Here is a 72,089-nt window from a genome sequence, read left to right on the forward strand (position 1 = left end):
GCCAAAAAAATGCCCCCTCGTTTAACTTTATGCTGACTGCCCCAGCTCATTTAATCACTCCTACAACATGGGGTCCATTTGTCCATAATGTCTCTGGTACCATATTCAAATCCTCCTGAGTGTAGCTCGCTTGCTTTTTTATTATATGTGTCAGTTGTGGCACTAACCTTTCTATCACTCGTATGGGGCATGGGATGTGCAGTTGAAATACTACTTCTCTTTCCTCCTCCTCTTCTCCATATGCAAAAAGCTGTTCATCCGTCACATCAGTCAACAGCAGTGTGGGGTCAATAAACAACATTATATGTCGTCCTTATCTGTTCCACATAATATCACCATTTCTTTTTGTGTGAACACCTTCTCCAGATACAACAGTATTCGCGTAGCCAGTGTAATGGAGGGAGGAAGGATAGCTTAGAGGCACATTTTTTGTCTTGGAAGCAAGACAATGCAGCATAACAGAGGTTCGATTTCAGATATTGCAGTTATTTATTTTATTAATTCATTTATGTATTTGTTTATTTATATAGCAGACCTAACCCATAGGTATCTGGGTGCATGGTATTAGAAGCCATTCACGGGTGTTAACCACGTTACAAATGAACAATTATAAAATAACACTATTAATGTCTCTGTGCCATGAGGGCCTAAACATACATTCTGTAGATAGTCAGAATGTCTTTCCCTTTATCCCTGGCTCCCAACCCAGCAGTATTTAAACCCCATATAGGAACACTTTGGGGTACATGGATTGCCCTCATAAGGTGCTGTGGACATAGTGTCCCTGTATTATTGCCGCCACCCTCACTGGGTACACACCAAGAGGGCACACACCATACCGTTTTCTGTGAATGAGATGGTAGCATTCAGCTTGTTCAACAAATCTCTCCCCAAGATGTTTATGGGAGTGTCTTTTGAATACTATATAGGGACTACAAGGTGTTATGTGCCCATTGTTTGGGGTAAATCCTGTGTAACTGGAAATGTAGCAAATGCCCCAGAAAAACCCTTTGTATCTATAACTTAGTTTGACAGCAGAAACCAACCTTCCTTTATGCAAGACTTGGTGACCCTCGTATTTATCAAAAAGGTGAAATCACTCTGTCCTATTCACTGCTACCTTGGGTTCCTCGTCATGGTCTTCTTTTACTGCAAGAACTGGACACACATGAGCCTTCTGTGAGCAGTCCTATTGCAATGTTTGTTCGTTTCTTTATTTATTTGTAGTGCGCGCCTAACCCAGGGGTAAAAGGGCGCAGAAGAAACAAGAGGATTGTGTAGCTTAGGTTACAGGAGCACACTAGATGGAGTCCAGCTGAGGTTACATTGTTGGCCAACATCAAGAACAGTGAAAACAAAACTGCCAATTATAATTACAGGATATATACAGTATTTACAAGTCTAAACATAGACGATCAGTAAATGTACAGAGTTATACACAGTTTACAGTAATTAGGTATAACGCGGCAGGAAGAGCATTAGGTGCCGTGGTCCTTGAGCCAGAGGATGGTATTAGATCTGAATTTAAGGTAAGGAAGATCTTCCCTAAAGGATGGTGGTAGGGAATTCCAGAATTGTGCTGCTTTCACGGGGAAGCTGTTCCCTCCAGACCTTGGCACCAGAAGGAGGTTAGAGTTGACCTTTCTAGAAGGGCGACCGGATGCTGGTCTGGTAAACCTCATTATCAGGTATTGAGGGGCAGCTTGGTGGAGGCATGTGTGAGTCAGAGAGACAGATTTAAGGAATATTTTGTCTTTCATAGAAAGCCAATTAACATATCTTCTAGTCTCTGAGAAGTGTACTTTTTTTGGGAGGCTTAGTGCAGCTCTTAAAGCATTGTTTTGTAGAATTTGAATTTTGTTTGTGATATATTTGTTGCTACCTACATATAGCGTATTACAATAGTCCAACTTGGACAGGATTAAAGGTCTGGCTAGGGTGATACAGTTGGTAGGAGAAAGGAATGGTTTGGCTGCTCTGATAAGTTTGCATGTATAAGAAGTGTCGGATGCCATAGCATTAACTTGTTTTTTGAAGGTAAGTGCGATGTCTAGATAGAAGCTGAAGGTTTTGACCTTCTCAGCTACAGTAATGGTGTTGTTGTCAATTGCAAGGGAGGAGTAGTTGTGGCCTAGTTTATTAAGGCTGGATGTGGTACCTAACATGAGGAGTTCTGTCATCATTTAGGCATAGACCTTGTGGGGCCATCCATGCCTGGATGATGAGGTACACTCTATTTACAAAAGCCATATCCTTATCATAATCCCCCGTCAGCGGGATGAGGATCTGTGTATCATCGGCATAATTTGTGTAGGTGATACCCAGACCATCTAGATCATCGAAAAGGGGCTTTGTAAATATATTGTACACGATAGGAGAGACACAAGAGCCCTGAGGCACGCTGCAGGTGATGGGTGTTGGGTCAGCAGCTGCTAGTGGGGAAAAGACTCGCATGGTGCAGTTGTTAAGAAAAGATTGGATCCAGTCGGTTGCCTCCTGGGAAAAATGGGCTGCCGATTGTAAATTATTGCAGAGGATCTCATGGTTGACCAGATCGAATGCAGCTGAAAGATCAAGAAGCAGCAGTAGTGCTGTCTTACCCTTGTCTCTCAGCTAATCGATCTGAGCCTTGAGATCTATGAGTGCAGTCTCAGTTCCGTGCTGGGGTCTGAAGCCTGACTGTCGGACTCCTAGAAGGTGATAGTATACCAGGTAGTGTTGGATTTGTTGGTAAGCTATTATATCTAGGATTTTGAGCAGGAACGGTACTGTAGTGATGGGACGGTAGTTTGTGGGGGTGGAAGGATCTAGATTTGGTTTTTTAAGGAGTGGGAGAACCCAGGATTGTTTCAGATTGTTAGGTATGGTACCTGATGTAAAGGATGCATTCATTAGTTTGGTGATAAATGGTGCCAGTTCGCGCGCTGCATCTTTTATCAATTGAGGAGGGCATAGGTCTCCTTGGCAATTCGAAGGTTTGAGCGTAAGAATGACATTTTCAACCTCTTTGGTGGATACTTTGCAGAAGTTGAAGTGGGGAATCAGCACAGGAGGAGGCGTCAGGTTCGGTTGTGTTAACGAGGAGCTAGTAATACTAGGTTTGGTGGTGGAGAGAAGGGAGCCTTTTTTGATACTAATCTTAGTTTGCAAGGAGGTAATTTTATCAACTAGAGCATTTTGTATACCTGTGCACCAATTTTTGTCCTTGATGCAGGAGTCAGGCATCCGTACAGGGGATTCTACCTCTTTCAGAATTGCGAAAAGGTCGTTGGTGTTAGATTTGACTTGAGAAATTCAGAGATTATAGGAGGTTTGTTTAGCCAGGATAATTTATTTTTTGTACTGGGAGGCTAGTATGCTCAGGTTTTTCTTATTGTTTTCTGAAGGATCTGACCTCCAGATTTTTTCACAGCGTCGTTTCTCCTGTCTGAGAGCCTTAAGATGAGGGGAGAACCAGGTATTCATATGTTTGCGAGGTTTACTCTTTCTCATCTTCATGGGTGCTATGTCATCAAGAGAGGATAGCATTACTTTGTTATAAAAGTTTACCATAGTGGAAGGATCTGTGTGTTCCGGAATGTCATTGAGAGTGGGTAGGATCAAGGGGATGAGGTTTTCAGGTGTGATTTTTCTTTTATTTCTAGTCGGGACAGCTGGAGCTGAGAACGAGATCAGGTAATGGTCAGACCAGGACTGTGGCGTTATAGAGGAGACCAAAATAGGGCAATTATGCACAGCTAACCAGTCAAGAGTTCTGCCTTTAGTGTGGGTGGGAGCTGCAATCTTCTGGGTAAAGCCTAATTCCTCTAAGGTGTTGTTGATAAGGGTGGCATTAACATCTGAAGGGTCACTGAGACCAAGGTTAAAGTCTCCTAATAAGATACTTTGGGAGGAATTCTTGAGATTATTTGATAGGATGTTAGTTAGGTCCTCTTCAAAGGATCCTAAAGGGCCGGGTGGCCGGTATATAAGGTAAATAGATACAGACTGTGTATTGAATAAGGTTAACTTAGCAGTAAGGGATTCACATGATCCTGTATTGTGAGGAGGAGAGATTTTCAGTGTTAGTTTAGTTTTAGCTATTATGGCAAGACCTCCACCTCGAGAACTGGTACGATCAAGTCTTAATAGGGTATAGTCATCTGGGAGGGCTAGCATAATTGCTGGGCCGGCTGCTGGGTGGAGCCGGGATTCGGTCACTGCTAGGAAGTCTAGATCGTCATTGTGTAGTAAGTCGGCTATGTCAGTTACATGGGCTACCATAGAGCGGGCATTTATGTTCTGCCTGAATGCAATAGGGTTCCCTCAAAGAACATTTACTCCTGTGTAGTGGGGTACCACCTTCTGGTCCAACAGCATACCATATCCTTGCAAATGTGTTTGCTCAGGTGCTTGCAATGATTATGTTGTCATCCCCAGGAACCCTACTGGGGAGACATTTACTTCTTGGGCAAATGTCTGAACTTGCAGATGTGGGTGCTGCTGGGGCTGCAGATTGGTGGACAACGCTTGCTGTGGTGAAGGGTCCTGCTGTTGTGTCAGTTGGTTCCCTAGCTGCGAATCTCTGGGATTGTAACATGATTCCGGCCTGAAAGGGCACATTCATACAAAATGGCCCTGGTGACCACATATACAACATGACCCAACTAAGCTATATCCTGCACCGCTATATCCTCTCCCCTGTCCTATCTGCGAGTTTCCTCTTCCTTGTGGTAGTTTCCCATTTGCTGATATGCCCACCATGTTGTATCCTGGTGCAATTGCTTAATGAACTAGAGAAGGGATGGATATATGCCCCATTTACTCAGCTTCCCCCATGTAGTGCAGTGGCAGGGTACCTATAAACATCCGAAAATTAAATATGTGAGGACCCATAGCGTGCGCTTGGTGTCAAATCCTTTATGGAACCCAAAGTGATGTGTGCTTAAAGGTGATTTGTCACAGACCATGAAGCAAACATGTCCCGCAGAATGGTGGAGAAAATGTTTGTTCTGCGGTTTAGCATTGCAAATAGCCTGTAGCAACAAGGGTCCATCCTTAAGCCCTGTTTGTGCACTGGGTTCAAAATAGAGTACTGCCAGGAGTTTGGTACTGAAAGTGGTCATTCCCCAAAGATACAATCCAACACTCAGAATAAATGGGCACACCCCAGTAGGGAATGAGACCAGGAGAGATATTGCGAGTAAAATAAAGTAAGTTTATATTATAGTAAAATGAGGCATGCAGATGACTCTGCTGCTCCGAGAGCGCTCTTCCAACAATACAGAAACATTACATCATAAGCACAATAAGCGTCATCTATGGTGTTTTCTATAAGTGTTACATGGTGCCACTCCATTGGCTTGTTTGGCTAGTTCAGTATACAATGTAAGGTTACACTACTGCTTGATTGGCTGTTGCTGAATTTGTTGCTTCTCGTGGCATGTGGGTCAGTTGGGCTCCTTCGGGAAGGGTGCAGGTCAGGCTGAGTGCACTCCGTCAGTCATCTAACTAATCTAAACTACACAGTAATCACTGACTTGCAATTGATTAATATAAGGCATAAAAGTCGTACAAAAATGCATGGTCGTCTATAAATTGTAGTAAAACTGCGTAGATCCTTGACCTGGACCTCGGTGGGGACAGGGGCGCCGTGGTCCAAGTGCCTCATCTGAGAGTGTCATTCTAAAATTCATGTGCATGGCGCTTCATGGTGCAAACAAGGGGATTGATAGGTGTTAATACAGGGAGAATATATAGTCACTCTGGATTAGGTATGTGGGGGCAATCTAGGGTCGGCCCATGGGTGATGGGTCCCACCCTCTGTTACATGAAAGGAACCCAGGGGAGCAAGGGCTACACAGACAATACGTACTAAAGGTGGGGGTGAGAGAGAGCTGAGGCGTGTTTGGGGTTTTCGCAAGCCAGGCTTTGAAAGAACATCCAGTTTGTTTACAAGAGTATTAAACTCTGTATTACGAGGCTCAGTAGAGGTTAGGTAAGAATCCGTGCCATACACAGAGATGTCCAGCAGGTTGTCGCTATCGCCTGAAGAGATATCCGATGGTATGGTCAATTTTTCCAAATCCGGGGTCGCAGACAACTTTGTTTCCCTGATACTTTCTTGATGGTTATTTCCCAAGGGTAATGAGTTTTGTTTCAGTCCCAGGGACACATTTAGTAAGGCGTCATTGTTGTCGATCGTAATGAGCAATGTGAGACATCAACCCCCGGTGATTGGCTGCTAAGACATCCCTTTATTGTGCTTGGTGTCTTTCTTGCCTTTTTTCCTACATCGGGGGAGAGTGGGACAAATTTGTGTCTGCTGTAGTGCTTCAGGCACATTTACAAGCAATAACTGCAGCACTGCACAGACCTGTTCTCATGGGTTTGCACTTCTTCATGATATTGCAGTTGGAGTGGTATGCTTATACTGCCAGGAGGGGATACAAAGGACTACCACAAGTTCATGAGGGGGATAAAATACAATTTAGCATATTAAAACACATATTTATATCTTTCTCCTGGTACAGGGTGCGGCATAACCCTGCAGCAGCACGTTTATGCATATTGCGGCAACGTAGTCATCTAGACTGGCCCAGAGTGTGGCATTACCCCTGAGTTGTTGCCCTCAGCATGGCTCGCAAGGGGGCACCCAAATTCTGTGTTATGCCACTGCCACTCGCCTTGGCTTTTCAACATCGCTTGGCCCCTCTAGCCCATTTGATCTCTAAATTCTCTCTTTAGATCAGGTGTTATGTGAATGAAATGCAGCTCTCCTTCAAGTTTCCCTCCTTTGCCTCCTCATTTTCCTCTCTCATTCTTTATTGCCTGTCTGCTATTCAGGCATGGTGCACTGCTAACGATCTCTGCCTTGATGCCAGTGAGACTGAGATCCTTCTCATTGGAACCCCTGCTCCCTCCTGCCCTCCCACACTCTGGCAACCCTCCATGGGCCTCCTCCCATCATCCTGTGAGGCAAAAAACATTGGTGTCATCTTCAACTCCTCTCTCTCAGTCTCTCCTGACATCATGGACCTTGCCAAGAAGGCTCACTTTCAGCTGCACCTCCAAAGAGGCATTCTCCCATTCCTCACCTTCCCCCAGAAACTCAATGTCTCCAGTGCTATGGTCCTCTCCAGGCTGGACTTCAGCAACAGCATCTTCCTTGACCTGCCTAACTCCTCCCTTTGCCCCCTCCAACTAATCAAGAATAGGACTGCAAGACTTATCCTTGGCCTCAAGCCCAGGGACCACATCTCTCCAGCCCTAAAATCTCTCCACTGGCTGTAAGGATCAAGTTCAAGACGCTCTGCATCATTCACAAATCTTTCTGGGGACTATAACCACTAAATCCAATTCTCTCTCCCTAAATACTTTCCTGCTAGAGCCCGTCAGTCTTCTAGTTCCAACTCTCTGCAGATCAGATGCTTTTCAAAGCAGAGCGTGGTGAGTACATCTCTCTCCACCGCTGCTGCCTCACTCTGGAATGGCCTCCCTGTCCATCTCAGAATTGAGGCAGATTGCCTTGAATTGTGGAAGCTTCTCAAGACCTTTCTTTTCTCTTCCTCCTTCCTTCTCCACCTCCCCTGCTAATTTTCCCATCTTGACTGACTGCCTGGTTCCTTCAGATTCTTACAGGACAACAAGCCTCCTCATCCAGTCTACCCCTACACTTGTTCTCCCCTAATCCCCCCATATTTACCTACACTTGCCAGTCTGGGCCCCCGGTCCCTGCATTGGCCTGGCTGGGCCTGCACCACATGAGCCCTTCGAGCACCTTACCTCGCACACAGCATTTCTTTTTCTTTTTATTGGTCACTGGTTAGGCGCTTATACAATTAGCAAAGCTGTTCCAAAGTGCCCATGAACCTTAATTTCCATGCACTCTCTGCATTCCCCTGGCACTGTCCACATGGCCTTCCCTGGCACTCACTTTTTCCACAAGCCCTTCCGCCTTGACCAGCACTTCTCCCCTCCCCTCTCCCCCGCACTTTGTGTTACTGCACTTGCACAACCCAAATGTCACAAGGCCTATAAGGACCATTGTTATTTATGTCATCCCTGTTCAACTCCCCTCCTGTCTTGTGCCTTGCAACACATTGGGCCTTTAGGAGTTGGGCAGTATTCTGCCAGTAGACCTGCTGGTATATTGCCCAACAGCTGTGGTGTAAATCCCCATTCTGCTTGCTTGAGGGAATTACTGCGACGGTAACTATGCTTTGTTAATTCTGCCAATTCTGCTGATGATTTGGCAGAGAGTTGGAGGATTCTCCTCAAGCCTGATGCTCGATGTAAAACCTCCACTCCAGGGCCATATTTGTAGTATGGCGGAGCTGGAACATTGGCGGCAATTCCATTACCGCCAATGTTTTCCCGCTACACCATACTTGCAATGCTGCCCAATTTGTGTATAGGCACATTATAAATACCCAGCAAATAAATAAATAAAATAGCAAGCAGCCATGGCTGAGCGCTCATGAAATTCATGTCAGCCCTCAAACACAGAGCCTGTCAGTGCAAAAACCCAAGTGACTTACATGCAGCTTATGTCCCAATATGGCTGTGGTGCGATTCATCTTTTAATGTACTACCACTTCTACTCCCAGCCCCCATTATGGATCGCCATTCCCCCAGCTTGCCCCCCTCACACTCTTCCCCTCTGACATCTGTAGCTTCACCTGCGCCCAAGTGCATACATTACACGTGGCAGCTGCCAATGATGTCTCATTCAGGAATTCCCCTTCCCCTTTCTCTGTCACTCCTGCAACTGATAAGTGAGCCCCCCCTTGGCAGCAGTGAATGTGCAACTTTCTGCATACCTTCCACTCACGCCTCAGCCATTCAGGAATTCCCCTTCCCCTTTCTCTGTTACCGGGGGAGGGAGGCAAGTGGAAGACAAGGAATTTAACTGGTCTATGGGGGGTACACGGTTCAGCCAGTAGTCCACAAGGAGATTTCAGGGAGTGTCACCTGTTCAAGTAGTGACAACAGGCAGACATAGAATGTTACCTATCCAGTGTGTGCACAAGGGAATTGCATGGGGTGTCAATTGTCCAGGTGGGTCCCTTTTCTGCCTTGTGCAGCATTCCAGGGCAAGAACTACTGTTCCACATTGGAAACCCACGAATGGTGCAAAATGATGAAAATGAGGTGCATACATCTCACGTTTATGCCTTTGTAAACCTAACACTCTTCCTGAACGCATTTTATGAGCTCGGGATTATGATACCCTCATATTTCCATGCTATTTGCCTTGATAAAGGTAGGTAGGTACTCTGGAGTGCTAAAAGTGGTTCAAATAGCAGTCATAAAGTGTTGTGCCTGCTTTAACAACACTGTTTACAGGGTATTTTTCTAGGGCTGCCATATTCCATAGGAACCCACTGTAAATATTTCCCACGTGTGTAATTATGATGATAATGTGAGGCATTTAAACTCTTTGCAATGTTTGCTCTACAAAAACTGCAAACGAATGTTTTATCTGTTTTGCCAGATTGAATATGTTGTTTGCACCTCATCGAGGAAATGAGGACAATGTAATGGAATAGGCCAAATTGCACAGAAGAGAAAATGTAGGTCCGGCTTCATGCAATTAGCCCTTTATTTCACCAAGAGCACCATTGTCTCGAATAATTAAAGATGCTTGTTACATGTTTAATTCAAACAATTGTGTTGACATTCTTACGCAGAGATCACCCATATTGTAGTACATTTGCAATTATAAAACTTCCAATTATAAATTAGTCAAACATATACAAAGGTTACAGTAAATCTTGATCTATGTTGAGGGTCAAGCTCGCAATTGTGACTAGAATTGGAAAAATTCATATTATTCTGATAAATAAATTATAGCAGTGGGTTACATGGGCCATCGCTTTGTGTACCACAGAGGAATACTAAGTGGTAAATGGTTTAAACAAAGATGTAACGAATAAAGACGTCTGATTGATACCAGGACAAAAATGAAAGAGGAAGAGGAAGCTATGAATGAGGACATTGTGAACAGGGTTGAAGAACTGAGAGGTACGGGATATATTTGGGGCGTAATGACAAAGTAATATTCAGGAAGTTTGAAGAGAACCTTCTATCATTCTTAACATAAACATGCCTGCTAAAGCATCACATCGATTAAGGGACAGGGGAAAATAAATCATAATTGATAGCAAGCAAATGATACTAAACTGCATAAAAGGTCATTTGAGGAGAACTGAAACACATAGTGAAAGAGTGATCTTATTGTGTTGACCTGCTGGAACGATGGAAAGAACGCTGATACATGTATTCATCATTCGCAAGCAGCCTATACACATTAACTGTACTGCGCTCCTGCATTTAAGTAGTACATGTACAGTATTATCCCAACTAAAGCAGAGAGGGGAGTTAGTTCCTGGTCTCTTGAACAAAACATTGTGCCATCACTACAAAGACCATCATCCCTTGAGACTGTAATTAAAAAAGCAATTGGCAACAGCTGAAAAGAAACGCAGCCTCCCTGAAGAGAGTTGGAGACTCAAAAGTACTTGGAGGACCAGAACTACTTTTCATTTGAACTGGCAGTTGGGATTTAACCCTGGTATATTTTTTGAACATTTTGTGGGATCCAACCCTGTTACCACTTACATTTGGGATTTAACGCTTTTATTTTTTAACATTGCTGGGATCAAACCCTGTTATTACTAGTTTAAAGATTAAAAAGACTGGGAACTAGAGTGCACGCCTGACCTTTTCTTCTTCTTTCTCTTTCTTTTTTTCTTTTTTACTTTTTTTAGCAGAGACATGACTCATGCGTCCAATCACAGGCAATGGATCTATTGCAACAGCAATTAGCAGCACAAGCACTGTTAGTGTGTTGCATCCAATGGTACCCTCAAAGTGTATTCCCACTAGCAAAATCAAACTCTGAGACACCAGAGTTTTTAATGAAAAGTCAATTGTACTGTATTCCAAATGCTACCCAAAACTCCTTTGATGAAACTGAACTCGCATTTCATATGGAAAATGAACCAGCAGCGACCCCACATGACTAGCTTCCTTTGTTGTGAACCTTTACCTAGGAGAATGGTCTTGGTGCTGATCACAATTCCATTAACTGCAGAAATGAAGGTCCAGGTGGAGATAATGGAGGACAACAACCCTCTAGATTTTTCTTTGGTCTAAGTTTGCACATGAGTTGTCCCTTCAAAAGTGTCAGTCAGCAAACATTTGTGAAACTGGGCAACCTTGATATTATTTTAAGATCTAAGAATATACTTGATGAACTAGAAGAGTAAACGTGCAATTTCACTCCCTGAGTTCGTACTTTCAGGTAAAAACTTGGACTTTCCACTCTCAATTATGGAAAGACAACTGAGGTTGTGGCCTTCTCCTGTCTTGGCGTGTCTGTATTGGCCGTCTTCCTGCAGTGCCTTGGCATTTTGCCATAGGGTTTCTCCCCTGCAATGTGCGGAATAGATGCAACGTGTATTTGGTGTTTTGCCCAGTAGTCACAGAGGTCTAGGTGGCTTAAGTGTTTATGCTATTTTTGATCTTTCTATTCTTTTATTTTTGTTTTGAAATGAAAGCAGCTTTAGGGTTACTCAAGCCATGAATATAGACAGAGGAGTGGTGACAGTGGGATTCTGGGTTAGGCAAAGCATTGAAAACAAGCTTTGAAATATGAAAGTACTTAACAAATATAACGTTTTGCCATAGTTATATACTTTTAAATGAGGGTGGCGGCTGGCAGTATGGCACGGAGCTCAGAAACTAGCAGTTGGGCCTCGTGGCAAATTAGAGCATGGAATACTCTGACACAGTTCCCCTACGCAGAATTCTTAACTTGAATAATAGGGGATGTGCCAGTTGCATGGCAATTCTGCCTGATGTGTGACAAGTACATCACTGTTGGGTGGTATCGCCAGAGGATAAGAATCTAGGAATTGCATTTTGTCCCAAACTCTCCAAGTCTGCCTCATGCAGGGGGACATCATTTATATGATGTTGGGGTGTCTATAAGAAGTCTCTGAAAGTAAAACACTCATGGGGCTATGCATCATGTACCTCACCATCCTGGATTTTGCGAAGCAGAGATAAAGGGTTCAGCAATGGGCATCTGATTGGGGAACATCGAAGGAGTTCAAAAAGAGAAGTTCAAATGTTCTACCACATGGGTCTGCAACCTGTGACACTCCAGATGTTTTGGACTACAACTCCCATGAACACTCACTACTGACTGTGCTGGCTACGGCTGATGGGAGTTGTAGTATAAAACATCTAGAGAGCCACAGGTTGCAGACCCCTTTGGTAGTCCATGATACTGACATGTCCTAGCTTTCATTTTTCAGTAAGAGGGAGACAACTGAGTGTGAGACTGCAACATCTAGGAGAGATCCTAACACAATAGTTTCTCATTGTTCCACTGCATGTGCAGCTGTCACAGCTAATCGAGGCATGGCTGTATTCCAGCTGGGACTGGGTATACGTCTTTACTTTTATAATTCATAGGCTTATGGTGAATTCCATGTCTCTGTGTAAAGACTGCCAAAGCAAAAGCATTTCTCTTGTGACAGTATAGTGTAAATACCTTTTTTATTTCCATTCATATATAGTGTGTTTTAGTTATAAAACCTTTCACACATCATCAAAGTAAACACTTTCCATTTCAAAATTCATTTTATACAAGTCTAAATTGATTACATATGCATATATAAAAATACAACATCACTATCATGACCATTCCCATCTGTGTATCTTGCCATACACAAATTGTTAATCTCCATACCTATGGTCTCTAGCACTTTACACTGGAATTTAAATGATTTCCTTACAGTCCCATTAACATCTTCTCTATTAGATTCCATAATCTGCTCAGCGCAAAAACCAGGGATGTGTGTGTACCTGACGGGCATCAATGCCAAAAACATTCTGTTTTTACATAGTCAGGATTATGTGCAAATTTAAGTAAGTACAGCATATATTGATTCTTCTGTGTTAAGCAACAAGTCAAGATATGTCTGTTTTATTTATGTGTAAAAAGTTTGTAATAAACTACATCACAATAAAATCACAAAAAAGATATGTTTGCTTCAAGCAGGTAAGTTAACTTTCATAATCTACAATATGGAAAAACAAACATTGAAATGCCTAGCTGGGGCCCATGCACTTCCGGGGTTGGTAATTAATTGATTCCCAGCAGCAATAGAAATCAATTAACGTAAGGAGAAGGCCAGTTTACAATATAGTTCTGAGGACTCCTAAAACTGAAGCCCAATCTGTAGAAAGTGTTCAAAGTTTTCAATCTTGAAACATGTTCAGCTCCTTCCACTCTCTTGAGGGAACCTTTCATTATGGAACTTAAATACTTCCCATATATTGGATGTCTTAATTTTCAATGCTTTACCAACAAGAGTTAGAAGTGTTCATACAAGATCTTTCAGTGCCTTCATGTACAGATGCTCCCATTTGAGTTTGACCTGTCCAAATATGGAAAATATCCTCAATTTTTAAACAAATATCCTCCACCGGTATACATTAGCGGTGCGGTGGGGCAACCGTTTTCTCCAAATGGTGCCTTCCAATATATTTAACTAGTGTAAATCCTTATCATAACTAGCCTCCAAACCAAAAAGAATAGTGGTCATAAAACATTGCTTGTAAGCTAGCAAAATACACTTCAAACTGTATCCCACTGTCCTGGATGCTAAATGTTTAATAATGATAATCAAGAATATTGCCTTACTCCGCTTCAATCCTTTAGATTCCAAGATTTTTTTTTTTGTTGGTAATCACCTGTCCCAAATAGACATAGGAGCACATTTGATCAATAGAGCCATCTCAGATATGCAATTGCTTACAGTTCCTTTTACTTTTTACCAAAATAAATATAGTTAGTGGTATTTAAATTTAGCTGTAGACTATTCTCCTCTGAATACATTGTTAGCTTGCAAGCACTTCTATGAAGTCTAATAAAGGTGTGGTCCAATACTTTAACACTTACTAATGTTTTTTGCAGCCTAGACATTATTTCCTGGCAGGGATGCTGTATGTGCACCCCACCATTTGTGTGACAATATCATGGTGTCTCATGTATTTTTGGTCAGTTTTATGAAAGATTTCTCTTTTAGCAACTTTCCCTCAATAGTTCTATGGAATCCCAAATGCTTTGCTGTTGTTGAACATGTCTTGACTTTTTGCAGGGAAGTGAATCCTTCAGCTTCACTCCCCCTGAACTTTTGCTCATTTTTTATGGAGAAACTGATCAGTCTTTCATACTATCAGTACTGGGAAACTATGTTTCCGTTATGTTTTTTATCTTTTACCTTTTTGGTAACTTTTTAACAGTTCACAAAGCATTTGCAATACATTATTGTGGCGATACATTTGTATCACCCTAATATCACCCTAGTCATTTGAACTTGGGATTTTTGTCTATTTGTGTATGTGCCTGGTGAGAGCAAATATAATTTTTGTGTCATTTCTAGTGTGCACATTTGTGTTTACTGCTTATGGCTACTGAACATGGCAAGTGCCCTAAAAAGGCCAAGCCTCAAGATTTTCGCTTGTTCTTTGGGCATATTGTTGTTTGCCCGGATGTCTACCTTGCCATGCAAGGAAATCCCATATAATGTCATGCACTTGCAGGGGAAAGCTGCTGTTTTTGCAGGCTAATTATACCTTTGTCTGTGTGTGTGTGCGGCCCAGGAAGGGGGTGGGCCTATCTGGTCCCATTCCACATCATGGTGCCTGAAAGTCTAGGTGTGTGGCATGAGTGAAACCCACAGTGGTCCCTGATTAGATCATTGTTGCCTGGTTGCATATCCTTATCATTGGTGGACTTGGACTTGCTTCTAGGCAGAATCTTGGATAAGAAGAGGACTCTTGCAGCTATTTGTTAACATCAGCGTTAGAGCTAAGTATCCTTTGTAGAAAAGCAGCTGACTTAACATCTTTGGACGACTTCCAAAGAGGCCCAACTTCCTTTCCTGCGTTTGGCCCTGTGAAGTCCTGCTAGACTATGTTAGGGAGAATTCTCTATATGTGCTAAATTCCCTTAATCCCCAGCAACTTTGCTGGATTCCTAGGATTTGATTTGTTTTACCTGGAAAAAGTGTAAGTCTTTTTTTCCCACTCTTTCATTTATTTTGATGTGTGTTTAACGTTTGTGTTCTTTGGTTATGGAGTTTAAAAACAACTCCATAGGCATCATCTTTTTTTCTGTGTCACACAGCACCTGCAGTGCAGTGGCACAGGGTTGTCTTTCAGACTTCCCAAAGTTTAAACACCTTATCTGGGACTGACTACCAGAGCATGTAATGTTAAATTGACTTTTCTAGTTTCTTTAAATGTACTGACACAACATACACTATCTTCCTATCGAGTGCTGGCGGGGTTGCCTAGCTTCCACAGAGTCAAAACACTCATGTAACATTAAAATGTTACCCCTTCCTACTTTAAATGGCTGGTGGCAGTGGTTTAGATCAAACTACCATGATTTTTCCCTAACAACGGTAGCTAATAATCGGGTCAGCCATGTTTTTCAAATGGCGTCCAAGACCTATCTGTAAAAACAGACACCGGTCATCTTTTTTCACCATTTCTTTTAGGAAAGGTGCTTCTTGTGTTTGTCTCTGAGCGCCAAACCAGGTTTGGTCCCTTTGTTCGTTGGTCTTTGGCAGGCTTCAGTGCTGAAGCCCTCCTGTGACACCAGGGTGTCTAGAGTGGACAGGGTGTGATGGAGGTGCCCGAAACTCCCTATGCTTAGTCTCTTAGGAGACCTGAATGCACTCTGACATGATTGGCTGGCTGGCTGTTCGGCAAGGACAGCCACCCTGCTGTGTGAGTGACAGCCAGGCTGGTATGAATGGGGGATAACTGTTTAAAAGCAGGTCTCTGGGACTTGGAAAGCAGAGTCGACCACTGGAACGAAAGAACCGAGGAGGAGAGGAAGGAAGAGGACTGCTTCAACTTCTGGACGACTGGTGAAGCCCTGCTGCAGGTCCAAATTGCCTTAAACTCCGAAGACAGAGAAGCCCTTCAAGGTTAAATTCTTCACTTGAATTTGGTGTGAACAACCAACTCGCAAGCCACCTGCACACCATCCCCATCTGGTCGAATTTTCATCAGAGTGCTGTTGAAAACCGGATAGCCAGAGGGAAGGAAAGCAGCTCGTGGACTTTAAGGCACTCACACCTTAAACTGATGTCTTGCTACAGCTTTTGGCCTCTTCCCTGGGTAGTGCAGGAACCTCCCGATATCCTCCTTCTTGTCCCCATGACAAAAGCTCAGGAACAGCGAGATCTGTCAGAACTGCCAGGAATAACTGCCTCAGCTACAGCTTTCTTCAGTAACAAGGTACCGTGCAAATGCAGTCCGTAAATCTTTTCAGCCATCGAGAAAGTGTGTGAAACTTTCCTCAACTACAAAGGTTTGCCCTTCCCTAAACATTTGTCAAACTTTTCGCCTAGCCCAATTCTTCTAGTCTCCGTGGCAAAGACTTAACCGTTATATACCAGAACTCTGCTATCCTATGCAGAAGACTCTGAACCATTGACTTTGGCCCAGGCCTATTGAGAATAATTGCTGGTTGTATTTAACTGAAACCCTTTGCCCTGCCTATGAATGTATTTGGGCTGTCTATTCGTATAACCTTGTCTTTTCCCCCCTTTATTAAGTATCTGAAGTGCCATTTTGCTCCCATTTCATTTTGAAGCTAAACTCGTTAAATACTTACCGGTTGGAATTACTTACCGATTGGTTTATTAGTGTGAGATATTGAGCTGCTTATGCTAGTGTAATGATTTCTAATTTACTGAGTAAATACATGGATATTCTTTTACCAAGAAACCTTGAGTAAGTGTCTATTTGAATCACTGTATTAGTGGTCATTTGTGAAACTTTTTCTACTGCTCACTCAACTCTTGAGATACGTCTGGCTGCTCATCCACAGCTGCCACATAACTGTGTAGTACAGGCTTATACCAAAGGTATAATTGTACTGACACTTGTCATCTTAATTGTCTGTAGTGTTCCCCAAGGGTACTACAGGTGATTCTGCCTAACACTGGTGTACAGTGGTGAGGATAAACTATACTTGTTACATTTAGAGTGCTACTTTTACCTTTGTTCAAATAATCCTCCCAAGGCTAAGCAACACACGTAAAGCAATTGTTTTATCATGACTGATATGGAAAGCTACAGACAGGAGACCCTAGTGACTTAAACTGTTGATCAATTGAGAGATATGTGTAAAGCTAGGAATCTCACTGTAAAAGGCAAAAAGGTTGAATTGATAGAAAAGTTGTTAGAATACCAAAGTCTGAGATCCCCACACCTGCAGCAGATGTGGAAAATGTTGATGAGGATGGTAATATGCCAGAGCCCAGCACTAATATTGTGGATGAGTTAGATGAGGCAGAAGAGTCTCAGAATGTAGGCCGTGTCTTACCTTTACATGCTCATAGGCCTCAACCTTTGACCACAGGGACCCCATCAGGTCTAAACCTATGTCCTGAATTTGTCTCACTTGAAAAGATAAGATTGGAGTTAGAATTTAAAAGAATCCAAGCTCAAACTGAAACAAAGCTTCAAGAGCTTAGACTCAGAGAAATGGAATTGAATCATGCACTTGAAATGAAAAAGTTCTCTCCCAGAGTCCTCTAGGTCTTCCAGTCCTAAGAGGCCTCGCATGCCCAAAGATGCAGTAAGTATGTATGAGGTTAAGCTTGATATTTTGGATTGGTTGGCTGCTTTTGAATATAACCATGGGAGTCAAGACATTACAGGGAATCAGTTGATTCCTTGGCTTTTTTCTAGGCTACCCCCTGTTGCAACTGATGTGGTAATGGAGTTGGGGGATATAAACAGAAAGGAGTATGAAACTGTGAAGCTAGCTTTGATAGCTAGATTTGGGAAGACCCCTTCTGAGTATCTTAAGAGGTTTAGAACCCTCAAAAAGCATGATGGTACCCCTTGGGCTACCTGGGTGACTGAATGTTTGAAAAACTTAGATGGATGGGTTAAGGGTTACAGAGTGAACACTTACGAAGATATGAGAAATTTGTTTATGTTGGACTCTATTTATGATGCCTGCTCTCCTGAACTGAGACCGCACTTGGCTGCCTCTAAGGACATTGATCCACAGAAGTTAGCAAAGGCTGCTGACTTGTGGGTTGCCAACAGGGCTACTCACAAGGATTCTAGGGCAACTCAAATGAAGGATGAGGGAAAGCAGCACAAGGACGATACCAAAGAGAACTCTAATACTTCCAGTCCAAAAGAGGGCCACAAACATAACAAGGGTAAGCCACAAGGGAAACAAAATCAGGTTAGTGTACTTTCTGGGGACCAGCCACTAGGAGGTCAGAACAAACCCCCATTCATAAAGACATTTGGTAGATGTTATGCTTGTGGGTCAACTGACCATGTGAAAGGGGATCACAGATGTAAGGGTAAACCTTCAGGGGTCCACACTGTCTCCTTAGTCTTCTCCCCAGTGGATGAAGTACCAATGGCAAGTGGAAACTTTCACTTACTGGCTGAGGGACCCATGGAAGTCTCAGCCAGTGTTACTTTAATATCCCTGGGTCTGTGGGAACAACAGAACTTAGATGTGTATAACTCTATTCCAGACAATACAAAATAGTATTACAATGACAGTGTTCTTGTGAATGGTCAGGAGACCCCTGACATCAGAGACACTGGGGCCAGCATAACTGTAGTTGATGAATCATTTTTTTCAAGAAAGAGGATGTTGCTAAGGCACCCAAATCCCTAAATAAGCTTGCTGGGGGCCCTGTCCAAATGCTTCCACAGTTACCAGCTCTCATTCAATGTAATGATATGACTGTCAAGATACCTGGAAGTGTGCAGAGTGAAGTACTTGGGAGAGTCCTGTTGGGGATGACTTTACAACTCTTGGAGTTGTATCAAGCACCCCCAGGCCTCCCAGTAAAAGGAAACAGGAGCAGACTAGGAAGGGCAGGGAGAGTACCTTAAGGGGCTCTCCAGAGGAGATTATAGAGGAAACTATAACATCCAGTCCACAGGACTTACTGACTGCAATTTCAAAGAAGAAGGAGGAAAAGGGGAAACCTAACACCTCCAGGAAGAAAACAGCTAGCACTCCTGTGCTACCCACAAGGACATCCCCTTGGGACTGTCCAAGATCACACCTGTGTTCCCTCCACCAGCTGAGGCTGAGTGTATGGAACAACCTTGTGTGGTTAAATCAGCTCCTGAGGAAAAAGAGCTGGAGGAAGACCTTGCCGCTGTTGGAGATCTGGATCCCGCAGACCATCCAGAGCTGCAGTCTTTACTGGCAGAAGGTGGACCCTGCAGGGCAGACTTCAGCAGAGGTCAAAGAGAGGGTCCTATTCTTGAAGGTCTTCGCCAACAGGCAGCTTCTCAGCTGGACGGGCAAGAGCAAGGGAAGCATGGGTTGTACTGGGAAGATGGCCTATTCTACAGTGATATTAGAAACAAAGGGGAACTCCAAATGCTTTGGGAACTTAATGGAGTAGTCAAAGAATTATAACAAGAAGGTGATCCCCGGGAAAAGAAAATGTTAAGGTAATTTTATGGCTCAAGGAATTTGTAGACAGAACATAATTGAATCACTCAATTTATATAGAGATGAAGCCTATTGAACTACTGGCATGCACAGTAGGAATCATTAAACAAGAAACACAAAAATAGATGAGTTAAACATAGACAAGTTTTTTATTTAAAAAATATATTAAAATATAGATTCATAAACAGACAAATTAACAAAAAGATATTAGGTGGTCAGTTGATAGAAAACTAGGCAAGATGCAACACTATATACATACACTCATATGGGCATGAACATAGCAATGTGGAGCTGATAATTCAAAGAAAAACATTAAGTGCAAGAGGCAAACTATATTCAAAGCAGTTTTGCTTGTCGGTATATGCATTTAAATAATATGCACATACATTTAGTGATTGAAAGCTTTAAGACAAACTGAAATTGTTAAGCAAACACAATACAGTATACATGGAACGGGTATAACTCTCTGTCCCTGGCTAATTGGTGACAAATTACCTCATACCAACCTGCTATTCCCACAGGCAGAAAAGAGAGTCTGATAGCTTGAGAAGACAACATAGGTCATTTAACAGAATGAATCAACCTGGTAATAAATTTCAGGTTGAGGCTAATACAAAGAACAAGGCATATGCCATCCGATCCGCATAAATAAATTGTTATATGCATGGTGGGCAACCAGATCTAGTGTTGGGGATGAGGAATAGTCCCCAAACTGGTACAGTGGAACAATCGGCGTTGCGGTGGTAGAGAAAGTAGGTATGGCACCTTCGTCAGGAGAGAGTAAGTTTCTTTATTCAGCCCCTGCAAGCCTTATGCTGATAAGGACTGTAGTTCATAGCATGCTAATGAGGAGGGAACTGTGAGTTCCAAGGTGCCAGCTCAGTTGCCAGCTTGTGAAAGCACTGTGTTGCAAGTTTGGCACCATTAAGCGTACATCTGGTGGTGTGGACACAGAACGCAGAGTTTATTTCAACTTATACTGTCCATAGGTGTAAGGTTTTAGGCAAGGAGAGTAGAACTATTAGGGTGCCTCGATGTTGACTCTGTTGTTGATAATGCTAATAGCTAACATGGAGCCATGGTTGCATACAATCCACAGCAGAGGCAGCCTGCAGCCGATGTGAGGATTCACACAGAGCATCCGGATTCAGCCATAAAATTACCTTCAAATGTTCTTTTCACCGGGAACACCTTGTTGTTATAACTCTTCTACAGTGAACCAACTGAGTCTATCCCAGGGGACTACGGAAGATGTGTAGTGACTCTTGAAAGCAGACTCCAGTTCCTACAGTTAGCCCATGAGATACCTTTGGCTGGTCACTTGAGTTTCAAGAAAACCAAGGAAAGTCTGTATTTGTACTTCTACTGGCCTAAATTAGGGGCTGATGTAGATAAGTACTGTAGGAGCTGTCACACTTTCCAAGCCTCTGGCAAGAGTGGAACCAAGAATGTGGCACCCTTGGTGCCTCTCCAGTGGTGGTAGTCCCTTTTAAGAGGTTTGGAATCAACATTAATGGTCCCTTAGACCCTCCAACATCTTCAGGAAACAGGTTATTCCTGGTTGTAGTAGACCATGCTACCAGGTATCCTGAATCAATACCTATGAGAACTGTTACGGCTCAGTCTGTGGCTAAGGTCCTACTTGGTATTTTTACCAGAGTAGGTTTTCCTAAGGAGGGTATCTCTGACAGGGGATCCAATGTATGTCCCACTACATGCAGGCCATGTGTAAAAACTGTGGAGTAATTTACAAGTTCTCAACTGCCTACCATCCTCAGACAAATGGATTATTAGGTAGAGAAGTTTAACCATACAATGAAGAGCATGATAGGTGCTTTAGAGGAACCCCTTAGAAGAAAGTGGGACCTTCTCTTGCCATGCCTTCTCTTTGCATATAGAGAAGTCTCTCAGGAGTGAGTAGGATTTAGTCCCTTTGAACTTCTTTATGGCCATCCAGTTAGAGGCTCCTTGGCCCTAATTAAGGAGGGGTTGGAGAGTGCTCCTTCCCCCAAGCCAGTGAGAGTCACTGACTATGTGATAGGTCTCCGGAGGAGAATGTCACACATGATGGCAAAAGCATCAGATAACTTGAAAGCAGGTCAGGCTCTGGTAAAGCATTGGCATGACCAGAAGGCCAACATGGTTGAGTTTTCTCAAGACCAGCTAGTTCTAGTTATGGTACCTACAAGGCAGAGGGCCTTACAGGACAAATGGATAGGAACCTTCAAGGTTATGGGTAAACTTGGAGAGGTCAACTATCTGATGGACTTAGGCAATCCTAAGGAGTTTCCCAGAGTCTTTCACACCAACCGTCTAAAAGCTTATGTCTCAAGACCAGAAGTGGGAGCTTTGCTTCTAGCTTCAGCCCAAGAGGAGTAGGAGAGTGAACCTCTACCTGACCTACTCAGAGGCCCGCCTTTAGATGAGAAAGTGGAAGGAGTCAATCTCTCTTCTAATTTGACACCTGAACAACAAGAGGAGTGCAAGTTCCTGTTAAATCAGTTTTCCTCCCTGTTTTCATTATCACCAAGCTTGACCCCTTGCGGCCAACATGATATTCAAACATGATATTCAAATGGTGACTGTTTACCTGTCGAAAACAGAGGTTACAGGATGTCAGATCATGTAAGATCCCACATAAAGGAGGAGGTCAACAATATGCTTGATCTCGGGGTAATAGAGCCCTCTAACCGTCCATGGTCTAGTCCAGTTGTTCTAGTACCAAAGGCAGGATCCAAAAAGTTGAGATTCTGTGTGAACTATAGAGCTCTTAATGCAGTCACCAAGACTGATGCCCACCCTTTACCAAGGACAGATGAACTGGTAGATAAACTTGGTTCAGACAAGTACCTCAGTACATTTGATCTCACTTCATGCTATTGGCAAATAGCACTGACAGACTATGGCAAGGAGAAAACTGCATTCTCAACCCCAGCGGGCCTCTACTAGTTTACGGTAATGCCGTTTGGACTAAAGAATACACCTGCTACATTCCAAAGGATGTTTAATCAAGAATGGGGTGGGGGACATCTGCATGGCATACTTGGATGACATTGCAGTGTTCAGCCCTACTTGGAAAGAACATGTTGACCACTTAGGATATGTTTTGCAGGCTCTTGCACAGGCCCATCTGACCATAAAGGCTAGTAAATGTCAAATTGGTCAGAGTAAAGTGCTCTACCTTGGGCATGAGGTAGGAGGAGGTGAAATCAGGTCATTGCCTAGCAAAGAACAAGCTGTACAAAACTTGGCCAACCCTACTACTCAAACCCAAGTGAGGGCCTTCCTAGGCCTCAGTAGGTACTATAGGAACTTCATAGAGAACTATGGGACCGATGCTTCTTCCTTGAATGTGATCTCCATTCCCAAATTCCCTAAAAAGGTCAGGTGGAATGAGGAGTGCACTCAATCATTTGAAGGCCTAAAGAAAGCCCTTTGTCAAGCTTCAGTCCTAAGAGCTCCAGACTATAACCAAACCTTCATTGTGCAGACAGATGCTTCAAATACAGGTGTAGATACAGTCCTTAGTCCTTAGTCAACTGGATGAGAAAGGTAGGGAACACCCCATTTGCTTCATCAGCAGGAAGCTGAAGGAACCGGAAACAAGGTGGGCAACCATAGAGTGTGAGTGCTTTGCTATTGTGTGGTCACTGAAGAAGTTTAGGCCATACTTGTATGGATCTACCTTTGTGATTCAGACTGACCAACAACCCTTGAGATGGTTGATGCAAATGAAAGATGGTCAATCAGCCTGCAAGGGTTTGATTTTACCATTGCACACAGGTCAGGGTGTCACCACCAAAATGCTGATGGTCTCTCCAGGATGTTTGACCGACTGGAGTAAGAAGATTGATCCAGGAGTGGATTACATCCTCCTGTACCTTAGTCTGGGGGAGGGGGGGGCAAGTGTTAGGGACAATTCTCAATATGTGCTAATTTCCCTTACCTTTTGAGACCCCCAGCAACTTTGCTGGATTTCTAGGATTTGATTTTTTTACCTGGAAAGAGTGTGAGCCTTTTTTTCCCCCTCTTTCATGCATTTTGATGTGTGTTTTACTTTTGTGTTCTTTGGTTATGGAGTTTTAAAACAACTCCATAGGCATCATCTTTTTCTGTGTGTCACACTTCACCTTCAGTGCAGTGTCACAGGGTTGTCTTTCAGACTTCCCAAGGTTTAAACACCTTCTCTGGGACTGACTACCATCTCCCAGAGCATGTAAAGTTAAATTGACTTTACTAGTCTCTTTAAATTTACTGACCCAGCACACACTATCTTCCTATAGAGTGCTGGAGGGGTTGCCTAGCTTCCCCTGAGTCAAATCCCTCATGTAACAGTAAAATGTTACCCTTTTACCCTTTGCTACTTTAAATTGCTGTTGGCAGTGGTTCAGATCAAACTAACATGATTTTTCCCAACTGCTAACAATGGTAGCTAAAAATCGGGTCAGCCATGTTTTTCAATATGGCACCCAAGACCTATTTGTAAAAACAGACTCCAGTCATCTTTTTTCACAATTTCTTTTAGAAAGGGTCCTCTTTGTGTTTGTCTCTGTGCACCAAACCAGATTTGGTCCCTTTGTTCGTTGGGCTTTGGTGGGCTTCAGTGCTGAAGTGTTGACCATTGGAACAAAAGAACCAAAGAGGAGAGGAAGGAAGAGGACTGCTGCAACTCCTGGATGACCGGTGAAGCCCTGATGCAGGTCCAAATTGCCTGAAACTGTGAGGACAGAGAAGCCCTTCAAGGTTAACTTCTTCCCTGTAGTTGGTGGGAACAACCAACTCGCAAGCCACCTGGACACTGTCCCCATCTGGTCGAATTTTCATCAGAGTGCTGTTGAAATACGGATAGCCAGAGGGAAGGAAATCAGCTTGTTGATTCTTCTAATCTCTGTGGCAAAGACTTAACCGTTATATACCAGAACTGTGCTATCCTATACAAAAGACTCTGAACCATTGACTTTGGGTCAGGCCTATTGAGAAGAATTGCTGGTTGTATTTAACTGAAACCCTTGCCCTGCCTATGAACATATTTGGGCTGTCTATTCTTGTAACCTTGTCTTTTAACCCCTTTATTAAGTATCGGAAGTGCCATTTTGCTCCCACTTCATTTTGGAGCGAAACTTGTTTATATAATTACCTGTTGAATTTTTGTGGTTTATTAGTGTGTGATATTGACCTGCTTATGCTAGTGTAATGTTTTCTAACTGACTGAGTAAATACATGTATATTCTTTTACTAAGAAACCTTGAGTAAGTGTTTATTTGAATCACTGCATTAGTTGGTCCTTTGTTTAACTTGTTCTACTGCTCACTCAACTCTTGAGATAAGACTGGCTGCTCAACCAGTACTATCACATAGCTGTGTAGTACAGGCTTTTACCAAAGGTGAAATTGTACTGACACTTGTAGTCTTAATTGCCTGTAGTGTTCCCCAAGGGTACTCCAGGTGATTCTGCCTAACAGACTACCTGGTCTTTGAAGGCCCTGAGTGGTGCATCAGCCCATGGAATGGTGGGACCAACCAGTATTGATATGTTCTCGAGGATCCAGCTGTCCTGAGCCTTCTGAAGAGTCCTTGGACCACTAGGTGGACTGACCAGCTCTCCAGTAGGGTATCTCACTAGAACCTTTGCCTTTCTGCATTCATTACCAGACGTTTGGTAGACACCAAATTGTGGTATAATTTGTCATCCTGATGAATTTCAGCCTCCCAGTATCAAGGGATCCTGCTCTGGAAGGTATTCTTCATCCACGACTGGAAGGACGCCTGCCGTCGTCTGTGTGTAGTGGCAATTCTTGAACCCAACTTCCCTTGTCTGGTGAAGTGTTCTGAAGAGGTCTGTATTGGTGTCTTCTGCATTTCTTCATAGACAAGGATTGCACTTGCAACCATAAAAACCTTTGCTCCCGCAGCTCCTGGGCAACTCTCACTGGAACCAACAGTGGGAAAACCTACCTCCAGCAATTCCCAGTTGACTCACCTAGTCATCAGGGAAAATCGTACTCATGGGTAAAAGTAAACACATAGCAGTCCCTGTTCACCTTAGAATAATCTTTAGAATAAACGCTGGTTATTCCATTCCATCGCTTTTTGATAATTGCGTCAAAAAGCAGCTGTGCCTGAAAGATAGAAAAATCATTTTACGTACCATTAACTTTGTTGCTTATCTTCTCTGGAGCATTCACCAACATGAGAAACATACCTACTTAAGCCACTTTCTGGGGAGCATCTTTGTGACTTTAGTTACAAGGCCGTGCTCTTCATAGGGATTGTACCTCCGAAGTTAGGTAACATTTATTGTAACTTGGATCCCTCCTACTGCATCACTTGCTTACCTACTTTTATTGAATACATTATTGCATGCATTCATAAGAACCTTTGGTGAATTTATTTGTGTTTATAATTGAGTGTTGTGAAATGTTATCATCTGCTTGTTTAATTTGGTATTATGTGTTTTTGGCCTTGAATAAATATAGTGTTTTTATTACTTACCTGTCTAAATTGAATTATTGTGTGTTTCACTTTGTGGACTTATTGTGGACCCCTGACTCCACGCACAGAGTCCTGAGAACAGTCTTGAATGCTCTCCTCTCCTACCTTGATTGGGTTTGTGCTAAACTCTTAATCTCTCAGAGTTACCATGTTCACTATAATTAGGGTGGCCTCCTAAATTCTGTCCACCAGGCCAGATTCTAGAAATCCATCTTAACAAGTTGGTGCTCAGCGGTGAGTCTATGGTGTTGGGTAGGCCTGTGTTTTTCATTGGTGTAGTATCACAATTCTCTTAACACATAACACTGTAATTTGAAATTAGCAGTTGGTATAAGTTGTTTACTTGTTTTTAAATATGGAAACCTTCACTATGTCTACTGATACTGCAATTAAAGTAGACCACTTAAAAACAGTTGTGTGTAGATAGAGGATTGCCATTGTCTGTAATCAAATCAAGGCTCACTTGATACAGAACGTGCTAGATTACCATGAGTTTAGGATTATTATGTTTCCTATTAATAGTGATGCAGTAGATGCTGGAGCAGGTCTCAGTAGTAGTAATGTGCATGTGGTTACTGCCACTATTTAGAATGCAGACGAAGAGGGAGAGGGGTCTCTCATGTTTCAATGTCAACCTCAAGAGCTGAGGCCTTGTGGGAGCTTAAAGGAGTAACATGTAGGCTCAGACAGAAGGAGTGTTCCCCAAGGGTACTCCAGGTGATTCTGCCTAACAGACTACCTGGTCTTTGAAGGCCCTGAGTGGTGCATCAGCCCTTGGAATGGTGGGACCAACCAGTCTTGATATGTTCTCGAGGATCCAGCAGTCCCGAGCCTTCTGAAGAGTCCCTGGACCACTCGGTGGACTGACCAGCTCTCCAGTAGGGTATCTCGCTAGAACCTTTGCCTTTCTGCATTCATTACCAGACGTTTGGTAGACACCAGATTGTGGTATAATTTGTCATCCTGATGAATTTCAGCCTCGCAGTATCAAGGGATCCTGCTCTGGAAGGTATTCTTCATCCACAACTGGAAGGACGCCTGCCGTCGCCTGTGTGTAGTGGCAATTCTTGAACCCAACTTCCCTTGTCTGGTGAAGTGTTCTGAAGAGGTCTGTATTGGTGTCTTCTGCATTTCTTCATAGACAAGGATTGCACTTGCAACCATAAAAACCTTTGCACCCACAGCTCCTGGGCAACTACCACTGGAACCAACAGTGGGAAAACCTACCTCCAGCTATTCCCAGTTGACTCACCTAGTCATCAGGGAAAATTGTACTCATGGGTAAAAGTAAACACATAGCAGTCCCTGTTCACCTTGGAATAATCCTTAGAATAAACGCTGGTTATTCCATTCCATCGCTTTTTGATAATTGCGTCAGAAAGCAGCTGTGCCTGAAAGATAGAAAAATCATTTTACGTACCATTAACTTTGTTGCTTATCTTCTCTTGAACATTCACCAACAAGAAAAACGTACCTACTTAAGACACTTTCTGGGGAGCATCTTTGTGACTTTAGTTACAAGGCCCTGCTCTTCATAGGAATTGTACTTCTGAAGTTAGGTAACATTTATTGTAACTTGGTTCCCTCCTACTGCATCACTTGCTTACATACTTTTATTGAATACATTATTGCATGCATTCATAAGAACCTTTGGTGAATTTATTTGCGCTTATAATTGAGTGTTGTGAAATATTATCATCTGCTTGTTTAATTTGGTATTATGTGTTTTTGGCCTTGAATAAATATAGTGGGTTTTTTTTTTACTTACCTGTCTAAATTGAATTATTGTGTGTTTCACTGTGTGGACTCATTGTGGACCCCTGACTCCACGCACAGGGTCCTGAGAACAGTCTTGAATGCTCTCCTCTCCTACCTTGATTGGGTTTGTGCTAAACTCTTAATCTCTCAGAGTTACCATGTTCACTATAATTAGGGTGGCCTCCTAAATTCTGTCCACCAGGCCAGATTCTAGAAATCCATCTTAACAAGTTGGTTCTCAGCGGTGAGTCTAAGGTGTTGAGTAGGCCAGTGTTTTTCATTGGTGTAGTATCACAATTCCCTTAACACACAACACTGTAATTTGAAATTAGCAGTTGGTATAAGTTGTTTACTTGTTTTTAAATATGGAAACCTTCACTATGTCTACTGATACTGCAATTAAAGTAGACCATGTCAAAACAGTTTTGTGTAGATAGAGGATTGCCATTGTCTGTAATCAAGGCTGACTTGATACAGAACCTGCTAGATTACCATGAGTTTAGGATTATTATGTTTCCTATTAATAGTGATGTTTCCTATTAATAGTGATGCAGTAGATGCTGGAGCAGGTCTCAGTAGTAGTAATGGGCATGTGGCTACTGCCACTATTGAGAATGCAGACGAAGAGGGAGAGGGGTCTCTCACATTTCAATGTCAACCTCAAGAGCTGAGGCCTTGTGGGAGCTTAAAGGAGAAACATGTAGGCTCAGACAGAATGAGTTGGATTTTAACATGACTAAGCAGGGGTTTGACAGAATTGAAAAACAGAAAGACAGAGATCATGTTTCAGAGTTGGACAAACAGGGGTTCTGGGAGTGGTTCTAGATCCTCTTCTCATCCTAGATTTCCTAGGGACCTGCTTAGTATGTATGATGAAATTAATGATATCATTGATTGGCTTACATCTTTTGAGTATGCTTGTGTGATGCAAGAAGTAGGCAAGCCTATTAAGATTGCTTGGCGGTTGCTCAGCAGACTACCCCATTCTCGCTGCAGTGCCATTATGGATATGTCAAAGGCTGACAGAAAAGACTTGGATAGATTGAAGCAGGCTCTCCTCTTAATGTTTGGGAAGAATCCAGCCCAATACTTAAAGAGCTTCACAGATTACAGATTACAAAAAGAGAGAAACTAATCCTTGGGAGTCTTTTGTGACAGATTCCTTCTTGAAACATTTGAGTGGCTTGGTAGAAGGTTACAGAATAACCACTTTTCGAGGCATGATTTACTTGGTCATGCTGGAACAGATTTTTTTACTCTTGTTCCCCTCCGCTTAAGCAGCATTTGGCTGTGGTAGGTATAAACATTATTGAAAACATATCCTTTAACACAAGACATAAACAACACACAGTATCTAAAACATTGGCAACATAAATAATCACAATCAATATAAAATCTTCAGAATGCTATAGATATCCTTCTAAACTCTGCTCTGACAAAATTCAAAAGATCATACATGCAGTCAGTCAGAATACTTTTCTTCAGCTGAGCACCATCAAATAAACATAACAAGAGTTTCATAAAGATGAAACACTTGTAATACAATATGTGCTGTTAAAACAGCTTTTCAAATCTATTTATGAGTAAAAAGCTTTTTTTCACCTTTCATACTAAACTTAAACAGGAACAGATTAACACAACAATTTGGGATGGCTCTAAGTAACTTGTGTTTAAACCACTCTCATATGAATTGGTAAAACCCTTATCTAGCCACGTTCAATAATGTCCACCGCCTTAACCATGCTCTAAACAGGTATTTGGTAATTGCATACATTATAAATTATTATTCTGTCCTACAGCAGCATGCATGAACCTCTGACATATTTCTAATTTCATATTTCAGGAATATCGGCTTGAGAGGCAATTTCCTTAATGTCATTTAAGAAGTGCAAATCACAAGGAAATATAGTTTCATTCTCAATCGCTGTATCAATTGCAATTATCTGCAACTAAGGATCCCATTGCCTTCAACAGGCAGCAAGCGGGTGAATTCCTATCCTCCATTTGATATGTAGTGCATGTACAATCAAGCACCATTCAAAGCCATGCATATGTTTTCTACACTGATATAAGCTAAAATGTTGAGAGTCCCTAATCCTCTCTTCTCACGTGGCTTCCTCAGTCTGTTCATAAGCTCTTTTAACTTTGACTTTGGAGGCTATATTCATTAGATCAGGTATACGCCAGAATTACTCTTTCCCTATTCTAGAAAATGTTTTCTTGATGTATTGGCACCAATTCACTGACTGACCTCCCTCCTGATTTAGATGGTTCTTAAGTGCTTCAAAATACATTGTAAGGGATGGTTAGGTCCATAGTCTTACCCAGTAAAGCAGGGGATTCAATTTTGAAAGAGACCAAATGTCTTGTAAGCCCAATTCAATGTACAATGGGGTTGTGGGTGTAGTTATCGGTAGCCCCAAAATGTTTTAAAAAATATATTTTCAATTGGCAACAAGGTTGAATAATTTCCAGTGCCCTAAACTTCGGACTTATACAGGGCATTCTGTAGTGCATGTAGTGCATACGCCTCTGCTGAGACCCTGTCTGCACCTCCTCCATTTTTCCTGGCAAAGCTTGCAATGGTGCTACTGTACCTCAGTAAGACAACCCCCACTTCCAGGTTAGCAATCTTAGAGGGTAAAACCATTGGGTACAATTCGACACTCAGAGTACGAAATGAACTATACGAGCAGAGTTACTTCCCCAAAAATGGAAGAGAATTGGGAAAAAAAGTGTAGGCTGTGTCCATGCCAACATTGAGGGACACCCAGAAGCACAAATCCCCATCACCATATTGGGAAGAGAATTACATCTTGTTGTAGCTGTAATTCCCAACCTACCAGCCCAATTAGTTATAGGCAGTGATGTTCTCCAATTTGACCAATGGATCTCACGAGTGGCCCAGGTAAAAATAGGAATCCTCAGGGGTGGACCTCCCTATCCAAAAGGGTAGGTGAAACCCTATTTTGTCCTTTTGAAGAAAACACCTTAGGGAGGTTAATAACTCTCCAGATATACATTCCTCTGTAGATTCATGGGATGAAGAAGGCCTTAGGCCTGACAACCCTACCTGGGAACGAGGGACCAAAATGAAGAATTTTGTAGGGGGAACCGCAGGCCAAAGCAGAAAAAATAGCTCTTGTGCAGGAATTCATCACTGATCTATGTGGGGTGACCTCCACCCATGTGGTCAGGGGACAGCAGTTGCTACCTGAGCCTGACCCTGGGGGCAGCTATATGAGGGAGGATCAATCACATGGGAGGAGATAACCTCTGGGGAGATGTCATGACTTCATTGGATGAGACATGGTATCTCCTATTTACCCTTGACGATAACCCTTTCATGCATAATAAACTTATGGCCTATTGTCATACAGCTACACCTCCACCTAGGAAGAAAATGGAAACCCTTTCCTCAATCAAGGATACCAAGCTTCTAACTTTGGTCTACCTTGTGAAAATTACATCTCTGGGACTACCTTGTCCAGTTCCCTTGTTCCATCATCCAAAACTGATTTACTATTTAGAAGTGTTGAAAGTATTTATTCCAGATTTTTAAACCAACCATCAACAATTTACTTCTTTTTCCATAATCACCCAAATACTGAGATGAGGGAAAGGGAAAGAGCGATGCAGAGAAGAAGAAGCAAATAATCCCAGTGAATGCTGCGGTTGTTTCCCGAAAACATCTGTGCCTGGGAAATTTACATATCAAAAGCAAATTCGTAGAAGCTGCTGTTGGCGAGAGAATGTTTCACGTCTCTGTGAGGCTCAAGTTTCTGAAAGGCACAAACAAGTGTGGTGGAGCCAGATGGCTCACCATCCAGGAAGAAGGGTGGCGCTGCAAGAACAGGATGTGCTGCAGAAATTCCAGGAGCTGGTGTAACACTCCTGGGTGTTCGCCAACTGGAAAAAGCAGCACCTTGCTTACCTGTGCCTGAAGCAAGCTGGACATGCTGACGATGGAAGAAGAAAGGGAAAGCAGACAATAGTCAAAGCCAGGCAATGTGCCTTTGCTGGTTGACTGCAAATGAGCCAACAAACTCTACCAAGAGCTTGTGAGTTAACCCAAGGATAGTGGGGACACCGGGCATAGCAGTGACTGTGCCAGATGTGAATGATAATAAACAGAACAAATGAAAGAGAGAAAGCGATAAGACAGATTTTAAAAAGGTAAAGTGAATTGGAATGAAGGACCTTATCAGTATGTGAATGCATGGATTGCAAATACAGGAGAATACCAAATCGAATAATGTATCAAGAGGACGTATTAACCAACCAAATAAATGTGCAACTGCAGAATTGGACAGAATCAACTACATAACAACAAGACACCTGGCAAGAGAACATACCAGGTAATTGCAAGTCTGTTGATAAAAGAAGTCCTGAGAAGAAATATCAGGATAATTTCTGATTTAGCTAATACAAGTTTTCATGAACTAAATAACAATTTGGGCTGTGACCTTGGCCATGACCTTTCCCATGTCCAAGGCTGTGGCTGTAGATACTAGCCACTTAATGTCTTAAAATATACAGTAGGCATGGCCAAATGCAGTTCAAAGTTATGTGCTGCATGTTTCACAATTGGTTAGTGGCAGGAAATGCCACCCTACCTGTATAGGTAAGAATTATTTCTGAACACCAGGTGTGCTGCCACCAGTAGGCAGCATTTTTACATGGATTTGTCACTTCATTTGGTGAAAAAATTAAAGTACAAAAAAACACCTAGGAAAATCCCCCAAAAATGTGTGCACTTTTTTACCCATTGTTATTTGTATCAAACCCAAATGTTCTTCCCTTACCAGTTTCACCCTTCCACTTCCCTCTCCTCCAAATGGCCATTTTCAGGGCTTGATTTTCAGTTATCAAAATAGACAATAAAGAACATCGACTGTATGCATGGACCAATAATCCTTAATTGGCACTTTTAATTCAGTGTTAAAAAACACATTTGTTTTTGGTTTTATTTTAGGTGCAGCTATCCTTTTATGGTGGGTAAGCAGACTGCATAACAGGGGGCACAACGTTAAGGTGACTTTAGCAGAATTTCAGGTTTTTTTTTGGAGCTACATTTTTACCTTAATATCCCTGCAACTAAGGCTTTATTGCAGAATTTCAAAGGTTTTGTTACGAACCTGAATGTCCCTGCAACTAAATTTGTTTCACTGAATTACAGGTTTTTTTTGTATACCTTAGTTCAAGCATGTTCTTTGTTAATGTCACTAAAAGCATTGATGCAACAAATTAAAATGTATTTACTTTAGATAAAAATGCAATTGGAAACAGTGTACAAAGCAAGAGGTGCTCTTCAAAATTGCTTACCTGATTTCTTTCATGGTTGCCTGATTGTGTCTGCTGGGTCAACATAAAGAAAGAAAATGCAATATATTTGATAACGGAAATCTAAAGAAGAGTAGTCACATTTTTGTTTATAGTAGTACTGTACAATACTGAATGTATTCTACAGTACGCAAACAGATAAGGTTGTGAATGTTAATGAAGAATCCCAAAGCGCATAGCGCAAGACGTCTTGATTCGATTAAAGACACAGAGGCAAGCATTATTCTTATTCTTCGTTAATCCTGCTTAACAACAGCTTTTTAAATCTTCATATTTCTTATGATATATAGTTTCTTTTTTTTTTAAATGTGCCCAACCGGCACAGAAAATAAAGAAACAACAAAATAAACTTAAACGAAACAGAAGTGTATCAACTACATTTCCCATGAGTCTCTGGCTCTCTGGTAGTCCTAGCCTCGCTCCTGTCCTCCAATGAGGTGTCCTCCTCTGGTATAAGTGTCCCTCTGATTAGGTGCCTTCCTCTTCTTTTGCCTGTCTTCGACTCTCTTCAACTTAACAACGGTCTAGTAACAGTCTCATAATTGAACTTGCTGTCTTCTCTATGCTGTACGAATCTTAGATCCTCCCTGTTGATCTGCTAGCTGGTTATTCTCAAGGATTCTTCTGGTCCACCCCTATATGAAAAGAGATCACAAGTGTAAAAGGGTGGGAATTCGCTGGCAATCACATGATAATTATACATTGAACACCTATGATTTCTGATATAATGCTTAAACAGCTAAATTCTTGTGCAGTTCTCTCCTGTCCATTTGAGTACCTTCATGCATACGATCAAATTCCTCTTGGGAGGGATAATGCTCACCTCCGTGTCTTTAATAGAATCAAGACTTCCTGCGCTGTGCACTTTGGCAATCGTCATTCGATGACAAGACCGGAGGCGAGCATTATGCTTGTTCAAAGCTTTGTATTACTGCTGCTGCGATGTTCGGTACTGCTTTAAAATAGAAAGGTCTGAAAACCGAATCACTGGACCAGTCGGCTGCCTACATGATCTCATGCGGTGGAACTCCTGCTGCAAAAGCTCCAGAAGCCATGGCTCCTCTGGTAGAGTGAGCTCCGAATACAGAAATATCTATGCCTGCCATGTCCATTACTTCTTTCACCCATCTTGCGATAGTAGCTGGGGCCACTGCCTTATACGCTTCATGCGTGCTATTAGGAGCTGAGTTACATTTCTAGGTCTTACATCTGCTGTCGATGCCTCATACGCTTTTATGCATTGTGCTACGCAGAACTTGCTATTGTCAGGAAAGTATAAGTTAAACGCCACTCCCTCTGGATAGAAAATCTTCCTGTCGATCTCAAGAGCTTTTACATCTGACACCCTTCTACAAGAAACTAGGCATAGCAGTGTAGCTAGCTTTCCTGAAAGCTGTCTCTTTGATAAAAGGTCATTTCTCTGCCATTCCTCGAATAGATGGAGTATCTTATTAACGTCCCAGAGGGGTGAGTATCTCGGCCCTGGTGGCTTGCTTACTTTTACTCCTTTAAGGATTCTAGTGACTGCTGGGTACTCTCCCAATGGGACACCGTCTACTAAATCGTGTCCTGCTGAAATAGCTGACCTGTAAACTCTTACGGTTCTGAAGGCTTTACCTCCGGATTTCAGTGATGCTAAAAAGTTTACCACCTGTACTATAGGGGCTGAAATGGGAGAAACACTCCTCCGTCTGCACCATGAAGCCCAGGTCTGCCATGCGGAATTATAGCTCTGTATTGTTGACGGGGCCCATGATACCTTGATAAGCTCTCTAGCTTCCACTGAAAGTCCTGGCAAGCACCATTTGCGCCTGAAACTCTGCAGGCTAAGAGCGTCAAGGTCTCATCCTGAATCAGAGGGTGAGGAGTTTTTGCTGGATCTAAGAGTGAGAAATCCTCTTGGGGAAATCCATGGAAAGTTCCATCAGAACTGAAAACCAACTTGCGATCTCCATTCTGGCGTCACTATGACGATCTCCGCTTTGTCCCTGCGCACTTTTGCTAGTACCCCCGCCAGCCTCGCGAAGGGGGGAAAGGCGTAATGTGTGTGACCCCCCCAGTAGTGCAGAAAGGCATCCTTGCCTAACGCTCCTGGGTCCAGCCTCCAGCTGAGGCATCTAGAGAGTTTTGAGTTCAGCCTCGAGGCAAAGAGATCTGTATGTAGAGGACCCCATCTTTGCTGTAGTTTGTCGAAGGCTGACTTGTGTAGTCTCCAGTTGCTGGAATCTACCGAGTATCGGGAGGTCCAGTCTGCTAGTGTATTCCGCACTCCCGGAAGGTATTCGGCCTTGACCTCTATTTCTCTCTCTAGACAGGAGTGCCAAAAGTCCTTGGTTAGCTCTGCTAGCATCTTGCATCTCGTGCCTCCCTGCTTGTTGATATACCTGACAGCTGATATATTGTCCATCCGCAAGAGGATGCAGCATCTCACTCTGTCCTTTGTAAAGGCTCTGACTGCAAAAGAGCCTGCTAGGAGCTCTAGGCAGTTGATGTGCAGGGCTAGTTCTTCCTGCAACCATTTTCCTTCTGTCTCTGTGTGACCACACCTGGCTCCCCATCCTGATCTGCTGGTGTCCGACTCTATGGTGAGCTCTGGAAGGTCTCCAAATATGGTGCGACCGTTCCAAGCTTCCTTGTTGTGCAGCCACCATCTGTGCTCTGTTTTGCTGTCCTCGTCCAACGGCACTAACCAATGGTATCTCCAGCCCTTCTGTAAGTACCTGATCTCGAGCCTCTGGAGGGCTAGGTAATGTAATGGACCCGGGAGGATCGCTTGTATGGAGGCTGCAAGGAGTCCAACTCTCCTGGCTAGATTCCGAAGCGGTATAACCGGCTTCCTCAGAGCCGTCCTCAGGTCTTTATTTATTGCTCTTATTTTGGCCGTCGGGAGTTCTAACGTGGCTTTCCTGGTGTCTATAGTGAAGCCTAGAAATTTTTTCCTTTTGGATGGTATCAGGACTGATTTCTCGGTGCTGATGAGGAAACCTAGCCCCGATATGAGCGAAACTGCCCATTGAAATTGACTCTGCAATCTCTCATTGTCCTCTGCCATGAAAAGGATGTCGTCTAGGTAGATGATCATCCGTATTCCCTGGCTTCTCAGAGCTGTCGCTAGAGGCCTCAGAAGCTTGGTAAAGGCCCAGAGTGCTGAGGCGAGGCTGAAAGGAAGGGTTTTGAATTGCCAGATCTCTTTCTCCCACTTGAACTGCAAATAGGGTCGGAACTGGGGTGCTATGGGTATTGTGAGGTAAGCGTCCTTTAGATCTAGGTGCGCTAGCCAATTGTTTTTCCTGAGGAGGTCTGAGAGCAGATGGATTCCTTCCATCTTGAAGTGTCTGTATATCAACCAGCTGTTCACCTCTTTCAGGTTGATAACAGGACGCACCTTGCCTTTTCGATGAACTAGAAACATGTTGCTGAGGAAACCTGTACAGTGGGAATAAGCTCTCTCTATGGCCTGCTTGCGCGCTAGCTCCCAGAGCTCTGCATCTAGAAGATTCCTTTCTGCTAAAGGGATGTGCATGCACTGTGGAGCTGCTAGCTGCTCTGGCTCTGCAATAAAATCTAGGTGGAAACCCTGCACGGTCTGCAGCACCCAAGCGTCTGATGAAATCTTGTGCCAATTTTGCGTGAAAAGCAGGGTCCTTCCGCCTACTAGGGGGTAAATCACTCTCCCTCTTACCTGTGGGGTTAGTCTGTCTGTAGTAACCTCTGCCCCGGCGCCCCCTGAATCCTCTGCTTCTATTGGGAAAGAAGGTGTCCTGCTGTCGGAATTCCCAGTACTGGGCTCTCGGCCCCGATGTCTCCTGTTGGAATTGTATCGGCCGGTCGATCGACCTCTGTAACAGCCGGCCCCTGCAAAAACCCGACTTGGGAATACTTTCCTTATGGAGGACTGTGCTTTCTCGAGTGCTGTGTAGGTTCCTACGAACTTATTAATCTCTTTGACAAATGTGTCACCAAATAATAGACCGAGCGCCCCTTCGCCCGCTTCATAAAATGCTAGGTCTCCCAGTTTATTGTCGATTTTCAATAGCATCAATCTCCTTCTCTCTGCAAAGATCGCGCTGTTTGCATTCCAGAGTAAACATATGGGCCGTTGGGCCCATCCTGCGAGAATGGAGGGGTCCACTGGCTCTCCCGTGTCATTGGACCTCTCTGCCAGGTCCATAATCTTAGCAATGGGTCCCATAAGATCGAGGATCTTGTCTTGACAAGACTTCAACGCTCTATCCATGCCCCTCCGAGTATCCTTATTGGCTTTCGCCACGAAAGTGAGCATCTTTGGATCCATTTCTGGGGTCTCGGATACCTTGCCTGAGAGTTCGGGTCTTGGGCATTCCGCTCAAAGGCGAAATCTGGTGTCCTTCTCCAGAGGTTTTCTGATCCTCTGTGACATCTGGGGTGTCTGATTGCCTCAGGTTCAAACATGTCTGAAGTGTCCTCATCTGGGGTACTCTCCAGTAAGCTGGCTTTACTCACTGGCTCTCTACTCTGCTCTTTGGTCAGGCTGTTGGCGTCCTCCTGTCCTTCCTCCTGGTCGTATTCCTCAGAGGAAGAGAGAGTGTCCCGTATATTATCAGCCCCTGGGGTAGGGGGGAAAGAGGCTGGGCACAGCTGATGTCTTTAATAAAAAGGCATCTTTGAGTCTCTTGAGCGCATCAGCCGCCTCTTGGGGCCTTTCATTCTTCCCCATTTCTGAGCCCGGGGGGGGGTAGAAGAGTGTTTCCTCTTCCGGGCGACCTTACACCCCCTTGAGATATTTTCTAGAGGCTGTCTAGTGGAGGTCCCCTCACCTGTATCAACTTGCGTGCCAGCTCTGGTGCCCAATATCTCCTCCAGGACCTGCAATCTGTCCTGAATAGGCTGCACTCACTGGGCCACTGCCCTTACTAGAGAGTCTCCCAAAACTCTCTTAAAGCTCTGTGAGAGGTCTACCTCCTCTTCTGGGAACTGAGGTTCCTGGTCGCTATAATCGTACCAGTACTCCTCTGGTCTGTCAGAGGCCATCTCTTTGAGGTATGATAGGGAAGTGCAGCTGCAGGCTTAGTGGCTCTGCTAAATTGGCCTGTCTGTGCCGCAGATTCTGGCCAAGCATTTTCGGTAATATATATATATTTCTTTTTTTTATTTATTTTTTTAAACCCTAATTTGGGCTCTGCCTCTGTATGTTCATGAAAACGCTTTGAAATTATGAGGAGAATGTTCTTTCTTGGCGCGTAGAATGCTCAAAACTGCTCCGGTGCGGCAAGACGCTTCTTTTTCAATCTGAGTGGAACGTTATCCAAGCGGAGCCTACTGATATGCGCGGGCTCCCCTTTGCGTGCGAAGACGTTCCTGACAGGCCCAACGTCCACGTTCCTACTTCAATGTTTACGGGCCCAGTGCAAGCGAGATCGCCTGCTGGCCGACTGTAAGGAAATACAAAACTCGAATTGCTGAACGTGTTCGGATGAAGAGATTTGACCTGTTTTAAATATATATAAGTGAAATATAATTCAAATAAATATTCAGCTTACGCTGGCTGTTATTTAAGTCATAATATCTTCGCCTTGCGCTTCGCTGCCATTACGCATTATTGAATCTTTTTACATATTGTCGGTCAATAATCATTAATGAAAGCAAATGGGTACTTAGCTGTCGCAAGCAGCAAAAAAGAAGAGGAAGGCACCTAGTCAGAGGGACACTATACCAGAGGAGGAAACCTCATTGGAGGACAGGAGCGAGGCTAGGACTAAAAGAGAGCCAGAGACTCATGGGAAATGTAGTTGATACACTGTCTTTCGTTTAAGTTTATGTTGTTGTTTCTTTATTTTCTGAGCCGGTTAGGCACATCTTTAAAAAAAAAAAAAGGAAACTATATATCATAAGAAATATGAAGATTTAAAAAGCTGTTGTTAAGCAGTGTTAAAGATGAATAAGCATAATGCTCGCCTCCGGTCTTGTCATAGAATCATATTCGTGTAGAGGAAAAAACATCTCATTGGATAGAAAAATAAACTTCTGCTCACTGAACTAAAATGTTTCATTTACTGTTACTTTTATATCGCAACATTATAAAGTTAATATGGTAGTGATAAAATAAAACATCATTATTCGTACCCATGACTTCAATGTAGAAGACTTTTTCAAAAACATCATTACCATCTATAGATCCTATTTTTAAAAAATCCATTTCTATAAGTGATTTCCCTGACTGCAAATTATGTAACTACAAATTATTTTTGAGAACAGAACAACGTGATTGGATGCTACATTATTTGAAGCAGCTACCTGTACAGTGAGTGTACATTACATGATTACAGGGCCCAGCAAAGGGAGAACATTAATGTTTGGTGCTGCTGCAATTATTGGATGGGTAGAGGCAAATCATTTATGATAATCGCCAATACTATCTAAAGGTAAACCCTCAAGGTGAACTGTAATTAAAGTGGGACAGTCCGTTGGTGCTCCATAACAAGATTCAAACTGGGTTTGAGGCTTGGTCCTCTGGAATTTGAGACACATTGCAAGGAGACTGCTTCGTTGATTGCAATTTAAATATTATAATATTTAAATATGTTTCTTATTGTGCAATGCTATTTAATTTTCATAGCAAATTATTCAGATCCCCAATGTACAACCAGTAGGTTAATAATAAATGAAAAATAATCATCCGTTTTTTAAATAAAACATGGCATTATTGATATTCATCACATTTGATCATTGCTTGGGCCCAAGGTATTTCACAGAATATATCTGCAGTGTTGGTGGACATTTAAAGGCAGGATTATTGGAAGTGTTCATTGCTAGTCAATCCACGTGCTGTCAAACCATTCATGACACAGGGTGGAACCCTACAGCTCTCTTCCTAGCACTGGATTACAGCAGTCAACTGGCCAGCGTTTTCCAGGCCCTCCCTGTGTTTATATCTTTGACGGTATGACCTAAATATCCACAGGTTACCTTAAAACCACCCCATCACTATCATGGCTGTATGAATTTAGACAGCAATATTGTAGTGTTCAGTTGATTGCGCAAGCCGCTGGGACCCTGGCGGATTGGTTTATGCATTGTATGAAACATTGCCCTTTCAATGCTTCCATAATTACTGTCGGATGTCTAAACCATCGTGAATCAGGTGACCTTGAATGAATTGTTTGTTTATTTTGTTTCCTTGATGTATAGGGTATGATTTGATTTGATGTATGTGATTAATTTTTTTAATTGTATTAATCCAATTTTTGCTGTTGCATGTATTGATGATGGATTTTGTTTTCATGAAGTGTACATTAAATTGTATATTTGTTGATTAAATTCTTGCCATTGTTTTATAATTAATTGTTTCAAATTTTGTACTTCACTTTCATATGATTTTGTTCCCAAATTATGGAAGACCGGGACTCCTGCCTTTCTGTTTACCCACCATAAAAGGATAGCTGTGCCTAAAATAAAACCAAAAACAAATGTGTTTTTAACACTGTATTAAAAGTGCCAATTAAGGATTATTGATCCATGCATACAGTCTTTGTTCTTTATTGTCTATTTTGATAACTGAAAACCAGGCCCTGAAAGGGCCATTTGGGGGGAAGAGGGAAGTAGAAGGGTGAAACTGGTAAGGGAAGAACATTTGGGTTTGATACAGATAACAATGGGTATAAAAAGTACATACATTTTTGGGGATTGTTCTTGTTTTTGTTTTTTACTGACATTTTTTCACAAAAATAAGTGACAAATCCACATAAAAATGTTGCCTACTGGTGGCAGCAAACCTGGTGTTCAAAAATAATTCTTACCCATACAGTTAGGGTGGCTTTTTCTGCCACAAACCAATTGTGACACATGCAGCACATAACTTCGAAATGCATCAGATTCTGGACTGGCAGCAGTGGGGGAGGTTTAGTAGTAGTCCTTGATAGTGGAGTACCAGCTGAGGATGCACTTGTTCCTGGTGGTGATGTAGCCAGAAGGACAGACGATGTTGTAGGGGCAGAGCTGGAGGTGTTTCAAAAAATCTGCCATAAAAACTAGGGTCATTGAGCCTTTAGTTTCTGTTTAAAATGAGCTAGTCGGTATGGCTCATCAACGATATTCCAGTGAACTCTCAATAGGTGCTGAATTAGCACCAAAGTTCCCAGACTTTGAGACAGTGGTAACGATGGACCCCTCTAAAGGGTTTTTTGGCTCAAAGTGCACATGACGTCCCCTACCTCCTTTCGGCTATGGTGTTATTGAAAAATAAAATAGTTCCAGCTGTCCAGCTGCAATCTATTTAATGCAGTTTGAGTTTCTGAAATGTATTTTTCAAAATGTTTCTTTATAGCCCTGGGCATGGGTGATAGCCGTGGCTAAACTACACATAGCCCCATAGGTCTGAAGATAGTTGCGTCTAGAAGTGCAACGTGAATATAGCCGTGACTGGGTGTTTCGCGGTGTGATTGGTGTTTTCATAACTGTGGATATGACCCGCAGTCATTGCTGCAATAGACCACACCTCTAAAGCTCAATATTTTTTGGCTGCTGCAGTAGCAGCGGTTATGAATGAATGTTTTAAAAATGAAAATGATTTTCACATGTATATATATATTCAATGAAAAAACTTAGTTATGGCGACCTTATGGTTAAGCTCCACTAATAAAAACCTATGAAATTCAATGGAAAAGCATTGTTACAAGGACGTTATGGTTACTGTTAAAACCAAAAAATCTCAGAACTTCACCAGTTATTGTAAGCTAAGCAACCATAACTCATGCCACCTTGCACTGCTAAGACTAACACCCAGGACATCAAAGATGAAATCACAAATTTCATTGATGACATCACATATCTGGCTCCCTTATGTTTGTTCACTGAAATATCTAGGCCAGGTGGTTTTGTTCACTGACATTCAGAATATTAAAATTCAAAAAGTGTTGTATATCTAGACGTTAACCTTGTCATATGTTCACATGGGAGGAGACAACCACTGGGGAGATCTCATGGCTTCATTGGAGGAGACATGGTATCTCCTATTTATCCTTGACGATAATCCTTTCATGCATAATAAACGTATGGCCTATTGTCATACAGCTACACCTCCCCCCCTAGGAAGAACATGGAAACCCTTTCCCCAAATCAAGGATACCAAACTTCCAACTTTGGTCCACCTTGTGAAAATTATACCTCTGAAAATGCCTTGTCCATTTCCTTTGTTCCATCATCCAAAACTGATTTGCTATTTAGATGTGTTGAAAGTAGTTATTCGAGATTTTTAAACCAACCATCAACAAATGACTTCTTTTCCATAATCACCCGAATACTGGGATGAGGGAAAGGGAAAGAGCCATGCAATAAGTAGAAGCAAATAAGCCCAGTGAATACTGTGGTTGTTTCTGCAAGTTGCTAGAAACTGCTGTTGGCGAGAGAACATTTCACGTCGATGTGAGGCTCAAGTTTCTAGAATGCATAGACAAGTGTAGTGGAGCCAGATGGCTCATCATCCAGGAAGAGGGGTGAAGCTGCGAGAACAGGATGTTCTGCAGAAATGCCAGGAGCTGGTGCAACACTGCTGGGTGTTCGCCAACTGGAGAAAGCAGCACCTTGCTTTCCTGGGCCTGAAGCAAGCTGGATGTGCTGATGAGAAGCCGCTGACGATGGAAGGACAAAGGGAAAGCAGCACTAATCAAAGCCAGCCAATGTACCTTTGCTGGTTGACTGCAAATGAGCCAACAAACTCTACCAAGAGCTAGTGAGTTAACCCAAGGATAGTGGGGACACCGGGCATAACAGTGACTGTGCCAGATGTGAATGATAATAAACAGAACAAAGGAAAGAGAGAAAGTGATAAGGCGGATTTTAAAAAGGTAAAGTGAATTGCAATCAAGGCCCTTATCAGTATGTGAATGCATGGATTACAAATACAGGAGAATACCGAATCAAATAATGTATCAAGAGGATGTATTAACCAACCAAGTAAATGTGCAACTGCGGAATTGGATAGAATCAACTACATAACAACAAGACACCTGGCAAGAGAACATACCAGGTAATTGCAAGGCTGTTGATACAAGAAGTCTTGAGAAGTAATATCAGGATCATTTCTGATTTAGCTAATACAAGTTTTGATGAACTAAATAACAATTTGGGCTGTGGCCTCGGCCATGACCTTTCCCATGTCCAAGGCTGTGGCCGTACATAGTGGCCTCTTAATGTCTTAAAATATCCAAAGGCTGTGATCACTGGCTTTCGTTGAAGGCCATGCCTAGGGGTCTGTTACTATCAAAACATATACACTGACAATGGCCAAAGCCTGTGGCCACTGGCCATGGCAGACGGCTATGGCTACTTCCCCCTAATTTGTTAAAAAAATCAGGGGGATGGCCAAAGGGCATGACTAGTGTCTAGTTAGTGTTATGATATACACAGTGGGCACGGCCAAAGGCAGTGACCATGGGTCATGGTTGAAGACCATGGCAGGGTCTCCCTTAATGTGTTAAAATATACAGTGAGCAGGGCTGAAGGCCATAACTAGTGGCTCATTAGTGTGTTAAAATACACAGTGGGGAAGGCTGCATGCCGTGGACACTGCCCATGGCCAAAGGTCATGGCTAGTGGCCCCTTAATGTGTTAAATAAACAGTGGGCATAGCCAGATTGTGTGGTGTGATCACTGGTCATGGACAGTTAGGCCCTCATTACGTGTGTAGCGGTAGCCATGGAGCTATTGGCTCCATGGTTGCCACCAAACCGGGCTCATTTACCGAGTTCCTGCAATGAGGAATAACCAGGTCATTCCAACATTGGAGGACCCAGTAATTCCTCCTTGCAGGAACCATTCCCCATTCCCATTTGAGCCCTCATAGGGCTCAACGGGAATGGGGATGTTGGTAACAATGGGCAGATTACAACTGGCTCGTTGTTACCTCCTTCTTCCCCTCGTGGGACCCGGAAAGCACGACTGGTTTTACCAGGCGTCCGATCCGCATCCCGCGATGGGAAGCTTGTAATCAGCGCTCCCGTAATGAAGGGGGTTGGTCCGTACCGGCTCCCTTCATTAGGGGAGCGCCAGGGTCGTAATGAGGCCCTTAATGTTGTAATTTAATCAGTGATTCCATCAGTGATGTCATATATAATGTAACTAGTGATATCACCAGTGAAGTCATCAGTGATGTCATCATTGCGGTCATACACTGCACAACAGGAAGCACAAAGTTAAGGTGGCTTTATCACATTTTTTTTTTTTTTGGAGTTACATTTTTACCGTAACATTCCTGCAACTGAGGTTTTTTTCCAAAATTTCAAAGGTTTTGTTACAAACCTGAATGTCCATGCAACTAAATGGGTTTCACTGAATTACAAGGTTTTTTTATACCATAGTTCAAACATTTTCTTTGTTAATGTCACTAATAGCATTCATACAAAACATTTTAACGTATTTACTTTAGATAAAAACAAAATTGGAAACAGTGTACAAAGCAAGATGTGTTCTTCAAAATTGCTTATCTGATTTCTTTCATGGTTGCCTGATTGTGTCTGCTGGGTCAACATAAAGAAAGAAAATGCAATATATTTCAGAATGGAAATCTAAAGAAAAGTAGTCCAATTTTTGTTTATACTAGTACTGTGGAATACGGAATGTATTCTACAGTACTCAACCAAATAAGATTGTAAATGTTAATCATATTCTTGTAGAGAAACAAAACATCTCATTGGTAGAAAAATAAACTTCTGTGCACTGAACTAAAATGTTTCATGCACTCTTTTATATCTCTACAGTTTAAAGTTAATATCATAAGGATAAAATTAAACATCTTTATTCGTCCCCATGATTTCAATGTACTACACTTTTTCAAAAACATCATTACTATTTATAGATCCCATTTTAAAAAAATCCATTTCTATATGGGATTTCCCTGACTGCAAATTATGTAAATACAAATTACATTATTTCTGAGAACAGAACAATGTGATTGGATGCTACATTCTTTGAAGCGGCTACCTTTACAGTAAGTGTAGATTATATGAGCTAAATCATACAAATTACAGGGTCCAGCAAAGGGAGAACATTAATGTTTGGCGCTGCTGCAATTATTGGATGGGTAGAGGCAAATAATGTATGAATATTGCTAATACTATCGAAAGGTAAACTCTCAAGGTGAACTGTAATTGAAGTGGGACAGTCCATTGGCGCTCACTAACAAGAATCAAACTGGGTTTGTGGCTTGGTCCTCTGGAATTTGAGATACATTGCAAGGAGACTGCTTCTTTGATTGCAATTTAAACTATTTATTATTATGCTATGCTATTTAATGGTCATTGCAGGTTATTCAGATCCTCAATGTACAACCAGTAGGTTAATAATAAATGAAACATAAAAAAGGCAGGAGTCCCGGTCTTCCATAATTTGGGAACAAAATCATATGAAAGTGAATACAATCTATGTTCTTTATTGTCTATTTTGATAACTGAAAACCAGGACCTGAAAAGGGCCATTTGGGGGGTGAGGGAAGTAGTAGGGTGAAACGTTTAAGGGACGAACATTTGGGTTTGATCCAAATAACAATGGGTAAAAGAAGGGCACACATTTTTGGGGGATGTTCCTTGTTTTTGTCCACGTAAAAATTTGCCTACTGGTGCAGCAAACCTGGTGTTCAGAAATGATTCTTACCCATCCAGGTAGGGTGGCATTTCCTGCCACAAACCAATTGTGTTACATGGAGCATATAACTTTGAACTGCGTCAGATTCTGGGCTGGCAGCAGTGGAGGAGGTTTAGTAGAAGCCCTTGATGATGAGGTACCAGCTGAGGATAAACTTGTTCCTGGTGGTGATGTAGCCAGAAGGACAGAAGATGTTGTAGGGGAAGAGTTGGAGGTGTTTCTAAGATACTGCCATACCACCTAGGGTCATTGGCCCTGTAAGGATATTTAGCAAACAGCACAGAGTACAGCACTACTGCACAAGTAGCACATTTTTTTTTTGCAGCACCACCACAAGGGTGCGGTGCATTGCTATATGGGTTACCAGATTAACAAGGAAAGACAGGCTATTCAGTCAAAAACGATTTTAACATATAAGATGCAAATCTATTTTTACAGTTAAAAGCACACGTGCTCATTTAAAAATGCACACTATTTTTCACCTGAAATGCCTATGGTGCGAGAGACACATTTGAAAATTAACAGCTAACCTATTAACCATTAACCTGACTAATAAAACCTTATTTAACATAACCCACTAATAAAATGTGTTCTCCACTGCAGAATTAGGCATACTCTGAAAACCATTTAAATGTGTGTGCAGATTTTTTTTTCTTCTCTTCTCTGCCTGATTCTCCGTGTTTTTGTGCACAGTAACTGCAGGAAGAAGGAAGTCAGATTTGCAACAATTGCAAATGTATAAGCGAAGCTATTGTTGAAGAGTAGGAGGATGAGAGATGATGGATTTCATTGGGACACGTCATACAGAGGGCTGAGAGGAAAGTTTTAGTGGGCAGTAACGGGGAAAAAGAGGGCAGACATTTTTCTGCACTACTGGGGAGAAGACCTGGCTGTGGGGCTCCTGACTGAATGCAGATTCCTGTGTCCTGCTGCAGTCGAGATTGGGGAGAGCTGAAAGAAAAACCTTTCCACTGGCTGAGGCGTTCCTATCTGAAAAAGCTGAGAATTCCAGGCAATGACCCCGGTTTGAGAAGGAAAGGCGATCCTTTTACTGGGGTTAATCTTCAAGGGAGCTACATTCAGAAAGAGAACAGCTGAAGAAAACTCAGATAAGGTAATTACATAAGCGTGGGAGCCGTGTGTGTGCACGAAAATATGCAGTCAGTGTAGGATTCCTGTGCGTGTCTTAATCAAATACCAATGTTGCAATTTGAGTTCTGTTCTCCGCCACGCTCTTTGCAGTGTGTCATAGACAATGGTTTTACTGTACCATTTTATTTATTTCTGTAAAGAGTGAGATCGTGTTTAAATGCAACTTTTATAATACAGAAAAATATTTGAAAACAGACGGGTGGTTTATTTTCTATTTACCATTACAATGCCGATGATGTGGGGAGATTTTTAAACAGTGCAATGGTCATTTTAAGACAGATGTGTGCATGTCAGAATCAGTATGAATAATTGTGAGTGACTGTAGCATAGCTTGTTGGAGGTACATGAGCCAACGGGAAGAGAGACTCTCTGAACATAGCTCCCTACCGTATATAAGGTAGTGGAAATTACCACAAGACTACCACATATAGCTCTCTGTCGTAAATAAGTCAGTGAGTTCGCCCATGGTGGCACACCAACACTATCACTGGAAAATGTGGTATTCCTAGAATGCAGGTCTGAGGTCTCTCTAGTGATCACACGAAAAATCTAAGCAAAGATAAGGGATTCTGGACATTGGGGCCACAAATAAAACAAGGGAATTATGCTCACCAAAATACCACCAACCACGTATACCAAATATGCAGGTCTGGGTGCTGAAATAATGCATGTCCATTGTATTATTGTTGCACATGGCCAAATCTGAATACAAAGAGTGATTATTGCTAAGTTATTTTCGGCGGTAATAAAATACCGTCAGGCCCCAAATCTCCACAAAATACCCTACAGCCCTTTAGTTTCTCTTTAAAATGAGCTAGTCGGTATGGCTCTTCAATGACATTGCAGTGAACTCTCACTAGGTGTTGAATTAGCACCAAAGCTCCCAGACTTTGAGACTGTGCCAACGATGGACCCCTCTACAGGTTTTTTTTGGCTCAAAATTACGTTCTCTGCCTCCTTTCAGCTATATTGTTGTTGAACAATAAAATAGTTCCAGTTGTCCAGCTGTAATCTATTTAATGCAGTTTGAGTTACTGAAATGTATTTTTCAAAATGTTTCTTTATCGCCATGATAGCGCGGCTAAAATACACATAGCCCCATTGGTCTGAAGATAGTTGTGTCTACAAGTGCAACGTGAATATAGCCGTGACTGGGTGTTTTGCGGTGTGATTGGTGCTTTCATAGATGTGGATACGACCCGCAGTCATTATTGCAATAGACCACACATCTCAATGGCTGCTGCAGTAGCAGCGGTTATGAATGTATGTTTTAAAAATGAAAATGATTTGCATATGTATATATATATATTCAATGAAAAACATTTGTTAAGGGGACCTTATGGTTAAGTTGCACTAATAAAAACCAATGAAATTTAATGGAAAAGCATTGTTACAGGGATGTTATTGTCACAGGTAAAACCACAAAGCCTCAGAAATTCATCAGTTATGATAAGCTAAGCAACCATAACTCTCACCGACACCGTGCACTGCTAAGACTAACACCCAGGACATCAAAGATGACATCACAAATGTCATTGATGACATCACTGATGACATCACATATCTGGCTCCCTTATTTGTGTTCACTGAAATATCTAGGCCAGGTGGTTTTGTTCACTGACATTCAAAATATTAAAATTCAAAAGGTGTTGTATATCTAGACGTTAACCTTGTCATATGTACTTAAAGTACTTTCCTTAGGGTTTGGTCTCAGCTCATGTTGCACATACATGGGCAATAGTCGGCCTCAAACACACAATTCATTTTTATACATTAATATAAACTTTAATGCTATTAACATTTTCTGATGATGGTGGTTCTTTCTTCCTTAATTTTGTTTCCCTATATGTGCCTCTTATTTGTATGCATTGGGGGTCTTCATATGTATTGTTTGTATTAGCACAAGTGTGTAGGAAGTCTTGAATTGTCAATTAGTTATTACATGTTTAACATTACACAATCACCCCTGACATCTTGTTACCAACATTATAAACACAACCCCTTGTAGGGACTTTTCATCAAAATTATTTTTCACATCTGATGTCATCAGTGATGTCATCAATTACATTTGTAATGTTATCTTTGATGTCCTGGGTGTTAGTCTTAGCAGTGCACGGTGGCTACAGGCTATAGCTCAGTCACCAAAGGTATGTCACTATTTTTTGTACCTAGATTATGACACTTGTCAAAAAATAAAGTGAAGTGTGTCTGTGTGTGCCCTGATGCCTGCAGGCTTTGGCATGTTATAAATACATAAATAATGAGGTCTCCGGACCATTATCCTCAATTGCAGCCCCAATGGCGGAAAAAATCCATTAGTACTCCTGATTCCCAAAGCGGGAACCCATGGTGCAAAAAATAGATTTTTATTCGTAATAGGAAGGAAAATCCTTTTCCAAGATGGCCACCATGGAAACGGAAGTTGGGGCTCAGTACAGAGCTCCGCTTCCCTTTCTATGGCAGCCTGCAGAAGGCAAAGCCAGAACCCTGTAACCATGTTACCAAAAGCACATTTTTTTCCCTTTCAAACCTATCCTACTTTCGAATAACTTTATCACATAGCCGGTCCAAGGTGGATATGGACACTTTAACACCATGTTTCATCCCTTGCGGCAAGGCCAGTAGCCAGATTGACTGGGTCATGACCTTGTACCATGACCCAGACAATCTGGCCACTGCCCCTGGCCACAGGCTATACCACAGTCACCAAAGGTATATCACTGTTTTTTATACCTACATTATGACACTTGTCAAAAAATAAAACACAGTCACGTTTGCAAAATAATGCTTTCAGGTCCTTGCCAATGCTCCTTACACATGTTTGCTTGAAATCCGCCCATGTTTTTTTATTTTAAAAGTGTGAAAATGTATGTACATACAATAGTCATTTAACTTAGCCCCCAACTTGACAAAATCCATTCAGACTTTACACACTCATTCATGGTTGGGTCTATAATATTTCTGAAAAGATTTGTCCACATTTGTCTAACAGCAATACAGTTATAAGCCATCTAAACATGCTGGGACCCCCTCTACTTTAGCCCCCTCTTGAGAAAATCCCACTGTTAGGCGGAAACCTGTGCAGTTCCCTTTGGGACCACTGCAAAAGATTTAGGACTACAGGTGTTTGGCTGTGAGCCCACTTGGTAGCAGTCTGTACCACACAGATTCACTTGGTAGCTGTGGCTGAGCAGTCAGACTTCCCTCAAGAAGAGTTGAGCAGTATGTGGAGTATACAAAATAGGGCAATTATTTCCAGCAAGACAACCAAACACGCAACGAGGCTTAGTGTAAAGATATTAAGGTATTTATTTATAACGAAACATCTATGAAAAACACTATGGCACTTTCACGGCAAACAAATCAAACACAATTACTCTATGAAGAAGAAACGATCAATCCCCCTAGCAATATTTCGACAAGTGTAGGTTCTACCGGCACCACTTATTTACAGACAGAGGTGTATACCTCAACCTAGATGGCACTCTAATATTAGTTAGGACGGGAGAGAAAAAGATAGGCAGGTTACGAAATCAACACAGTTCAATACTTCACGGGCAAAATGTACGGTAAGAAGGCAAGAACCACAATAGATCATAAAGTTCAGAGGCCAGGCCCACTCAGAGAGAGGCAAGGCGATATGTCCCAAAAAGTCTCTAGTGGAGATGCATTCAAGTCTTTGTAGCAAATTGTTATCGGCAGATTGAACCAGTTCAGAACAATAAATGAGAAAAGCTTGGAGGCGACCCAACGGAAAGGGGAGGATTAAGACACCTCACTCGAACCGATCGAAAGGGAAGCCAGGCGGACATGGTACCTTGTTGTGGAGGGCAGCTCCGGCGGGGGCAGTTGTTCCTGGTGGTGAATGCACGTTGGGTCTTTGCCAAGAGTAGAGAGGTTCTCGTCGTCGAAGAAAAGTGAAGTCCGGTGCACCACCAGGGAAGAGACCAGCCGCGGAGTGCTCCGTCACAAGGCACCACCTTTTGGTCGCGGTACAGGGGTAGTGGCTATCCGGTTGCCGAGGTGCGCTGCACGGGCAATTCGACCACTGCGTCCTGAGGCGAATAAAAAGCAAAGGGGACTGGTTGTTCCCACCAGTCAGGGGAAGAGACTCTCCGGCAGGGAGATCTCCTCTGTCGTCGGGAAGTGGTGAGTCTGCTCAGCAGGGCTCCACCGGAGGTGTCGTCGTTGCAGGTCGGCTCAGCGTTACCCTCGTCGGATTCTTAGGTCCTGTGGCGACTTCTGAAGATCCAGTCCCAAAAGCCCAGCTTTTATGCAGAAAACCCCCATTCATTCAGCCTAGCTGTCAATCAACACATGCTAAGTGGTGAGCGGGAAGGCTCACCACTTGGGCCAATCACTCCAGAGTGCGACCGGAGTAGGCAAGGCAACTCGGTCCAGGGTGCCTAAACCCCCTCCCACACCCCTGTGGTAACCCAGACAGAATGGCACCACTTTGGAGGGTCGCTGTACAGAGCCCGCCAAAAGTGGAACAAAGGGCTCAACCTTTGGTTTAGGAGTCACAGAGACAAACACAGACGCTATTTTAAAAACCGAGTTCTGGCAGAAAATACCATCCGATAAACTTATTTACGATAAGTAGACCGGTGGTACGTTAGAGATTAGCGAGGAAAGTATCAATCTCCAACAATGGGACGAATCCCATAGGGTAAGGTTCGGGGTCGAACATAACAAGTAGTTTCCACTGCCACCAGCCAAAACTCGATGAGGGGGGACGGGACAGTGCCCCCTCGAGTAACAGATCCAGGAGTAATCGAATTACCTCTACTAGTAGGTCCACAATAAGATGGTTTGTACTAGTTCTGTTAGTAAATTTAGGTCTAGTAAAGCCAATGGTGACTTTACATGCCCGGGGAGACAGTAGTCAGTCCCCGGGTATGGAGTCTATGGTGGGGGTCCGCTAGGATGCCCCAGTGCTACGGCACATGGGGTGCAGTGTAACACACATAGAAAAACATATGAGACCCTATGGAGAAAAAGACCCCATAGCCCATAGAACACGTTGACATTCAAAGGAATTACACACATACATGTCCAAGAGTGGGAGGAAAAGAGTCTCACTCGGGGCAGGATGGAAAAAAACAAACTCCCAAAATCCAGCAAAGCTGCTGGGGGACTCACTAGGTTAGGAAATTCAGCCTAAACAGAGAATTCTCCCTAACACCCACCATAATTTACAAAAACATGTATATCTAGATTTAAAATCGTTTTGCAAACTTTTGTGCATATTCGTCAAATGGCACACATCTATAAGCCTTTACCTTATTTTGGGACCACCCTCTCAGTTCGCCCATACTTTACAAAATCCAACCAAACTTTGCAAAGCCTTTCAGTAGCAGTTATGGAATAGAATTCCAAAATCTAGTTGAGTGGTGCCAAAGTTATAAGCCATCCAAAACTGCTTCTGAACATATGAAGTGTCCCTGAACTTCACAGGACTGTTTGCGAACATCCGGACCGTTCAGAGACTTTTACAATGAACAACACCAGTTTTTTGGCTTCTTATGGCCATATCCCATCCCATCCACATCACCCCTCACCTCCCCAAAGATCGTTTGATAAGTTCGACAAGAGTAATGTTGTGTTTTTTATATGTTTTACTGTGATGTCCGTGGAAACTGACGAATGTCGACGAATCCAACATGGAGGGAGTTTCCAAAATTCTGACGCACTGCATGCTTTTCTCCATCCAATCAGGGGGCAAGTCTGATGTTCGCAGACATCGCGTAGCCCTCTGGGCCAATCGGAGTCCTCTCCACGAACCGAAGAGGGACATTTTTTTACCTTCATTTTGCCTGTAATTAAAAAATGACTGAACGGATTTCAGGACCAATGCCGCCGCTCCTGCTTCAAATTTGGTGAAAATCCATCCAGTGGTTTGGGCAGTAGGCGTGAACAAAGGTTTTCTGCATTCGGTAAAAGGAAAAAAAAAACATGTTGGGACGCACCTATAACTTTGCCACGCCTTGACAAAACCTCACCAAACTTAGCAAAAAGTTCAGAGCGTGAAATATACACAGTGTTAGAGAAGGTGGGAATGGAGTACAGATGCATGAATAATCATACGAGAAAATCTATAGTATACATTTACACTTTCTGAGAGCTCCTTGCGAAGAATCACTATTCCCAAAAGAATGCTAAATAGATTCAATCACAGTAGGGAGGGTGGGTAGGGTTGAAGAAGGTGGGGGTATTCTGGGTAGGGTAGAGAGAGTATGTGTAAGAAGTATAGGTGAGAGAAGAGGGGTACAATGGTGGTAGAAAATGTGTAAATAGGATCAGTGGCTGGGGATAGTGAGGGTTAGGTAAAGTGGGTAAGGATAAAGAGGAGGGAGTATGGTGGGTGGTTCGAGTAAAGCGGGTGGGGGTTGGTTGGGTAAATGTAGAGAAGGTAGGATACAATAGGTGTGAGAGGTATGATATGATATGATATGGCATTTGTAACGCCCCTATACACAAGTGTTTCAAGGCGCGACGAGGCAGGGAGGGGGGAACAAGGGGAAGACAGACAACGATCCTACTAGGCCAGGCGACATTCAGACCGTGCAAGTGCAGGGGTAGGGGAAGGGAAAAATGCAAGGGGAGGGGGAGGGGGGGAAGTGCAGTACAAAGTAAGTAGAATAAAATAAATAAATAGGGCCAGCTGGTGGCAAGTGCAAGGTAAGTGCAGACAAGTGCTGGGAAGGGGGGGGGGCTGTAGGGATACAGAGACAGTCCCGCAGTGCAGGGGTTGCCAGGGAGGCAGTGCAAGTGGAGAGTGGCTGGGCCCCGGACCAAGGTCGGTGAGAGTGGCCTAGTTGCAGATTCAGTGCAGTTTCAATGAAGAATTTAGCAGGGGAGAGGGAGAGAGAAAGCAGAAGCAAAGAGGAAGGTTTTGAGGTGCTTCCGGAACCGGAGATGGTTCTCCTCAAGTTTCAGGGAAGCAGGAAGTCTGTTCCAGATGGAGGCCCCTGCCGCGGAGAGAGATCTACCCCCAGCTCGTTGCTTCGAGAAGCGGCTGACCCTGAGGGAGTTGGAGACAGATGAGCGAAGGGCTCGGGAAGGAAGATATTTAGGAAGAGAGAGTTGAAGGTATTTAGGCCCCAGGCCCCAGAAGGCCTTGTGGACAATGCAGAGGGTTTTGAACTTAATCCTCGCAGCCACTGGGAGCCAGTGTAGAGATTTCAGTCCTGGAGAGATACGGTCCCTGGGCTTGAGGCCAAGGACAAGTCTCGCAGTTCTGTTCTGGATGAGTTGCAGAGGGCGGAGAGTGGATGCAGGCAAATTAAGATAGAGGCTGTTACAGTAGTCCAGCTTCGAGAGAACCAGGGCTCGGGAGACAATGAGCTTCTGGTGGAAGGAGAGGAAGGGAAGAATATCTCTGAGGAGGTGCAGCTGGTAGTGTGACTTCTTAGAGACGTCAGATATATGAGGAGAGAAGGAGAGTGTGGAGTCGAAGATGACCCCAAAGTTTTTTGCCTTGCAGGTAGAGACACAAGCCATGGCCACAGTAATAATGTTATGATAAGGACAATGTGGTTTGGGTTCTGAATCCGTCCATGCTGCTGGAGAAGCCTACTGGAATGAAAATATGTTCAGTTGGAGATACGTCCATGTCAAGGAACCCTTTTCCAGAAAGGAGGCTGCCATAAATTGCTATGACATGGTCCTTCCACTGTTCCATCACAGAGCTTGGGCACATCTGTGATTATCAATCATCTATTACATGTCCATTGGAATGATGTTGATGATGCATACAGGATGGCGAGGAGGCACGTGCCTCATTCCTTACATCAGTGAGTATCTGCACCTCCTCCATCAACTCTTCTTTCCACCATTGCAACATCTATGACCAACATCTCAACCACAACTTCTCCTAGTGGTACCTCAAATCCACCTGCTGCCATTCTGCCAGCACCACATTTTTCTATGCACTGTATGCCATGATAGGGTTGTCCTAGCCAAGGCCATGGCCACATAATCGGGCTGATTCATGGAATAAATGTGTGCCGAAAAGGGGAGAGCAAGCGGAAAAATCGCAGCGCAAATGCGAAAATCGCAGCACAAACACAAAAATCGCAGCGCACGCGTGCCAAAGCCGCGCACATCGATCCATGGAATTAAGTGCGCGTGTAAATCCTGGGATGTGTGCTAAAATCATGGTTGGCGCATGCGGGCGCACATGTCATTAAACGGCATGTGCTACGCACACAGGGGTGTAACACATGGAATGGGGAACAACACGCGAAAATGTGGGCATTACGAGGGAAGTACAGGAGGTAAATGCCTTCAACGCCCACATGCGCGCCAACAACACGTATTCATGGAATTGAACAGGGAAAAGGCGTGCGTCAAAAAAGACACAGTAATCCGGAAACACGTACGCCAGCAGGAAGCAGACGTAAGTGGGCCCGCGCAGCATAAAAGTGTGCGCAAACAACAAACAAGCTCAGACGCTACGATGAATATACTGTTCCCCGCAGCAGTGGTCGTGGGACACCGCAGGAGGAGGAGGATAGCCAGGCCCCATATTTTTTTACCCAGGACCAGCCGCAGTGGTCGTGGGACACCGCAGGAGGAGGAGGATAGCCAGGCCCCCTATTTTGTTACCCAGGACCAGGCTTTTTGGTATGCTTGATGACCAGGTGTATGGGAGGTACAGGTTTCCACCACACATAATCCTAGAACTGGTCAGGGAGTGGGAGGATGACCTCACATCACCCACCCTGTGCTCCCAAGCACTGAGCCCCTTGGAAAAGGTGCTCAATGTACTGCACTTCTTGGCTACTGGGTCATTTCAGCGGACAAGTGCTATAGTGGGAGGTGTGTCACTGTAACGCTCACCTGATTCCCGCAGAGGCGCCGGTCTTGACTGGGTGAATGCCGTATCTTCAAAGGTGATGTGTAACACACGGTTGGCTCTTTGGGCTGGACCTCTGTGCGCTGTATGTCTGACTCGAAGAGTAAGATGTCTGCAGATAGAAAATATGGGATTAATGAACTGGGGTTATTGGGTGCCTCTCTCCTCGTCCCTTTCTCTTCTCCTGTAGAACCCCAAAGGTTAACACCCTCACCTTAGGTAAGTGAACGCCGAGCTCTCCATCTGCCTCGGGGCAGGGTGCCGTAACCAGTTTCTTCACTGGATAAGGGTGCAGGCCTCTTGACCTCAGAGGACTGCTGTCCATCGTTAACTGCACAAACGGTAAGTTTTGGGTACTTCAAATGTCTTAAAAGTCTCTTGTAATGATATCTCTTGTTTTGCAGGGTTCCGGCGACGGCGGATGGCGGGCTGATGAGAGTTGAGGATCGAACCCGCGTGAGGAATAGAAGCGCCTGGAAGCACGTAAGTAAGCGCTTGTAGCCTGCTTCACGATGCGCACTAACTGTCCCTTTTATCTTGCAGGTACAAGTTCGGAGCTTTAGAGAAGCTGAAGGGTGCTGGAATACCCACTGGATTCGGCGTGGGAAGGAGTAATGGCACGTGAGTAATAAAGTTGCCCAATGTCTTTAAACGCACCTTCTTTTGTCTTTCAGATGCGGGATGCAGCGCCGAAGGCCTCCGGAGCGTGCGAAGAGCTGGTAAGCTTTTGTCTTTCAGATGCCGGAATGCAGCGCGAGGCGTTGGTGACAGCCGATGGACCAGGTAAGAGATGCGCTGCCACTGAAGACCGTAGTGCTAACCTGTTCTTTCTTTGTCTTTACAGGTGCTGCTGAAGACTGGATTCCAGGATGGTAAGCCTTTGTTCCATTAGGCCCAGGATCAGAAGCAGAAGACACGATGAGCAATCTGCTGCAGAGAATGCAGAATAACGCAAAGCAAGATTCATCCATCGGGTGTGGTTTAAATAGCCTCCTGTAGTGCTTAGGTGTCTCCTTCCACAGCCACGATTAGATAAGAAAAGAGTTCCTGCTTTCCAGAAGAGTTCCAGTGTTCTGAACCTAGGGAGTGGCTCCTGCCCCACCCAACAGGAAAAGTAGTCCCAAACAGAAGAGGATCAGGGGTTCAACTGGCAGGTAAGTAAGCAGCATGGTCTGCTGCAGGTAAGTCCACCCAAGCATTATGAGCCCGGCGCTTCCAGCGCTGGGACTGGGCATCTTTATGAGCCTGGTGCCACTGGCGCCAGGACAGGGTCCAAAAGGTCCCAATTGGGACTGGCTGGCACTCGGAACCGGGGTTATGGGTCTGCTTCCAAGGGAGTCGGGCAAGTCCTGATCTTTTGGAAGCAGAGATCATGACAGTCACAGGCCACGCAGTCACGCTGCCTACACCAGGTGTTGGCCATCATGAATACACGCCCCTCAGTCTGCAGGAACATATACATGCCCAGAACACCTGCAGAAAGGCAGGCCGAGGTCCAGGACTTTTACGGGGTGGCACCCTTCCCCAAAGTGCTAGGTGCCATTGATTGCACCTATGTGGCTCTACGTCCTCCCAGGGCCACTGAGCACATGTATCGAAACCGCAAACACTGACATTCAATCAACGTGCAGGTTGTATGTGATGCCAAGGGAATAATCAGTTCAGTATATGCCAACTATCCAGGGTCAAGTCAGTATAGTTTCATTTTCAGAATGTCACCCCTAAACCTGGAACTGGAAGCTGGCCGGCATGGCGACACATGGCTAATTGATGAGTGTAAATGCTTCTGCACATGCATGCATATCAGAAACTGAGAAAAGGGAAAACCCCACTAATGAGAACCATTATCACCTCCCCAGGGAACAGTGCCTACCCTCTGAGTACCTTCATGATGATGCCAATTCGGAACCCCACCACACCACCTGAGGTAAGATACAACAAAGCCCATATTGCAACCCGGGGCATAGTGGAGCGCACATTCAGAGTGCTCAAGTCACACTTTCGCTCCCTTGACCGCTCTGGTGGGCAGCTGCTATACGCGCCCTCAGTAGTGTGCAGGATCATAGTGGCAGCATGTGTCCTGCACAACGTTGCAACACGCCAGGGCGTGCCGGTGGACATGGTTGTGCCCACACATCCCCAACCACATGCATGCCCGCTGCACATGGGAGGTGAAAGGGCACGTGGTGAGGCAGCCCGTACCCAGCTTGTGGCAAATTACTTCACCTAAAATCACACCCCTACGGAGTGCACACAGCCCTGGCACATACCAGCTGACAATCATTGATGATGGCAAAAGGGACAGTCAACTGTCACAACCATACCATCCTGAGATGGTTCACCTAGAAGTGTTACATTGTGTGCATCCCTACCTACTCAAAGACACCCAATGCTGTGTCAAAAAAAGACACACATTCCTGCAGCAGGAAAGATTACCCCTTTGCAAAATACCACATCAAAATGCTGCCATGTCACCCAACACCTCCCCATCTCAGCTACCCAACACACCATGGCATGGCTTGCAATGTAAAAGCAACTCAATGAATGCACAACACATGACACAAGTGTCACAAAGTGCAATGTTCCAAATGTAAACAGTCCACAGACAATATGCTCTCAGTAATCAATAAGAAACACCATACATGAACAAATACTTACCAGCAACACAATACATCAGTACAGAAAGAAAGTGTGGCAATATAAGACAGGAAAAAATCAAAGTAGTGCAAGTATCACAACCTGACCAAGGCAGCACATTCGCCCCTTCCAACTGCAGAGTGTTGCTGTCAGGCAAATGTGTCAGTGTACTCCATACAACATGAACTGCAACTGCAAAGGAGACAGCCTTGTGAAGACATGAAGAACCTACATGTAAATAAGGAGAAAGACATGGATGCACAAGCACATATCAATACACCATGCATTGTAGAATCCAACAACAATCCCCACTAGGGTTGTACACACAGTTTTGACTACAGACTGCCCACACAACCACTGGGAGCCCATTGTCACTGTGTAAGTTACTGTCACTTGGTCACACTCTTTGCAAGCCGATGGAAAGAGGAGGCAAGAGGGGTGTGTGGGTCAGGAAACCAAGCATCTAACCCAAAGACAGGACATGCCTGTGTGTGCCCAGCTGGAATACACAGTGGATGCTACGGGAGCCACACAAAGCAACACACTGTAAAAAAAAAAAATTGAAAAAAAAATAAAAATAAAAAATTGCCATGTGTGGACCAGAGGGGGGAGGCCACCCAGGAGGCACGAGGTACAGGGTGCATCCCAACACCCACAATCATGGATGTTGGAAAAAAAATACCTCCATGGGCTCATGGCCTGCACTGCTACGCTACAGTGGGAGAACTGCCGTCGCTCTCTTCACCCTTTGCTGCTACATCAGGAGGTGGCTGTGATATGGGAGGCAGCCCACGCAAAGCCCTGGTATGGTCCTCCGTGGCAGCAAGCATGCGGGTCTGGAAGGTTTGGTTCTGCAGGATAATGGTACGGAGATCCCCATGCAGCACCTAATTGGTTGCCTGCATTTCTGCATGCATGGCCTTGCGTGATGCCCGGATCTCCGCATGGGTTGCCTGGAGCTCAGCTGAGAGTGAACGTGTGAGCTGATCCAGCTGTAGTTCTGACCTAAAATTCTGGGAAGCCTCAAGTTCACTCAGAGTATCTCTGAGGAACCTGTGTTCTAACCTCAGGGCTTCCCTGTGGGCCTGTGACTCTACAGATACGGCTTCACGCAGAGCCTCCAGTCCAGCCCGTCAGTCCCTGTTGGACGCCAACATGTCCTCCCTGTGTGAGTGGCAAATGGAGTCTGTTGCCTGCTGCTGGAGCTCTATCTGCCTTTCAGGGGGGAGAATGGAAGTGGCCACCCTATCCATTGCCTGAGCCATCATTTCACACAATGCTCGCTGTTTTGCTTTAATACTTTACATGGAGTTCTCCCACACTGTATTGCCTGGTGGCGCGTGGCCACCGCGTTGAAGGGCAACACACCAGTTTGGGGCAAGGCGATCTGCACCTTGCTGTGATGGCACTGCCTGAGGCTGCAGGACTACATTCCTCCTTTGATCTGCTGGCCCAGAAACAGGAGCAAACATTGTGGAGTGTGACCCTGCATCCATAACCGCCACAGGCAGACTTTCCAACACTGACATCCCCATAGAGGGGTCTACCCCTGGTGCAGGTGGGTTGGACAGAACAGCACCCCTGCCAGAAACACTCACCTGCGATGGTACATATGTCTCACTGTCCGATTCAGCACCTGAATCATAGAGGTCTGCGGAGGTGTACCCAGAGACACCCGTGGACAGTATGGTCTGGGGGAGGAACGGGTTTTCACCCACCACCACACCACGTTCTCCACTGGTGCCCGGTTGTGGCTGAGATCCCTCCTGGGTCTGCACCATCCCCTCCTCCTCATCAGCATCAAGTGCCTCATCACCTGCAAAAACATGACAGACAAAAATGGAAACAGGCATGAGTAACATAGCACACACATAGGCCTGACGAGACAGAGATCCAGTACATAAATGACACATGTCCCACATGAATATAACTCTGGCATGCATGCACTGTCAATGAGTTGGAAGGGGAGGCAAAAAGCACACACTGATGACTCCAAGATGGAAAAGCAACACATGTGCAGCATGCTGGATTGCACTGGCAGCACACATTAGCCTGTGAGTGGCATGTCCAATACTCATACATGACACATGCCATCACACAGATGTCACGTAGCATAGCCATGGTACATTTGACAACTACAGCCATATGTTAATGAATGAGTACTGTCACCCATCCATGTGAGATGGACATGATGAAATGAAACATGCAAAATAGTGTGACAAACTATGCATGTGCCACACACTGCAACACATCCAGTGTTCAATTATACAGTGATGGCAGGCAGATGGATACATCAATGGTTCGCCACTTCAACATGACAGAAGACAACAGTCATGTTCTACATTCAAACAGGACCCAAAAATGAATGTGAGATGGCCATTACTCAATCAGCCTGAATGGTTAAATCATTCCCATAACAAGGTAATAAATGTGGGCCATCGTGGGGTGTAGTCTATGACAGATGCATGTCACATATGTGGCAGTAGGGCAGAAAAATGCATCGTAAAAATGGCAAGGATTGAAACAATCAGGCTGAATGAACAGGAAAACATTATGAACAATGTTGTTGCAAGATGACAGTTGAAGGGCAACTGCAGTAATCTGGTGGACATTGGCTACTGTGGTCAGAAGGGATACTGTCATACCCAAACCCAAGTCTGGGGAATGGTTTGGAGGAAGCACATGGGTGACCCATACCAGTCATGACTACACACCCTCACCTGGCACTCAATCAGAACACATCACCCAAGCAACATACACATGGATTACACACACATGCATGGGCACTCACCGGACAATGCTTCAAGATCTGGTAGGTCTCCCTCGCCTTGGATCTGTTCCTCTGTGACGAAGGTTCCAGCGACAGACTCATGTTCAATGAGTTGGTCGTCCTCTGGTGGAGACCCACCGCCAGTCACCAGAGGAGAGGCATGATTGGAAGCCAGCTTGTTCTTTGCTCTGCGTTTCAGATCATTCCACCGCTTGTAGCAATCATCAGCTGTGCGCCTCACAAATCCAAGGCCACTAATGTGGTCCCCGATGGTCTGCCAGTGGGCCCTACGTTGAGCAGGCGTATTCTTGCACCCTGCAGTAACCACCATGTTGTGGCTATGTGCCAACACATAGGCCACAAGTGCCTCTAGTTCGGCATCATTGAAGCTAGGCTTCCTTGACGTGCCAGAGTGTGTAGCCGTGTCTGGGGTCGCAACCTGTGTTGCAAGAGCACCCTTCTTCTTCTTGGAAGGGGGTGCGGATCCTGAGTGGCTTACGCCACTCTGGTTGGTAGGGGCAGACGTGCAGGTGGACTGGTTACTTGAAGTTTGCAAAGGCACAATGACCAAAGGTCTCGGTGCAGGCATTGGCTGCAGGGTGATTTTGGCCTGACCAACGTCAGTGTGATGGACTTGGACCGACACTGTCCTGGCTGGGAGACTCAGAGCTGGGGTGGATTGAGCTGCAGCTGCCCCTGCAGCCTCCTCACGCTGGCTACTTAGGGCAGCATATGACATTGCTGCCCCAGATCCACATGGCCTGGTGACAGCAACTTTCACCGCCACACATGGCTTAGACTTGGTGACCTGGAAGTCATCCTGGGAGTCATCCTGTGCCGGTTCAGTTGACAAAATGGGCCGGTTTTACAAGGGCTGACCTGGGATGGTGTCAGCTACATTTCCTACAACCATTGCGGGGGCATAGGTGGCCCCGATTGGTCCTCCACACACTGGCCTCTTGGGGCACCCGGCACATCCTGGCCATGTCCCCTACCACGGCCACCTTTTGGAGGTCGGCCACCTTTGCCTCCGTTACTGCTTGGTCGCCTCCAAACCATGGCACTGATGTTGTTGTGTGTATGGGAGTTGCAGTAAACAATTGTCCTGGGCAATCGGGGTGAAAGGGGTAGGGTACTAGATGGAATTCGTACCCTAGTGCTCTAGCAAGGCTGTCTGCGACCCCTGGGGGAAGATGACGGGCCACGCAATGCACAGGCACCCCAAAAACAAAAGTACACATGCACACAACCCCTGGTAGACCACGTGCGTGTAAAAATCAACCTACACTATGCTGTGGCACTCAGAAACACAAAAATAAGCGTACGCATGTCACACGCAGCCTACAATGACCTCTGAAGGGGTACGCGACACACGGGGCAACCACAGTGGAAAATACGTTTGCGACTCACCGTCTGCCTTGAAAAAGAACGTGAAAAAGATGCGCGTGTGCTCGTTGGCAACACCCCGTCAAAAGAAGAAATGAAAGCAGTCTGAGGAAACAGGGAGTACGAACTGGGACCGTTGTGAAGTAATTGCGTGTGAACCGACAAGAAGTACAAGTACCACCCGCTCGCTCTCCACAAAAAGCACGTACAAGAAAATGGCATCCTACACGTACCTTTTAAGGCAGCCCACATGTGCGACGTCACTTAGGCACCTACGCGCTAAGGGCCTTTCCTCCAATCACACGCAGTGACACCCGGATGTGCAGTTTTTTCACGTGTACAATAAACATGCACCCGTGTTGTAGGAAACGCCCACGCGCGTAACGTCACAGATGCGCTTCTGCGCTTAGGTCCTTTCCTCAATTTACACGCTGATGTACACTTTTTTCACGTGCCAAATCACTCCGTATCAAGCTGGCTACGCAACAACACACGGAAGACCATGCTCTTGCCCAAAAGGCCATTTTCCTGCCCTCCAGAGCCCCGAGCACGCTCCCACCTGCCATCTGCTGCTGCCTGCCTGCCTGCTGCCCACATGCCCTGCTATTTGGTGCCTGCACGGCAGCCATCTGCAGGTGTGCAGTTGCTGTGAACACCCCTGCTGGAACAGAAGACTCCTGACTGGGATACCATCGCTCCACAGCCCAGCCCCAGGACCCAGTTGCCCACCCACACCTGCCTCTGGGGTTGCCATGTTGGACACAACACCATCTGGCACCACTGGCAATCCCCAGCCAGAGAGGCAGAGGGCTACCAGCTTCAGTGCCAGTAAAATTGGTATCCTGGTGGAAAAAGTCCTGGGGCAGAATGATGCCCTCTTTGGAAGTTCACGCACCGACAATGAAAGACGGAAGAAGGTCTGGATGGACATTGTGACTGCCATTAACGAGGAGGGGATGGCAGTCCTAGACATTCTACATGTCCAAGAAGCACTGGGAGGACTTCAGGTCCTGGACCCTCAAAAAGCCCCGGCGCCTCTTGAAGGCAGTGGATGCCGAGGGGTGCCGGTTCCACCTAACCGACAACCAAATGAGGGTCCTGGAAAGTATACGCCCAGCACTCCACGTCCATGTCCTTGAGAGGCAGACCCGTCTGGAGTCGAGCGTTAAGTGTACATGGGTACTGATTTGACGCTGTGCGTGTTGTGGTGTGCCAGGACTGTGCAGGTTGCCCAGATGTCTTTGTAGGGCTATGTATGGATGCATATGTACAGGGACGTGTACCTGCCACATGTGATTCCTCTCATGTGTGAGACACATCGATGGTGTATGTGTTGGCAAGTATGATGGACAAATGCATGTGTGGGTGCACACATGTAAAAGTTATATGTATGTACTGTGGCATGATTGTGGTGTCACACATGGATGCTGGTTACTGCTGCATGTATCTGCACTATGTACATGTGCATCTGTGTGTATTTGACGAATGTGCAACTGTGATGAAACATGGATGCATGTGACACTGACATGTAGAAGGCTGAATGCCAGATGTGACATGGAGACATGGATGGTGATGTCATCACTGCAACAGGTGGTGGATATGTACAGATTCATGTAAGTCTGGTGGTGTGTGTGCATGTGACGTCAGGCTCACCTTCGGCTGCTCGTGCTGTTGTTTGTGTATGGATGGTGCTGCCTGGTACAATATTCCTGTTGATTTGCTTATGTGTGTGAGTTGAAATGACATGTGTGTTGGGGAGTGTGATGCCATGTCTGAAGTTTGACACTGCCACTCATGTACAACTGTCATATTTGTATCAGTCCATTGCACAGTGCCCTGATGCCTGTGTTATATTTCTCCCTGTCGGCAGCGTCAACTGATGAAGAGGGCGGAGAGGGTGCTGTGGAGCAAAGTGGCAGGGATCGCACTGCCAGCCGGAGACGCAAGGCCCGGCTCCCCTCCCAGGTTGTCATCTCGTCGGGGAGTGAGGAGTCTGGTGCCGCGTCCCAGGCAGCAGAAGGGGCAGCTGAGACCCCACAGGGTTCGTCGGAGGAAGATGTCACTGATTCATCCAGGTTGGTGGGGTTTTGGTGGAGGAGGAGGCCATGGAAGGGACACACATGGGGTCTGGAGGTGGGGATTCCACTGGTGCTAGTGGTGCAGTACATGGGCAGGGACAGGAGTCAGCACAGGCCACCGCGGAGGTGCATATGTGTAATCCTGTCCCCAATCCTGTGACTCCATCATCCTGCACCAGCAGGGATGCCTACGTCCAGACCCATTTTCAGGGAGGGGATGAGCGCACAACAACTGGCCTTCCTCTCCCTGCGGACATGGCAATCCAGGACCGGGTTGAGCCTGTCCTGGCTTGGATAGCGTTGCATCAACGGGGCATGCAAGGTGACCTGCAGTGTTTTCGTGAAGACACTGCACATCATCTGGGATGCCTCTTTGACCGCGTTGATCTACTGGGAAGGGTCACCAGTGCTGGATTCCTCCGACCTTCTTCCGACCCCCTCCTCACCTGGACCCCCTATGCGCCAGTCGTCCTCCATGCCATCTTCCCACCCATGTATCACCTGGGTACCCTGTGGAGCTGCCTCTGACTCAGCGGCCAGGCTGGTGGAGGACACATCCCTGCCACAGTCGGGAGTCGGACATCCAGCAGGGGTGGCCACCACAATAACTGCACCCCAGCCGGAGGAGGACTTGCAGGCAGCAAGAGCCAGGGCACAGGCACAGCAGCAGCAGCAACAAGGTGGGAGCGATGATGGCTCGGGGCCATCAACATCCGAGGGGCAGGCATTGGCCAGAGGGCAGGAGGACCCAGGATTGGGAGTGTCTTCCATGTGGCAGCAGTTGGGCCAGGGCATAGGTGCGGAGCGGCGGCGGGCGGAAGAGGCACGGCTCACAAAGTTCAGGGTGGAGAACTCCATGCAGAGGGTGCTGAGGCGGGCCGAGTGCCTCGAGGCAATTCGCAGGGAGTTGGAGATGAACATTGCATCGTCCTTGCGAACCCTCAGGCCATGGAAGAGGACCGCCTCAAGGACATAGAGCAGGTATTCGAAGATGCCCTGGCCCGGGAATTCGGAAAGTGAGCCATTGGACTAGCCCGCCGCCATTGTATATGGTTTTTAGTGTTAGGTTTCATTTTCGTTTGCTTTATTTTGGGGTGATTGGACTATGCCCCACACTTTTGTATATAGATATTTGTTAGTTAGTTTCTTTGATAGGTTGATAGGTTTCATTACTTTCGTTGTACATAGTTGAACATTGGATTTTTGAGAACTTTTTTTGGGGAAATCACCATGGATCAATGGATTTTACATTTTACGTTTCCTTTGGATTTGCTTTGGTGGACAAAGAGTTTGGACGATTTTTCTTTTGGATTTCTTTGGATTGGTTCTACATTTCATTTTATTATGTTTATGGACATGCATTTCATTTCATGTTTGACATTTTTTTATGCTTTCATTTCATTACATTCATTTTGTTATTAATACATTTAGATATTTTACTTCCATGTGTGGGATTCACTCATTGGGTTCATGCATGTCAAAATGTGGGTTTACACAATCAATGGCACCCAGTGTGTGTGTGTGACAGACATGTATTGATGTACATAGTTGACTTTTGGTTTGTGTCATGAGATAGGCATGTCAGTGTGGGGTGGTTTGGGAAATTCATTGCGTCTCAACAATGAGGTGGCGTGCTGTCGGATTTTGGTGGACATGAGGCCCATGATTGGGCATCTGTATGACGTGTTGGGGGGGACATGTGTTGGGGCCTGCTGGTAGGTGTCCGTCAATGCTGGGGTGGTGGGAGTGCAGGGGGACATGAGTCGGGGCCTGCTGGCAGGTGCCCGTCAATGCTGGGTGGGTGGGGGTGCAGGGGGACAAGAGTTGGGGCCTGCTGGCAGGTGCCCATCAATGCTGGGGTGGTGGTGGTGCAGGGGGACATGAGTCAGGGTCTGCTGCCAGGTACCCATCAATGCTGGGTGGGCGGGGGTGCAGGGGGACATGAGTCGGGGCCTGCTGGCAGGTGCCCGTCAATGCTTGGGGAGTGCAGGGGGACATGAGTCGGGGCCTGCTGGCAGGTGCCTGTCAATGCTGGGTGGGTAGGGGTGCAGGGGGACATGAGTCGGGGCCTGCTGGCAGGTGCCCGTCAATGTTGGGTGGGTGGGGGTTCAGGGGGACATGAGTTGGGGCCTGCTGGCAGGTGCCCGTCAATGCTGGGGGGGTGGGGGTGCAGAGGGACATGAGTTGGTGATCACTAGTGCAAGGTGACCTATGGCCTGGCTGGGGGGCATGCCCATGGTGGATGGGCTGCCTGCGGGACATGACCAGGGGTTCAGGGTAGTCCCCTGTGGTGTGGGCTACCTGCAGGGGCTGTGCAGGGGGTAGAGGGCACACCTGGGAGGACCCACACTGCTAATTCATGTGTGAAACATCCCGCGCACCCCACTGAATTCACATACCCCACTTTGCAAGCGAAATCGCGTGTGAAAGTACCCGCGCATCCCAGAAAAACACATATCCCGCTCGCCCAAGGCCCATCAAGTGTGAGATTCCCCGCACACCACACTGGATACACATACCCCGCTCTGCAAGCAAAATCGCGCGTGAAAGTACCCGCGCACCCCTCAGAATACACGTACCCCGCTCTGCAAGCGTAATCGCGTGTGAGACTCCCCGCGCACCCCAATGGATACACGTACCCCGCTCTGCAAGTGAAATCGCATGTGAAAGTACCCGCACACCCCTCAGAATACACGTACCCCGCTCTGCAAGCGGAATCGCGTGTGAAACTCACTGCGCACCCCAGAAATACATGTATCCCGCTCGCCCAAGGCCTATCGCGTGTGAGACTCCCTGCGCACCCCACTGGATACATGTACCCCGCTCTGCAAGCGTAATTGCGCTTGAAATTTCCTGCGCACCCCTCAGAATACACGTACCCCACTCTGCAAGCGGAATCGCGTGTGAAACAACCCGCACACCCCAGAAATACACGTACCACGATCGCCCAAGGCCTATTTCATGTGAGACTCCCCGCGCACACCTCTGGATACACGTACCCCGCTCTGCAAGTGAAATCGCATATGAAACTACCCGCGCACCCCTCAGAATAGACATACTCCGCTCTGCAAGCAAAATCGCGTGTGAAAGTACCGGCGCACCCCAAGAATACTCGTTCCCTGCTCGCGCAATTGCAGTGTAGTGGCCCTGTTAGCTGGTCCAGGGTTAGCGCGGCCCTTTGCGCTGCATTGGGGATTTCAATGGTTTTTCCTTGCACAAGGGGCGTTCTTGGGGGTGTAACTGGCGGTGCGTGACGTTCTCTGCGCCAGCGCTCAAAATGGCTTGCCAATTCCATGAATATGCGGTGCACCAGAATGCTGTTTAGCGCACACGGCTGGCGCACGCTGGCGCACACTCCCTCTCTGCACTGCTCGCATGCACTGCCTCTGCGCTGAAATCTATGAATTACCCCAAATATGTGCCCAGTGAATATGTCATGATTTGCACTTTTCTGCCTGTAAAAAAATTGAAAATATAATGAGTTAGAGAACATAATTTATGAAAAACAAATACAGTTGTACACATATGTTTCTTTTTTTTTTACCCTGATAACTAGTACACCATGTGTGCGTAGCATATTGTTGTTCTCTTTACATATAATAATCATTGGGACATTGGGGAAAAATCCAAAATGGATCTAAAAAACCCAAACACAGAAATCCATGGTATGCATTTACAGTTTCTGAGAGCTCCTTGTGAAGGAACACCATTCCCAAAAGTAGGCTAAATAGATTCAGTAGGGGGGTGTGGCTAGCAGAGCCATGAAGTAGGTCGCAGGACCCTGGAGCTCCTGTGATAACGATATCGATCCTTTCCAGAAACTGGCGTGAAATCACCAAGAAACTACTTTGCCCTGAAGCTACGGGTGTGAGAAGATGTATGGCGTGGAAGGAGCAGCGCGTGAATAAATACGTGCCCTCAGGCGAAAGTAAAACGGGGTTGGAATCGGACAAGTCAGCACATCTGCACAACGAAAATGGCACTGCTGCAGCGACGGAGGCAACAATAGACGGTGACGGGACCTGGCGGAAGAGACTGCAGCACGAGATCCCACACACCTAAGAGCATATGCCTGTGTCCATCAATACTGAGGTGGTTTGCAACATTGTATCATTGAGTCGCAGGAAAAGAAAAGAAAGTGACACGCGGCTACTGTATCGGGCGGTCCGCGGATGGTAGCGGAGGAGCGTGAGGACGAGAGCTCAGGCAGTGAGACGAGCGGGGGCTCGTGAGGCAGAAGACATAGCTGCCTTGGGAACAAAGGAACAGACAGGCTGCCACGGCACTGTGCGAGGGCCAGTAGACAGCCGACCGAAAGATGTGCATCGGATGCAAGATGGTGCCTGTACCACGCTGAAGACAAAGGATCCAGTGTTACATCGAGCCGCGCTGCAGAGGGGAACTTGGCAAGCACAAGACTGGTAGCGTATGGACCGCATTACATTACCAGACTGACCAGTGCAGAGCGGACCCATTGCACTGGCGTGAGCGCACCTAAACCATTGACCAACGCGGCATAAAGAGCAGGGGTGTGGGGGTGCATGCAGCAGTGCCTATACACAACAAACTGCTTAAGTAAGCAAAGGCACAGCATACAGGGTTGATCCATGCCCACAATGATACAAGAGAGGCTGCTGTGGATATAGGCAGTGGAGTGAGGAGCGCAAAGTGCCCAAAAGCCAGGTGATTATGATAGGGGAAAAGAGTAGTCTCCAAGACACAGCAAGATATTTTGAAATGTGGGAGGACATAACCCACTCGGAGATATAGCCCGACGAACACAAACTTATACAGGGGTTCCCCTGGGATAATTGCCCCAGGCTTGGAGTGATACACTGGTGCTGCATCAAAACAGAGGAGCAAGATTGATACACCAGAGACCAAGCAGCCTCAGATACATAACAGAGGCTGCAAGATGGCAGGGCGAGGGGCCTTAAGTAAGAACAAAAACAAACAATCCACAACGGAAGAATTCGCCAAAACGCAGCAATCCCCTGCGACCACAGCGCACAGAGGCGCGACAGCACTTGTGGAGAGCACCGTAGCGACTGAAAATCATCAGATATTGCCGGCTATTACGGAGCTGAGAGACTCATGGGGGACAGCGATGGCTGACTTGCGCACTTCCCTGAAGGCTAAAATAGACGCAGTAGGCATAGAAGTCACCCTGCTGCGACAAGATGTTAGGGCGTTGGCAGAGAGAATGAGCAGCCTGGAGAGTGCAGTAAAAACCAACACGGACATTAGCACCAACAACGCAAAGGAGGTCCACATACTGACGCAACAGGTAGCAAACCTGGAGAATCGTGCGGAGGAAGTGGAAGGGAGAGCGAGAAGGAACAATATCCACGTGGTCGGATTGCCGGAGGGGGAGGAAGGCCAAGACCCTACAAACTATGATGAGAACCTAATCTTACAAGAAATAGGGGCCGAAAAACTTTTGAAAGGATTTGTAGTGGAGTGCGCACACAGAGCCCTTATGAGGAAGCCGAAGACTGGGGCCCCTCCACGTGGGATAATCGCAAAGATACTGAACTATAAGGATCGCAAGAGGATTTTGGAGTACTTTCGTAAAGGGGGAACGATTGAAAGGACTTCAAGTACCATCACAGCGTATCCTGACTATACAATGTTGGTCCAGTGGCAACGGTACAGCTATGTGGCAATCAAAAGGAGGTTACGTATGGCTGGAATCAAATACATGCTTCTGTACCCCGCAAAATTAAAAGTGTTGCACAAAAGCAGGATTACTTTTTTGACACTGATAGAGATTAAGATAAAGGGGTGCGATCGAGTAAAGTTGAGATTTGGCTGCAATACCTTTGACTGTGTTAAACTTAAGGGACTGGAATATAGCAGTTCATATACATACGTAAATTGAGTAGCAATGTGTGGTTGAACTGAAGCAAAAAGGAGCGGCAGGACGAAAGCACCCTACCCCACGTGCAATAGTAGTAGTAGCAGTAGGCTAGCCACTAGGGCAACCTCACCCTGCGGAGCTTCGAGTACAGGCGACAGCCAGAAAGAGCTAGATATGGGGTGCCTGAGATCCAGGGATGGAGCTGGGCAACAGTTGAGGGGGGTGATGTTGGGGAAAGGAAGGGAGGTGGGAGGGGGGAGGAACGGGGAGTTTGGTGTGTTTTTGGTTAAGGGGAGTTTAAACCGGGGAACGAGCATATACAGAATGGAATGGAATTTAGATCTGGACTGCACCTGTGGGAGGTGGAATGGAACTCTAATAAGCCATGGGGGACCTTAACATAGTTATATGGAATTTAAGGGGGCTTAATAGTTATCTAAAGAGAAATAAGGTCATGTTGTACCTGCACAGGCAAAAAATAGACATTGCACTCCTACAAGAGAACCACCTGACACGGGAGAACATGGATATGATTCCCGGGAAGGGGAAGGGAGTGATGGTGGGCTCATCATATTCTGCTTATGCCAGGGGAGTGCTTATTTGGGTGGCGCCACATGTCCCATTTCAACGGTTGCAAGAGGTAGCTGAGACAGATGGGAGGATAGTTATATTGAGGGGATTGGTGGAAAATAGGGAGATAAGCATAGTAAACACGTACGCCCCGAACCAGAACACAGCGGCGTACATCAGAACATTGTGTACTAATCTGAGCATGTGCGTGGGGAACGCAGTGATTTGGGGAGGAGACTTTAACTGTGTACTTAACCCAAGGGTGGATAGATCAGCTGGGAATATGGATAGACCCACCCCTGCTGCTAAAGCGCTGCAGGCATTGCTGGGTGACTTTGGTCTAGAAGATGCATGGAGAATGAGACATCCACAGGAGTGGCAATATTCGCATTATTATGCCCCGCAGCAGTTACACACGAGGTTTGACTATGTCTTTACTACACCTGAAGTAATAACAGAGATTACACAAATAGAGTATAATGCAAGGGTCCTTTCGGACCACTCGCCCCTGATCCTCGGATGGCAATACTGCGCCACGAGAGCAAGGATTCCGGCATGGCGCCTACGAGCAGAAGCACTCAGAGACCCCTTTTTTAGGGAGGAATACTGGCAGTGTGGACTCGGCAGGAACACTGTGGGAGGCCTTTAAAGTTGTGATGAGAGGGGTAGCCATAGCAAAATCTTAAGGTCTGCAGGGGGGATTCTAGCTGATCTACGAGAGAAAGAGGAGAGACTGGAAGAGGCTTTAAGGGACGAAGATGGCGCTAAGGAGGAATTGGAATTGATAATCAAGTTACAGCAAAAATGCGCGGAGTGCTAGGCTAGATTGTGTAACCTCAATTATTAAAAATATGTAGAGAGACAGCATGCGGGAGTGGATAAACCAGGAAGACTCTTGGCATGGGTATATAAGAGCGAAACCCCCAGAGTTACAATCAGAACTATAACGAGGGAAGACGGTAGTGTAGCGGACACCCTAGAGGGAGTCAACCAAGAGTTTGCAGACTATTATAAGTTATTATATGGAGACGACAGCATGA

Source organism: Ambystoma mexicanum, chromosome 7q (assembly GCF_040938575.1).
Source record: "Ambystoma mexicanum isolate Mex_15411 chromosome 7q, UKY_AmexF1_1, whole genome shotgun sequence".
In the NCBI taxonomy this organism is placed as follows: Eukaryota; Metazoa; Chordata; class Amphibia; order Caudata; family Ambystomatidae; genus Ambystoma; species Ambystoma mexicanum.